General features: G+C 38.1%; 2 protein-coding genes across 3 annotated transcripts; one reads left to right on the forward strand and one right to left on the reverse strand.

Moving 5' to 3' along the window:
• Nucleotides 1-16,362: 16,362 nt before the first annotated feature.
• On the reverse strand, nucleotides 16,363-18,101 carry SOWAHC (sosondowah ankyrin repeat domain family member C). The gene has a single exon (XM_070943457.1). It carries the CDS (start codon nucleotides 18,099-18,101, stop codon nucleotides 16,383-16,385), a length of 1,719 nt encoding a protein of 572 aa, XP_070799558.1. The 3' UTR covers nucleotides 16,363-16,382.
• A 547-nt stretch (nucleotides 18,102-18,648) lies between these two features.
• Nucleotides 18,649-59,657, forward strand: SEPTIN10 (septin 10). Of its 2 annotated transcripts, XM_070943223.1 has the most exons (12): nucleotides 18,649-18,783; nucleotides 29,868-29,936; nucleotides 32,826-32,937; nucleotides 34,756-34,951; nucleotides 36,776-36,962; nucleotides 40,333-40,494; nucleotides 42,740-42,836; nucleotides 44,763-44,931; nucleotides 49,450-49,485; nucleotides 52,947-53,079; nucleotides 56,314-56,504; nucleotides 58,397-59,657. In XM_070943223.1, exons 1-12 carry the CDS (start codon nucleotides 18,754-18,756, stop codon nucleotides 58,410-58,412), a joined length of 1,398 nt encoding a protein of 465 aa, XP_070799324.1. In that variant the 5' UTR covers nucleotides 18,649-18,753; the 3' UTR covers nucleotides 58,413-59,657. The 2 variants fall into 2 exon arrangements, with proteins under 2 accessions (XP_070799324.1, XP_070799325.1); XM_070943224.1 differs by lacking the exon at nucleotides 49,450-49,485.
• The last annotated feature ends 12,432 nt before the right edge of the window (nucleotides 59,658-72,089 follow it).

Here is a 72,089-nt window from a genome sequence, read left to right on the forward strand (position 1 = left end):
AGCTGAAGAAACCAGATTGGGCAAGGCTTATGAAGAGGAAAGACACCTCCACTGTTTCCATTCCCCAACCTATCAAAAGTAGTTTGAAGCTGATCTATCTTCAGTGCAGCTAATAACCTTTCCTAGAACAAGGAACAAAGAATCACTATGCTGGGGAAGCCAAATTCCACCATTCCAATTCCATGAAAAAGAGAAGTAAAATATATTGTTTGATCTTGCCCATCAACCCCCACTCTACCCACAACCTTACTTCATGTTGTGCATATTTGCCTGAGTACATTCAAACAAAACGAAGCAGTTCCTATATAGTGGAACAGCAGCTGCAAAGCCTTCAGGACATATTTTCTCTTGAAGGACCTATTGAAACCAGGGGGGCAAGGCGAGGCATTCTAGAAAACAGGGAAATGGATTATCTGCAGGGCAGATAATGTTTCAAATATTAAGTGCCAAACTTTGGAAGGACACCTGTTCTTAAATATAGCATTAAGCAACTTACCATATTCTGCAGTGCTCGGTTCCATTCCCTCTTTCTAAACAGTATTTTTGGGCATCAAACATCAAGCCAATGAAACCACTCCTCATTGGCCTCTCTTGAGTTTCCTCTTAATTTTTCCCCAGTTTCCCAAACTGCTAGGTATGCCTTCCCTGGGCAGGTGCAGGTAGGATCCAGGGAAGAAGGGAAGAACCTTAGTTATATTGTTACAATTAATCCATATTTCCCAAAGTTTCATTGTATTATTTCTATTGTTCGTTTCTGTTCGTTTTGGTGTTTACATTTTTACGAGAGTGTTCTATATTAAAAGTATACTAAAGGATGTTTAATGGCAAAGGTGTTGAACTTCTCCTAAGCAGTAGGATAGGAAGTATGATACTCATTGCACTCCATTAATGAGCTTGCACTTTGATAATATTCACATACACGATATACTTAAGTATAATGAAATAGTGATCAAAGAAAAAATTTATCAGGATTTGAGATACAAAGTGGAATATTTTTTCACCATACGCTATGCAATAAAAGAACCTTCCATTCAGAGATGAATACACAAAGAGGAGGAATGAACAGCCTTTACAAAGCAGTGCAGACTGCAAAAAGGGACTTTTCTTGCCCTTTAAACCACTATGAACTAGTTCAGTTTCTGAAATTGCTTCATTGTTTGCACAACTAAGAGTGATAAAGAAAGCTGGGGATTTTACTATGCAATCATTTGCTTTAAATTATTGAAATGCAAGGTGACACTACCCTGAAAATATCACTCTGTTGCATTAAATAAAGTTCTACATAGGATTGTAACATGTATATAATTTAAATGTGTACTTCCATTTTCTACTGTTTCATCAGCAAACTCAAATAGCTCATACATTTTTGAGTTTTAAGAATGTCTTCCCAGTGGTGTTTGACCAGCTGTTTCCCTTCAAAGGTACATGAGCTTCAGGAATGTGTTTCAAAAGCTAATTTATAATTTAAGTTGTCTCCCTAGATTGGTTATCTTTACTTTGAAAAAGATTATCTATAGTTTTAGCTTATCTTAAACCCTAAGGCAAAGGCCAGCAACCTTTCAGGGAACAAAAGGTGTACTTTCTTTTTTTATATATTTTTTATCCTCCAAGAAGCAGAAAAAGCAGGATTGAAACGAATATATTAAACCTAAGATCCCAATTCACTTCATTAATTTCTTGTGTCTTGGAAGAACAACAAGATGAAAAAACAAGAACAACCAGCCGTCTTAATTTGTTGCTCCAACTTTATTTGTTTTTGATGAAGATGATCTCTGACTTTCTCAGCCTTTCTTTACTGTATCAAAGGATACTGACAATTTAAATCTAGATCTGGGCAACGCAAGGCCTATCAGTCTTGATACAAGCATGATTCACCAATCCCAGCCAAGGTAAGTAAGAAGCTTATTAGATTATGATGGATTATCATACATGGCTGATGGCCTGCATTTGCCTTTGGGGATCACAAATTAGTTACTTCTGTCTTAATATAAACAGGATTTTTCCTGAATCAGGAGATAATGACAATTATGATATTATTATGATTGATTTAATTGATATACTGCTGTTCATTAGAAAATTATCCAGCGGGCTGCAAACACATCCTAAATTACAAGCCAGCTACCTTTAAAAGCAATAACAAAAACCCAGATATTCAGTATCAATGGCATTAAAATCTATCGAAGATATTCAGTGATTCCCTAATTCCTAAAATGAAAGAGAGGAATATGCTTTTGTTTGCCAAGCAGCCATAGATGCTAACAAGGTTACAAATCCTTTCTTTCTTCTAAAAATAACATTCAGTACTAGTCAGTTTTCTTGGGACTGAAATCTTTAAAACAAAACAGGATTCTTAAAAATCAACTCTATCTCTACCTATCAGATCAGCAACTAATATCTATCATATTGTGTGACAAAATGTGAGACTGTATTATTGAAAGATAAAGATGGATCCTTTTCCTCAATAAATCAATGAAGTATAAAGTTTTTCAGATTTGTTTAATTGGGTTCTCTTTATCTAGTTTTAGGATTCGGGTGGCAAAAAATACCGAAAATCCAAAAGGGTTCACAAACCTTTGAGCACTACAATAGAGACAAACCTGTTATAAATATAGCAGAGACAAATTTCTCACATCCATCTGAATGAAGCAGATGGTGACTTAGCTTTTTAGATAAAACATAGGAAGAGCCCATGAATTCAGTGGGTAAACATTGGGATCTCAGCAGCCTTTTCCATTTTCAGCAAGAATTTTATATAGCCCAGAAAATATGCTTGCTTGATGGAGGATGTCTGAAACGGAATGGACAATAAAACAGAGGGAAAAGCAGAACTGATACAAATGGAATCAGTTGAATTAATGGCTTATTTTCTGCATTGTTCAATATAATCCTATAAAGACTACAAACGCTTGTGCCTTTTCTGTCTTGAAACTGAATTATTCCTGCTTTTATGGCCAACCTGCAATGCAAAAATCTTGGGGACCACTAGATGTCAGTAGAGAGATTTATGCAAAGCCCTGAGTATTTGCTGCCATTTAGCATTTATCTGGAATTTTCAGCTCAGCTCTGATAAATCTAACCAAATTTGGCCAGTCAGCTATGTAAGTTGGGCTATCCTATATATTTTTAGCTAATTGTTTTTAAAATGTGAGGTGGTGGTGAGACCACATTAATGATTTCACAGAAAGAATATATCTCTAAATATATTAACACATATAATAAAAGGGCGCTGGTTGCTAAATATTTAGTATTGAACTCTTTAGTGCCTTGTTCTCTTGTTGCCAAAACACACTCCACTCCTTTCTATGCCCATAACCATCAACATGTTTCTTTCTACAGACAATAGATATGTTCATATGTTCCTGAAAGTAGATAAGAATGACTGAATTTAATAAAGTTCTCTTTCATTGTTTATAGACTTTGTAGTGAGTCCTTCCTTTAATGATATGCATTGGCTCTTTCAGATACAAATCGGAATTATAGGAAGAAAGCATGTTTTCCAAACACTACTGTTAGGGAACAGCCAAAAATCCCAATATTGTCTGATTTTTCTGTACATTCAGAAGTTTGGTTTTTTTTTCTTACTTTCAAATGTAAGAAGCCAAGTTTGCTTTTGAAAGACACATGTTTTGGTGCAGTACAGATTTTTTCTGCTTTGAAAGTTCACTAACAATGCAGTTTCCAAATTGATACAGAGATAGATAATCTCCTGCTGCTGTATTCTTTCATTTTAACTACGCAATGTTTTGAAGTAGCAGTAATGACCTCATAATGGGAGAGATAGTTATTCTATGTGCGCATTTAACCCCATGCATTTATCTTCGCAAGACAGGTGTTTTATTTATACTGGAAATTTGGAAAGATATGTGAGTCACACAAATTGTCTAATTTGTCTTGCTTAACAAGGAAGCTATTCTGTTCTTCGCTAAAGAGATGAGAAAGCAAGTAGAAACTGAGAAAGATTTAATGTAAGATTTTTCTCTCTTTGTAAATATAAAAATAACAAGGTTATTCTAATATGTTATTTAAATTGCACATTCAAAATCACTATGTATTTTTAATATTTCCCCATGTATAAATTGTTCATATTCTAAGAATGGTATTTCATATTTTGTGCATGTTCAATGTATTTTTTTTCAGAAAAAAAAATTGGAGTTAAACACAAGGAGCAGGATTTTATAAGCATTGAGCTTTCTTATGTGACAAATAGAATCACCTTTAATATATAAACCAAAGAATTTATCCCTTAAATAATTAGCATGAAAATTCATTTAGAGAACATCTTCTCCATGGTTCAGATCATGTGATTCCTCTTTAGAAACTTTTACAAAGTTAAAAAAAGTAATCACAACCAGTTAATATACTGCAGCAAGTCTAGGAGTTGCAATACAAAACATCTGCAACAACAAAAAGCTGTTTTTGGATACCCAATGAGCTTCATAATCTTTACTAATGAGCAAATGTATGTGTACTGCTCACAAATTCTGCTGATACTATAAAAACATAAAGTGAAATGCTTAATTAAAATATTAGTAACTATTATAAATCAGGAGTCAGTAGCTCCTTTTCTGACTAATACATTTTATGAAAAGGCATATGTTTTCATAAGCTGAAGCTGACTTCCTAGGAAGCAAAGAATGGCATAAGGTATATGATACTTTAGTATCTGTGCAATCTCTGTTATAGGCAAATATCAGGAAACACAGTTTCCAAGGCAGTGTGACCTGGTGTAACAATCCCTTTATTGTGCATGTGTGGGCAAGCAGATATTGCGGGTGTGGTGTTTATTGGCAGGGGTGAGCATTAAGTGACAATCAGACGTTCTTACCTAATTTAAAAGCTGTTGGGAGTAGTTTAGAAACCCTCGGGATGGTTTCTAGACTGATGATTCTGAACATCAGCTTACATCAGTCCTTTTTTTCCACGCTGGCAATCATATTTTGATTTTTCATTTGATATTGAAGCTTGTGTGCACATGTTAACAACAGACATAGTAATACTGAACCTTACTTTTTCCACTTACTGAAATCCTATTGTTCAATGCTTCTATGTTTCAGGTGTGGCGCCTTCAAAAATTGGCCTTGATTTCCAAATAGCCTATTTTTTTTAAAAAAATAAGCTGATATATAGCTGTTTGCTGTCATTTCTTAAGGTAAAACAAGGACAGACTTATTTTAATTGCAGGTACACAACACACTTCCTGAACCATTTATGTATAAAAGTGTATGGTGAATTTGCAAAACCTATGAGTCACCTAGGAAACATTTATATAAATATCTCAAAGAATCTGAGAACCTCACCCAAGCCAGTCCCTCAGGTATGCATCACAAGAGAGTCTGAGCAATGCTTTATCTTGTACCATAAAAAATGGAGGGACAGTTGCATTTATCAACTTGAGCTCCTAGAGGAGCTAAATAATCCATCTCATCCCCATACTTCAACAAGCAGTTGCCCTTAACAGTCTGGGAATGATTGGTTAATTTTTTATACCAACCTTCTTGAATATTGCGTACAATTCAGAGATGGACTACAATTACCAGTAATCAGCATACCTATAAGCATCTCTGTTAAAAGAGATGCTTACATTTTTTTAAAAGATTTGAGATTGTCAAAAGTGTGAAGAGCAAAGAATTTTGAAAGGCAATTTTCAAGCTAAGAACTGAATGTGTATTTTGTTCTGTCCTATCGATACAAAACAATCTATAGTCCTAACATTGCAATCAATCAATGAAATGGCAAAGATACTTCTAAGGGTAGTATTCTTTCTATCATATAATTGTGGTAAGCTCCTTAATTGTCATCTGGTTGGGTTTTTTTTTAAATTCTGTCTTCAAGGAACTACTCCTATGACCTTCTCTAAACAAACATATTATGTATTCTATATTATGGCAGCAAAATGCAGATGACATTAGCAGAAGCTGCGAACAGGGCCGGGAATAAAAACTGGATGGAAGGATGCACACCCTGTTAAAATGCCAGGTTTTGGAGATATGAAAAAATCAGATCCAAATAAATCACTTCAGAATTTTTTCTACCTTTAATGCAACATATAAGCTATACAATTCAATTGACAGGCAGACTTAAATCTTTTAGGGGGGAAATAACACTAAAAATGTACAATAACTTGGTTGCATAACTGTGCACATCCTTAAACTAATACTTTGTTAAAGCACCTTTTGATTTTATGATAGCATTCAGTCTTTTGGGATAGTAGCATGGCACATCTTGCCTTCAGAATCTTCGCCTAGTCTTCCTTGCAAAAATGATCCAAAATCTGTCAGATTGTGAGGATGTCTCCTGAGCACAGACCTCTGGAATTATTGCCAAAAAGTTCAATCTTGATGTCATCATTTTCCCACATGGTTTTGTCAGACTTGATGTAGTCTTTTGCAAAATGTAGTCAGGCTTGGATGTTTTTCTTTGTAAGGAAAGGCTTCAGTCTTGCTACCCTTCCCCACAGCCCAGACATATGAAGAATACAGGATATTGTTGTCACATGTAGTACACAACCACTATTTGCCAAAAATTTCTAGGGCTCCTTTAATGTTGCTGTAGGCCTCTTAGCAGCCTGTTGGACCAGTTTTCTTCTTGTTTTTTTCATCAATTTTGGAGGGCTATCCAATTCTTGGCAATGTCATTGTGCCATACAAGTATTCCTCAACTTATTTATTTATTTATTTATTTATTTATTTATTTATTTATTTATTTATTTATTTATTTATTTATTATATTTCTATACCGCCTTTCTCCCGTAGGACTCAAGGCGGTGTACAGTCAAGAAAAATATAGACACACAAACATCATAAAATTGCTAATTAAAATTATTACTTAGTTTGGTCAATGAAATAAAACCCAGAATTAGATAACATTTAAAAAATCATTCACATGTTCGTATGTTTAGCCCCACCTGTTGGAACATCAGGGTCTTGAGGGCACGGCGGAAAGCACGGAGATCAGGGATATTCCATATCTCCGGGGGCAGTTCATTCCAAAGGGTTGGAGCCCCCACAGAGAAGGCCCTCCCCCTGGGAGTCGCCAGTCGACATAATTTGACTGACGGTACCCTGAGTAGTCCCTCCCTGTGAGAACGAACTGGTCGGTGGGAGGCTATTGGTGGCATAAGACGGTCTCGTAGGTACCCAGGTCCTAAGCCATGGAGCGCTTTAAAGGTGATAACTAACACCTTGAATCGCACCCGGAAGACCACCGGGAGCCAGTGCAGCTCACGTAGGAGAGGTGTTACATGGGCGTAACGAGCTGCGCCCATAATCACCCGCGCGGCTACGTTCTGGACCAGTTGGAGCCTCCGGGTGCTTTTCAAGGGGAGCCCCATGTAGAGAGCATTACAGTAGTCCATACGGGAGGTAACTAGGGCATGAGTGACCGTGCGCAAGGCGTCCTGATCCAGAAAGGGACACAACTGGCGGATCAGGCAAACCTGATAAAAGGCACCCCTGGCCACGGCCATCAAATGATCTTCTAAAGATAACCGTGAATCCAGGAGGACACCCAAGTTGCGGGCCCTCTCTGTGGGGAGCAAGATCTCATCCCCTCTTGTCAGTGATGGTACTAGCTGACTATACCGGGACGCCGGAAGCCACAGCCACTCGGTCTTGGAGGGGTTGAGTATGAGATTGTTTCTCCCCATCCAGATCCGCACGGCCTCCAGGCAACGGGACATCACAGCAAGGGCATCATTGGGGTGGTCTGGGGTGGAGATGTATAGCTGTGTGTCATCAGCATACTGATGAACACTCACTCCAAAACCACGGATGATCTTGCCTAGCGGTTTTACATAAATGTTGAACAGAAGGGGTGAGAGGACTGACCCTTGCGGCACCCCACAAATAAGGTGCCTCGAGGTCGACCTCTGCCCCCCTGCCAACACAAACTGTGAACGGTCAGAGAGGAAGGAGGAGAACCACTGAAGCACGGTGCCCCCTATTCCTAACCCCTCCAGCCGGTGCAGTAAGATACCATGGTCGATGGTATCAAAAGCCGCTGAGAGATCTAATAGGACCAGAATAGAGGAGCAACCTCTGTCCCGAGCCCTCCAGAGATCATCCACCAATGCGACCAATGCCGTTTCCATGCTGTATCGTGACCTGAAGCCCGACTGGAACGGATCCAGCTAGACAACTTCATCCAGGTATCGGGGTAGTTGTCGCGCCACCACACTCTCAACAACCTTCGCAACAAAGCGAAGATTGGAAACTGGACGATAATTTGATAATATAGCCGGGTCCAGGGAAGGCTTCTTGAGGAGGGGCTTCACAACCGCCTCTTTCAAGGCGGCGGGAAAGACACCCTCACTCAGAGAAGCATTTATAATCCCCTGGAGCCAGCCTCGTGTAACCTCCCGGGAGGCCAGTACCAACCAGGAGGGACACGGGTCCAATAAACATGTGGCAGCGTTAAGCTTGCCCAGAATCCTATCCACGTCCTCAGGAGCCACAGAGTCAAACTCTTCCCAGATAACGCTCTCAAGACCTGCCCCCGTCTCCTCCCCTGGATCTACCCAATCGGAGTCCAGGCCTTCCCGAATCTGAGCGACTTTATCATGCAGGAATTGTACAAAATCCTCAGCTCGACCCTTTAAGGGATCTTCCTGTACCCCCACCTGAAGTAGGGAGCGGGTCACCCTAAACAGCGCAGCTGGGCGGTTCTCTGCAGATGCAATAAGAGCGGAGAAGTAGCTAGACTTCGCCGCTCTTATCACCACTAGGTAGGTCTTAATATAAGATCTCACCTGTGTTCGGTCAGATTCAGATCGGCTTGTCCTCCAATTGCTCTCCAGGCGTCTTTTCCGACGCTTCATCTCTTTCAGCTCCTCGGAAAACCAAGGAGCTAGACGAGATCGGCATCGGGTCAGAGGCCGCAAAGGCACAACGCGGTCCAAGGCCCCAGTAGCCGCCCTGTCCCAGGCGACCACCAGGTCCTCAGTTGAGTTGTGAGCCAGAGTCTCAGGAAATGGCCCAAGCTCCATCAGGAACCTTTCGGGGTCCATCAGGCGCCTGGGAGGGAACCATTTGGTTGGTTCCGTCTCCCTGCGGTGGGTGGAAGTGACTTGAAAGTCCATGTGAAGGAGAGAATGATCAGACCATGACAAGGGCTTGATGTCTATATCCCCTATTCTTAGATCATTCAGCCACTGATCAGAGACAAAAATCAAGTCCAGAGTGTGATTCCCCAAGTGGGTGGGGCCTTGAACTACCTGATGACTTATATGACTTGAACTTATGACCACAATTGAACCCAAAATTTCTGGGGTTGAAACATTTAAATGAAATTAGCTCCATTTTATGACCTTTCTTAGCACAGTTGTTAAGTGAATCACTGTGGTTGTTAAGTTAGTAACACAGTTGTTAAGTGAATGTGGCTTCCCCCTTGACATTGTTAGGTTTCAAAAGGTGATCACATGACCTTGGGACACAGCAAGTCATATGTATTATAATAATCAGTTGCCAAGCATCTGAATTTGGATCACATGCTCATGGGGGTGCTAGAAAGGTCATAAGTGTGAAAAATGGTCATAAGTCACTTTTTTCAGTGCCATTGTAACTTTGAATGGTCACTAAATGAACTGTTGTAAGTTGAGAACTACCTGGTATTTTCTCCACTTTTGGTGACTGTCTTCACTGTGCTCCATGATATAACCAATGCCTTGGAATTCTTTTGGTCCCATTTTGTACTCTTCTCCTGATTGATATCTTCCAACAATGAGATCCCTATGATGCAGTGGTGAAATCTAAAATTTGTTACTACCGATTTTGTGGGCGTGGCTTGGTGTGGGGGGGTAATGTGACTGGATGGGCATGGCCAATTTTTTTTTTCTTTTAAAACCATTTTTTACATGTAAAACCATGTAAAAAAATGCTTTCAAAAGGCTCTGATGATCCCAGCTGAGTTGCCTGATCGTCAGAGGGTTTTTAAAAAACCCTCTGCTGATCAGGCAACTCAGCTGGGATCGTCAGAGGCATTTAAAAGAAAAAAAGCCTCTGATGATCACACGGCTCAGCTGGACATGGGGGGCAGGGGCAGGGATTTTTGCTACCGGTTCTCCGAACTGCCCGCCGCCATCGCTATCTACTCGCCCGAGCCGGTCTGAACCGGGAGCATTTCACCCCTGCTATGATGCATTATAAACTCTTTGCAGGTCTTTTGCTTTAAGAGGCAACTGAATAAATGTCAGGAAAATCTACTAGAACAGCTAAACTTTATATGGACTTGATCAGTCACTTTAATTGATAGAAGATCAGTTAGACATACTGTATGTATTGACCATTTGCCATCAGTTTGAATGTGATTGGTTAATTCTGAACACAGATACATCCTTGCTTACAAGAGGGTGTGTATGCTTATGCAACCAAGTCTTTGTATATTTTTTATTATTTTCCTCACTAAAAGATTTGTTTCTCAGTTGAAAATTGATGTTTTTATATCCACTGTAGATGAAAGAATGTGCCATACTCTGGCCATCTGTGAACTCAGCTATTAAATTTGCAATTTTTTAATGATTACACTAATTTCATCAGATGCTTGAAGTGCTATATTGGATAACACTTGATATCAGCATTATGTCTGTAGTTGTACATATGAATATTTCACATATCAATTATGTTTGATTGATGGTACCCCTTCAGAGGTTAACTGAAAGTGTGATCAATGCAGTTTTGGTACCGTACTCAAGTATAGTCTGAATCTTGACTGAAGTGGTTCCAGGTAATTTCATCCAGGGCCCTGTTGAAGTTGTAGCCTGACTACCTTCTACCTTTTGACATTTCCTAAAAAAGTTGGTTGAAAACTGGACAAAAATTATTCAGTATCTGCAGATAAGACCTTGATTAGCTTAGTAATCATAACGGAATACAAATAGGTTTTGGAGAATAGGGTTTGAGAAATAAGGAGAACAAAAAAGAAATAACAAAATGAGATGTGCATTCAGAAAGCTCAGGGATTGGAGCATTGGAGAAAATTGACAGATTAGAGAGAAAAACTGCCCATGCTTGTGATAAATTCAAAATAATTTTGACCCACTTGGGTTCGAGTTTTAATATTTCCAAAAACAGATTATATTCAAACATGGCTCCAATAAGTAATTTATAGGTTTACAGTGATGACCTGATATTTTTTTCAGACCACATTTAACCCTCTCCCCCCTCCTGACTGGAATTCCCCTTCTTCTTTGTTCCTCCTAAACTGATAAGAAAACATCAACTCATCACTTGGGCCAGAAGGGGACAGTTGGTGATTCCATCAGTTTATTTTTAAAAACAGGTTTGATTGAAGTAAAACTAGTGTTACAGGATAGGATAATGAGAGGCAATTTTGCAGAGACTTTATTAACCTTGAGTCTGTTTTGGAGTAGTTAAAACAATTCTGGATGCCCTGGCAGAAAAAGAGGATAATTGGGTCTGCATTCCAAAGTTTTTCTAACTCTGATAATAAGAGCTTGGAAACTGGATGTAGGAGACGTTCATGAAAAATGCATGAACAAAACTGATGTATAATATAAAAGACACGCTGCAAGAAATGAGCAGTTCTAACAGGCAACAACTTTTGTGATTGATTTCCTGTTACCATTCTGCTCTGGTTTATGGGGAGGGGGAACACTTCAGAATTAAATGGACCAATTTGTACATGGGATAGTGAGTTATGTGTTACTCTGGGTATATTTCGATGAAATAATAGTTCTGTAAAGTAACTCAATTTAAATTTTTCAATTTAGATCAATAAGTCTGTAGTATTATTCTTAACAAGTAAAAACTGCAGCTCAATTACTGTTAAAAACAAAACTGATTTGAGTCTTGAAAGTAATGTATTTTAAGTTTTCAAAGTGCTCCATGTGGTTTGTTTTGAAACAATCCTGTAAAATTTCTCAGTATTTTGATACTGTAGATAAAATAGCAAATGTTAAGAAAGAAAAGCTTGTGTAAGGTCACCTCATTAAGGAAAAAGGTCACAATGAACTAATGATTTTCTTATATGTCACATTGGTTTAATCAAGACTTACTGCGTAAAAACAATTGACTCCATTCACATGTTAGCCTCAAAATTGAATCACAGTGTTTGGGTTCACTGTTATGTTTGATAAACCCATGCTCTGATTCATTCTTTGCTGGTTGATATGCACCAGCTCTTTATGAAGGAAGAATTTAATTTTGTCTGAAATATTTTCTTAAAGAACTGGCAACCAATCAGTAAATGTAGATTTAAGAAATATTTCTTAAATTTCTAAGCACTTTTGGAACTTTCATTTTTGGTTTAGTGCAAACTTCTCATAAGACTGATAAAATGTCAGGCATTGTGGTGGCCTAGTGGTGAAAATGCTCACCTCCCATTCAGAAGGTTAAGAGTTCAATCTTAAACAGTGACTAGGATTGAATTTCTCTCAAGGCACAGAGAAAATATCTGCTGCAAGCTCCAAATAGGCATCAGGAAGGGCATCTGACCAGTAAATACTCAGTTCCAGTCATCCTGACTCTACCCTGAATTAAGGGATTACAGAGTTGTAAAAAAAACAAACATTATTCCTAGATATTCAATACAATAATGTAATGACGATAAGCAAATAATGTGCAAAGTTTTGCACTTGAAGAATTTCAAATCAAATAATTTTGATACAATAATTTTGATGATTATGACACAAGTACCGAATAGTTAATTTCAAATCTGTAAAGTAAGGTATGGTATTTCCATTGAAGCTAGTTCAACAAAGCCAATATTAAATGAGTACAAATATAATTCCAAAATGAAAAGTACAATGATAATTAAAAGAGTTAGCTTTACAATAATTCTTCACTCAAGCATTCATTCAGACATGTTTTATAATCAGTTTTACCAAGACGGTGTTGCAAAATTCTACTCTATTCAAGGATAAGGTAGCAAAAATAAAAATAAAAATAAAAATAAAAATCACAATCTATTCCCATGTAGGGTTGCTAGAATTAAAAAGCTCAATAGCTGGCGAGTGTGGGGCAAAGCACTGATTTTGTATCTCCTCAGAAAGAAACAGCTCAAGATTCCCGGTTTCATTCCATGTAAGTTAATGTTGGTATGTCAGTTATGTCACAAAGATTAAAACAAAACATTTCTATTAGTGGGAAGTAGACTTACCTGTTTGTGCTTGGGAAATATGAACTGTGGTTTGAACAAAAAACTGCTAGTGTTCTCCATGTTATGCAATGTACATATTAAATCAAACTGAATTTTGTATTATCAAAATTTATTCTTCATATACTTCTACAATTTGCAGACCTTAATTTCTCATGTACATCTACCTGTAGTTGTGAAAATGCAACCTATACACAAGACACTGGTTTTTAATATTTAGAATCAAAGAATTACACCTCCTGTAATTACACCTCCTGTAAGTTTTCAAAATTTTACATTGTGCTCCAATGTCAAATAATATTTACAAATTCTTGTATTTCTATTACTGGTTTGTGACACAGAAAATAGTGCCTAAAATTTCTGAAATTGCTGCAGTGATAACAAGTTTGAGGACTACATTCAAAATATTTTCTGTGATTCTCAGATGGATTGTGTAGACCTAAGTTTCAGATGAACATTTAAATACACATCTACAAAAATACAACCTCAGCTATAAATATGACAGAGAACAATTTAAATATGTTACAGGGCAAACACTTTAGAAAAGATGAAGGGGGTAGAGTATCATGGTCTTTGAGATATCATACAATAAAGTTGAAATTATTTCATATTCTTTTAGTAAAATTGGTAATAATACTGGACTTCAGACACTATTCTGCACCACAAAATTTTGAACCTTTATATAATCTTTGCTAAAATTATAAAACCTTTAGTTCTAGAATGCAGAATGTCACTTTGGAATATTTATTTTGCTACAAGTAGTATGTTGGTAAGACACCAGTGGCCTTCAACCTACTGAAATAAGAGAAATCCTCAAATAAACTCTTTTCTTTGTAGCTTGCAATGGTTAACAAAGGCACCTGTAATTATAGCTTATAAACTAAAATTGAAAACACATTTGCATGTTTTTCTTGTGTGCATAAAAAGTACCAAAGTAGTAAAACAGTTGTATAGTAACCAGTTCTTTGCAATTTAAGGTTTTTTTCAGCAAAGTTTTTAGACCCTGTTATATATCTCAATAAGGATATTGTTACAACTTTTGTCAAACTCCTCATGTTTCTGACAAAAAGAATAAAAAAACATTAATACTACAAATGTTTCCATTTTCCAGATAGAAATTATACTTTAGACATTAGTTGGGTATAGTTAGCTGCCTACAATGCTGAAAAAAATAAAAACAATTAAAGTTGAATTACCAATACATGATCATTAGATGACGATTAACATTCATAAAGATAGTTGTAATGACAGAAGGGACAGCTATATACTTTTATTTTTAATACCATTTTTCAATTTATGGTAATTGTGATATTATTGTAATATCTTTAAAAAACAGTAGTATAACTATTGTTTTAGAATTGCAATCTGCCTTTAAATCAGTATAAAACTATCATTTCCAAAATATTAGAAAACTAATTTGGAAACATTCTTTTTAGCTAGTTCTGTGTTTATCTGGCAGCGTTGAATTGTTAATAGTTATATAAGCAGCATCTGAGGACCAGCCCAGATATTCTTTGAAGAAAAAGTGCTAGAATACATTTAATAAAAATCACTACATTTGGAACAAATATTTTTAAAAATATTACTAACTTCCCAGACACTATTACGATTAAAGTAAAAAAATGTGTTTAATTTTCACACTATAAAGAATTCTGTGCTTTTTAAAAATCACAGGTTTGTTCACTTTTTTAAAAAAAGAATTGTAAAGCAAAATGTAAGTAATGAAAGATTCTCTAACATTCTGTAACATGCATCATCAAATAATCATGTGCTTTTTGATTTCTGTATCTTATATATCAGATTGGATAAGCGTTCCCACATAATTTACATTTCACTTCCAGTATATAAATATGGATTCTTGTGGAACTGTTTGATTTTATGTGTAGAAATATTTATGTACATATTTATAAGCTAAGCACTATATTTATTAGTGCTTATTTCACTACACTAGACAGTCTTCCATTGTCTCCCTATCTCTGAATCAGCAATGTTCCAGAATGCTAAGAGATCTACTTAACGTTTTAAGATTTTTCTTAAATTCTAAATTCCTATTTCATATTGAACAAATTAATAGCTAAACATTAGAACTAATATTCAAGACAGCTTATCCAAATGACTATATTGTTTACAGAAATGGCCACACAAAAAGAAAGTTGTGCTACATGCTCATTACCATTGCTCTACTGCAACCATTCAAGTGGAATGTTTAAATTATTTTTCAAATTAAATAGTTTTTAGGTGTAGGACAAAAGTTGATCAATGTCTTGTCTCACAACAAAACCAAGTTAATTTTATCTGTTAGTACCACATTCCCAAAGGCATTGCACTCAGTAAAAAATCATAGTCAAAGGTCAGAGCTCGAAAGTACCATTAGAAAACTTTACAAATTAGGCGCAATGGGTATTCTGTAAATCAATGGCACAATTCCTGTCAAGTTTACAGATTCTGGATAGCTAATACAGCCTATACCACAGTTGTCACATAACATTTTATATGAATTTCCCGATATATGCGTCTTAATTCATGTCTATTCTGGCAAAAAAGGCATGGCAGCACATTGCCTTGCCATGCTAATGTGCATGAGAGGTGACGAGAACACTTGGAAAGGACAGTAAGTATGGTTAACTGTCCCCAAGTGCCATTTCTTCCTGCACATATACTCCCTAAGCAGTTTTAATCACCTGGTTCATCTGACTAGGGTAATCCTGGAAATTGTCTTGCATGGCAATCGGCAAGACAATCACACTTGCCTGTTCATCAATTGCAAATCCTAAATTCCTTCTCTGCAAATGTGTAGACAATATTTCATTTGGCTTTTTAAAAAATAAGTATGTTGAATACTTTGACAAAAGTAAAAAATCATGAAGAAATGTTAAAGTGTTATCTTCTCCCCAACATAGATTTCTATGTGTAATGAATTTTAATAAGTAAATGGACTGGTTTTCTACCTTGCAAACCTCTATCATATGAGAGTTTAATTTGATGGAACCCACACATTTAATGTTTCAATAGATATTGTCCACACTGGAGAAACAGATCTTACTATGTAGCCAATATAAAACTTGATCATTGCTTTCAAAAAAAGCCAAGTTTATTTTTTTTTAAAAAAGTTTTGGTTCCATTAATCACTGAATTATGAAGCTCTAAAATATATCTAAGCTAAAAACTTCCAAGCCAAAATACTTAATTCTGTTTAATCCTGCTTGGAAACTAAAAGTATTACCTTTAGGGTTGATTTTAAAACCATCATAACAAAGGACACATTTGTCCTTTTAACCAAATATGTTGGATTTAGGTCTGAGCTTGAAGGAGGCTTTCAAGGACTTTCCTTCCTCCTCCTCCTCTTCTGCATCCCCCCTGAAAGAAGGGGTAGTATGGATGATTTGAGTATGGAACCGGATTTTGTTGAGTCGGGGTTTTATCCTACCACTGCCGGAGGTTTTCCTACTGAGCTCTTTGCTCTTGTTGGGTGCCGCAGACCCGTCTCCCGATTCCCTTTCATCCCCATGATGATGATGGTGGTGGTGGTGGTGGGAAAGCTTGTAAGTAATGAGGTTAGAGGGGAGCACCCTGGAGAGTCTCCAGCGGCTGCTGCCATTCGATGCCCCGCTGTCGACCTCATCCTGCAGAGCCCCGACCAGGCTGCGTACCTCTTCGGCGGTGCCCCGGCTCAGGTAGTGCGAGGCCTTGCGGCCGCTGTAATCCCGAATGTCAACATCGGCGTCGTAGGCGCCCACCAGCAGCTTCACCACTTCCAAGTGGCCGTGCATGGCGGCCAGGTGCAGCGCGGTGTAGCCGCCGCTGGTGCGCGCGTTAATGTTGATGGGCAGGCACTGCCGGTGGGCGAAGTTGACCAGCCTGGCCAGCAGTTCGGGATGGCCCAGCTTGGCCGCCCAGTGCAGGCACGTGAAGCCCGTGATGAAATCGCGCTTGGGCAACAGCGCCGGCTCGCAGCTCAGCAAACTCTCCAGGCTTTCCCAGCGCCCGTCCGAAGCGCACAGCATCCATTCGTGCTCCAGCGGATCCAAGGCCACCGAGCCCCCGCCGTTGCCACTCTCGTCCTCGGCTGACGAAGACGCCAGGGAGCCGCTATCCGAATCCCCGCCGCGGCTCCCTCCGCTGCCGCCGCGGTGCAGGAGCCCCCCGCGCTTCTGCTGAGGGGAACTGCCCACCATCCGCTCCCGGAAGATCTTGTGCCCACACCTGGGTGTGTTGGCGCCGGTAGAGGCTCCGCCCGCCGGGGCGCCCACAGCCGGGCTCGTGGAGGGCGGCGAGTCTTCTTCGAGCAGGGCCTCAACGGCTTCCCCGCCGGGCTTCTCCTCAGGCTCGGCATCGCCCGAGGGCATCGGCACCGCCTCCAGGCGCCGCGGGCTGCTCTGCTGTTCCACCCGACTGGCGGCGTCGCCTCCTTCTCCTGGGCTCTCTGGGCTGGCCAGAGGTGCCTGGGGGATTCGGGGTGAAAGCTCCTCCGGCGGCACTTCCGAGGCTGCGGCGTCGCTCTCCTCGGGGGGCAGCTCCCCACAAGCGGCAGAGGGATCCCCTCTCGACACCTTCTCTCCCTTCAGTGGTTCGGCGCCGGCTTCCTCTTCGCGGGCCGCTCCTCCATCCTGGCTGTCCCCGCCGTCCCCTTCGCCGCGAGGAGCGCCAGGGGGACGCGGCGGGTCCTCGGGGTGCTCGGCAGCCCCGGAGCCGCTCTCGGCTGGAGGGGCCGCCGCCGCCGCCGCGGCTTCGGATTTCCGACCGCCTGCAGTGCCGCGATATTTCTTGCGCAACTGCACATACTTGGTGCCGGAGCCGGGCTCCTGCCGCACAGTGGCCACGCCGTTGACCAGCTCCTTAAAGTGCTCGCGGGCCCGGGCGCGACTCTCGGGATCCGGCGAGGCGAGGAAGCCACGGAAATGGTCCAACAGGTCGGCGTTGCGAGCCCGGCCTCCGCGCTCTGCCAAGAACCGGAGCACCGTGTCCTGGTCCAGCTCCCCCGGCGCAGCCATAGGCGCCCGCAGACCGTTGGCGGCGGAGGCGGCGCCCCTCTTCTTGTCGATTCCGACCGCTAGCCTTCAGCGCGGGATCCCCTCCCGACTCCTTCGCTTGGCCCGCCATGGCATCGTCGCCGCCACGAGACGCCCGACGGCATCGCCTGAGTCCGGCTTCTCCCCCTCCGCCCTCCCTCGGTTGCCGGACCCCACCAAGCGCGCGTCCCCTCCTTGCTCACGTGACGTCCGCGAGGGAAACAGGGAGGCGGCCTATTTGCCGTTTTCAAACTCCCTTTTAATGAATCTCGGCGCTGGGGAGGCTCTTAAAGAAGCTCTCCGCTGAGAAGGAAAAGTGGGGGCGCTCGTCCGAAACCACGCCCTCGCGAAGCTCCTCCCATATTAAGAGAGTAGGTTCCCTACTCCCCCGTAGGAGATAGTGCCGCTTCTCCTCCCCCCACTACCCCCCTCTCTACGTTCGTTTGCGGTTTGGGCAGCATCTTCAGCCGTCGGGACGGGATTGGCTGGGCCTTGGTCCCGCCCTCCTTTCCGCGCGGCCTCTCATCACCACCAGTTACATTCCAGCTGTTGGGATTGGAGTTGGAAGTTCGACACTGGCTCCCACCCTCCCTCTCCATTGTCTTTGGCGCGCGGTGACCCCTCCCCTCATGTCATGGCTTCTTCCGATGTGGCTCGGCAGCTGGTAAGTCCGGGGTGTGGGCAGAGGGAGAGCCGGCCTTGAACGGGCGACAACGGTCCCTCTCAGGCTGCGGCCACATGCCTGCTTTGCGGGCAGGAAAATCCCATTGGATTCCCGGGTTTACTTTTGGTAAAAGGGAAGTTGCAATCCACGGGAGCTGTTTCGCACCATTGATTTCGATGGGCACTGGACCCGGGCCTAAATTATCCAAAAAGGGCAGCTCTGTGGAACCCAGATTGTTTTCATTCATCCCATAGAAACGCTTCCCGCTTTCCCCATCACTTACAACTTTGTGTAAATCCGAAAGCACCAGCCTCTTGTCATGACTGCAGACAAACAAAAATAGGAAAGTTTGCTGCCCCAAAATCAGTGAGTGCTTGCTTAGATATTTTTTTAAAAAATATTGTATGGGTAGGTAGAGTTATACTTCTTTCCTCTGGGAATTTGAGGTATTGTACCTTGTAAAGTAGGCTGACCTGAGGAATAGTGACTGGCACAGAGTCACTTCCCTGATTTCCCATGTCTGACTATGGAGTTGAACTTGACTTCCCCTCATTCTAATCCAGTGTCCCTGATCGGGATATTGCATTAGCTTCTGAATGTTCAGGAGATTTACTTTCAAATATAGACAAAGTTCTCAGTTGGTGGTGGCATATGGCTAGTTGTGCCTAGGATAGAAACTAAGTAGGATTTGGGTTAGTTAGGACTTGGATCTATCTATCTATCTATCTATCTATCTATCTATCTATCTATCTATCTATCTATCTACCATCTATCACTGCTTGTTTTCTAAAGAATATACATGAATGTCAGCATTGCTGCAGCATTTCTCAAATGACTCAGGTAAGACATTAAAGGCTGCTAACAGGTTTATTGTGATACCAGTTTATTGGATTAAACCTGGTGTACTTCACAAGGCCTGTGGCCCTGTTAAATACTTCAAAAGTTTCTCCTATATTTTTACCTTATTATTTCCACACAGTATTCCATTGCTACAAATTCCTAGGCACCCCATCTATTATTATTTTTTTTTAAATTTGATTTATATGCCGCCCTTCTCTGGAGACTCAGGGCGGCTTACAATGCGTTAAGCAATAGCCTTCATACTTTTGTATATTTATACAAAGTCAGCTTATTGCTCCCACAAACTGGGTCCTCAATTTACCTACCTTAGAAAGGATGGAAGGCTGAGTCAACCTTGAGCCTTGGAGAGATTCGAACCAGCAGTAATTGCAGGCAGCTGTGTTAATAACAGGGTGCTCTAGACCACTGTGCTCATTATTAATGCTTCACCTTGTTTATTTTTCCTTATTTTCCTTTTCTGCTTGAGAAACTGTCTGAATATTCATCTTTTAACTTTTCTATAAACCTTTTGCTTTTTTTCTGGAGCCTCTTCTTTGAATTGTATCACTTCAACTTGAACATTTCTAAATACAGACTCTACATATAGGAAATTAGGAATTAGGAAAGAAAAGTATAGAAGTTGTCTCCCTCACACACGTATACATCTAAGTCTTTTGAGTGTTGGAAAATTACCTCTTTGTGTATAACAGCATTAGGTCATGTTTTTGCATATCTTCAGTCTAAAGTATTACAACTACAGTATAAAAAGAGTCCTTCTTTCAATAGTTACTTGGCAGTTCAGTTCAGTGTGCAAATGGTCAACTTTTACACTCACATTTAATTTAAAATTAAATTGACATATTAACTAACAAAATTGTTGCTGCTTCCCAATGATAATATGCTTGGAAGACAGTTTCATTGAATGCAATAAAATTTATTTTTGAGTCAATTTGAACAGCATTGCATTGCCAGTAGCTTTATGCTGCCAATGTAATTCAGCTATTTGTATCTATATGAATGTAAACTTATGTTATAGAGGCAATTCAGATAGGTGTATGGGTTTGTTTGTGTGTGTATGTATATTTATATACACATACATATATACAACTTAATTACTTCTGAAGCATAAACCAGTTTACATTCACAATGTATTAATTTGTCAGGTTGCTTGTCATTAAATATAGCCTTTGAATTATTTTCCGTGCCTTTGTAAGCTTTTATCATGTCAAGATTTTCCTCCACACCCAGCACTATTCTATAATCAAGTATCCTTTATGCTGGTAACTCAGCATTCTACCCTTACACTAAAGCAACACCCATATTTTCATCATTACTCTTTTTGAATCTACTTAGCCCAGTCTTTTTTTTTCTCATAAAAGCTGGAATTCCTGGTTATGTTAACATCTAGGGATTAAAATTTTCTCTGTTGTTTATATTTAACTTTTTATATTGTGTTTATAATTTGATTTTAATTGATTTTATTATTGTTTGCTACCCAGAGTATCACTTATTTGAGATGGGTGGCCATATAAATAAATTATTTAAAATAACTTCAGATTATGTTTTAAATATTTAAAAAACTTTCCTGATGTTGAAAAATGAATTGCATACTAATGAGGTAAAAACGTATCCATAGGCTGCTGCTATCGTGGAATAATGAGGGGAAAAAGCAGCAGTGTTTTAAATAATTGCATATTTTAGTGTAATATTCAGCTGTTGTCTGGATAGATCGTGTGTGTGTGTGTTTCTTTGTGTGTGTATATATATATACATATATATACACACACACACACACACACACAGACGCACATTTCTTACCCTATTTATAAGAGGAGTGTAAGGTAGCTTGCACGTTTAAAAATATCTTAAAAGCTGTGGCAATTTCCCCCCAATTATGAGCAGTCCTAAAACTGCAATATAAATGCAATAAGCAAATACCATTAATACCTCCTAGGGAAATATTAGAAATATATACAAGTAATATTTTACTATCTTTTACTGTGGACCCCCCCCCCCCGGCCCAAATATAATCTATTATTAGTACTATATCAAAAATTTAGGTTGTTTATGTTTGGAGGAGTGTTAAGAGATTTTCTAAAATTTATACACTGATTTCCTTTCCATAGATTTATATCTGATTCATTTGCTATCCCCATTCTACTATGAAATAATTAGATTGAAAAGAACAATAGTCAGTGATATACCTTCTATGATCTATAGCAGGGCTGTCAAACTCCTGGCCCCGGGCTGGATGCATCATGCACTGGCAACGCCCGGTTTAGCAAACAGAAAAAAGTCCCGATATGTCACATAATGCCGCCGTGACGACGTGAGTTTGACACCCCTGATCTATAGACTTTTATTTTTCTAAGTTTGACTCCAAACTGTACTTTGGCAATATACAGTAGTTGTGAGTGTACTTGTTGCATAAGAAACGAGTATATTTTGACTACTGTATAGCACACTAGATGATAAAGCATTAGCCTTGGTTATTGTTGTCCACAGTGTATGGCTAATTTTTGAAGTGCATGTAATAGATAAATAATGCATTCTGTAAAGATAGTGGCTTCTTCAGGTAAGGATTTGTGAAGATTCTAGAGAAAAAAGCAATTAAAAAGATGACTACTATTTAAATTCATAGTACCAATATAAATGATTTATAGCAAAGTTATTTAAATGTTCAAGCCCTTCAAAAGATTTCCGTATCACAGACACTTGAGTCACTTAACTTCCTGATTAAAACTTGCATCTACAAGTATGTTCTTTGGCAAAGGTTCAGGGACACAGAGAAATAATTGGCTTGGTATTTCTGATATGCTGTTTGGAGCAGTGTAGGAGAGACTTTACATCCTGTTTAAAAATGCAGATTCAATTATATTTTCATTCTAGAGATTTACTCTTGTTAAATGTACTTTTTTGAAGCTAAAATTTTGCTTTCTTTTTTTAAAAAAGATGCCATTTGGCAAAAAATTTGCCAAATGGCCAATTGCATTGTTCTACAAGAGGTAAAACAAAATTGCTGCTTCCACTAAGTTTTTATTATTTAACTTTTGCTTTTATCAATCATTTTAATAAAAAAAAGTAAACAGGGAATTTTCAAGCATCATGAATTAAGTTAAAAATGCAATATTCCATACTATATACTACCGTGTTTCCCCAAAAATAAGACCCTGTCTTATATTTTTTTTAACCCTGAAATAAGCGCTTGGCCTTATTGCCATGTACTCAAAAGCCCGATTGGTCTTATTATCAGGGGATGTCTTATTTTGGGGAAAACAGGCAAAGGTGAAATCCATTTTTTTTTACTACTGGTTCTGTAGGCGTGGCTTGGGCATGGTGTGGCTTGGTGGGTGTGGCTTGGTGGACGTGACAGGGGGAGGATACTGCAAAATCCCCATTCCCTCCCCACTCCTGGGGAAAAGATATTGCAAAATCTCCATTCCCACCCCACTCGGGGGCCAGCCAGAGATGGTATTTGCTGGTTCTCCAAATTGCTCAAAATTTCTGCTACCAGTTTCCAGAAACTGCTGGATTTCACCCCTGAAAACAGGGTATATAATTTTAAAACTACAAATCACTGTTAAGCTCCAAGTAATATATGAATATCAACAACAATGACCTTCCCAGTGCAAATTAATATAAGCACTGATATTAAGAATTGCAACTTCCACCTAAGTAATTTCTGTTAAGAAAACCCCAAATTTCAGGTGTGGTTCCAGCCCCTAAACAGAGGTATAATATAAAAATGGTTTTCCAACTGGATTGATTTCTTTCAATTCTTTTGAAATATAAGCTGTTTTTGACATTGATCATATTTCCAGAGTTTAATAAGCTATTCTTCAGCAAAGAGAACTGTCCCTATTTTTCAATAGGAAACGTAGAGCAGCGGCCCCCAATCTTGACCTTGATCAGTTGACCTGCGGAGGTGGCAGTGGGCATGGGGATAGGGGATGGTTTTGAGTGTATGTACGCATGGCTTTCATAGTTTCACACGGGTGTACACGCACACTCACACTCACCCATCACTTCTGTGGACTGGTTCCAAACACTAGTTCCCTGGTGTAGAGTATCCTGGCAGCAGATACCATGTACAAAGTTAATCTAGTACAGTAGCTAAAATGGATGAACAGTAATGGTGAAGGGTGAGTTACAGATTAGAATACAATGGACCGTGAAAGTGAAGAAGTGACTGAATACTTGATAGAAAGAGTCTGCTACTAGTTTCCCCCATTATTTGTAGGATAATGGAGTACTGAAGTGATTGCTATCTTTATCTTCTACCTGTACAGGTAGTCCTTATTGTGACCTAGGCTTCCTGAGCCTGATAGTACAGTGGACTAAAGCACTGTTATTAACATCATCTCCTTGCAATTACTGCAAGTTCAAATCTCACCAGGCTCAAGGTTGACTCAGCCTTCCATCCTTTCAAAGGTAGGTAAAATGAGGACCCAGATTGTGGGGGCAATAAGCTGACTTTGTATAAATATACAAAAGTATGAAGGCTATTGCTTAACGCATTGTAAACCGCCCTGAGTCTCTGGAGAAGGGCGGTATATAAATTAAAGCAAAAAAACAAAACAAAACACACGAGTAGTCCCAAAAACCTCTTTTATTGCAACAGCTGTGAATTACGTTCATTCACAGCTGAGTCCCAATTAGTTGCAAAAACTCCTTCGGGAGAAGTCCTTCGGGATAATCACCAACCTTTATCTCCCTTGAAAACTCTGCCAAAGGCCTACTTGGCAAAGCCACACGGATTCCAGAATCAAACAGAGATGCCGACTGGGAACAGAATTAACAACGTTGCTTTCCTGCAAAGTGCCCACGTGCCTTTGCTCCTCTTTTAAGCCTTATGGAGGGGCCAATCATCTCCAGGCCTTACTCTTGAGTCGTCCCTTTTGTTTTAACTGTTTGTGCCTTCTGGCAGCTCTGCGCATGCATGCACTAGGAACAGGCTCCTCCTGTTCCTCTGCCTCTGCTGTCCAACTCTGGAGGCTCCGGAGTCCGTGCATCACTCCCAGATGGCCCTGGCCCCATCTCTGCCTACGACACAGAGCCCTCATCTGGGCCTTCCCCAGACTCCAGGACTGGCCCATGTTCCTCCCCAGCCTCCTCATTGTCTGACTCCACTGCCAGCTCCACAGGCTGCTGGCGGACCACAATAGTCCTCAACCTACGAATATAATTGAACCAAAAATTTCTTTTGTTAATTGAGATAGTTTTTAAGTGAATTTTGTCCTGTTTAACAACCTTTTTGTTGCCCAAGTTGTTAAGGGCATCACTGTGGTTATTAAGTTAGTAACACAGTTGTTAAAGTGAATCTGCCTTCCCCGTTGACTTTACTTCTCAGAAGGTGATAAAAGGTGATCACACTGCAACCATCATAAATATGATTCAGTTGTCAAGCATCTGAATTTTGATCACCTGACATGGGGATGCTGCAATGGTGGGTGGTAAGCAGGGGTGAAATGCTCCCGGTTCGGACCGGATCGCCCGATCCGGTAGCGATGGCGGGTGGTTCGGAGAACCGGTAGCAAAAATCCCTGCCCCCCCCCACCATGCCCAGCTGAGCCGCACGATCATCAGAGGCTTTTTTTTTTACTTTTAAAAGCATTTTTCTACAACCTCTTCCGATGAAAAAAATGCTTTTAAAAGTAAAAAAAAAAGCCTCTGATGATCGCACGGCTCAGCTGGGATCATCAGAGGGTTTTCAAAGCATTTTTTTCTGCAACCTCTTGGCTGAAGAGGTGGTAAAAAAAATGCTTTGAAAAGTCTCTGATGATCCCAGCTGAGTTGCCTAATCGTCAGAGAGGCTTTTCAAAGCATTTTTAAAAAAACCTCTCTGACGATCCCAGTTGAGTTGCCTGATCGGCAGGGACTTTTCAAAGCATTAGAAAAAATGCTTTGAAAAGTTAAAAAAAAAAAAAAAAGTTGGTCACGCCCACCCAGTCACATTACCCCCACAAGCCATGCCCACAGAACCGGTAGTAACAAATTTTACATTTCACTCCTGGTGGTAAGTGTGAAAAATAGTTGTGTGTCACTAAATGAACTGTTGTAAGTTGAGGACTACCTATATACTTGGTGGCAATGTAAGATCTGTTAACATTTTTAGAAAAGGGTTGGAAGGAAATTCAGCTTTTATAATGGGCTTCAATCTATTTAAATCACTTTCCATAACAATTGAGATATACAACATTTCTACAAAATACAGAAAAATTTTCTAAACTGGTTATATTTTAACAATTTTTAGACAATGAACTGACCTGCAAACTGAGGTAATATTCTAGCAGTAAAGCATGTTATATACCAATTTTCTTTAAATACAACATTCTGTGCATTTCTTTTTGTGTATCAATGATTGTATCTAAATCTTGTCTCCCATCTATTTACTTGTAGAGATTCAGAGCTATAGGTCATGATTTATTAGTAAATTAGGCCTAGCAAATGTTTATTTGAAGAAATTAAACTGATCAAGGTGTGTTGATTCAATTAAAAAACCCATTCATTCTCTTTTTTAATATTTCAGTAAAACCTTTGCAGTCTACATTCAATACAGAAATAGGCTGGGTGATTTCTTTTCTTGCAGATCAAAGAGATGAAGCTTCTTTCCATGATGGAAGAGTTCTTTGTGTTGTCTCATCAATTAAGTAGTGGTTTGACTAAAATTTCTTGAAAAGTTTTATAGTATATTATAGATATGTGATCAGAATCAATCTTTTATTATGGTCACAGGCAAAGAAAACAGAATAAAAATAAAACAAAACAGGACAAGACATAATAATGTACTACAAATAATGGTGAGATCATCAGTAGGTAGCCAAAGTCATTTTTACAGGTAATATAGCAGAATTTAGCTATTTACTGATTTGATAGTAACAGCTGTCCATAAAACAGATCCAAAGTTTCCAGATATTTTTTCAGATAAAGAGTTATAAAATGAGTCCTTATAGAGAGTGCAATATAACAGGACTGTGGTCCACAGGGGCACAATCTCGACTATTATGGGACTTTTTTGTATTGCCCCTCCAGAACTGCTGTGGAAAGGGCATTACAATTTCCTAGAGTTAGTACCCTCCGAAATTTGGAGACAGTTATAGGCTCTACATCCGTGATGGCAAACCTATGGCACATGTGCCAGAGGTGGCCGTAGAGCCCTCTTTATGGACATGAGTGCCATCGCCAGCTGCTCTTTTGGTTTCCGTCCAGCTGGTCTTTGCAGGCACCGGAGCACCGGAAAATGGCCTAAAAACGGCCCCCAAAATGACCTGAAAACAGCCAAAAAACAGACATGTCCATGCCGGCCAGCTGGTCTTTGGGTGTCTAGCGCTCCGGCGCATGCACACGCACACACATTCCGGCTTGGGCACTCGGTGCTGAAAAGGTTTGCCATCACTGCTCTAAGTATCAAGTCCTAAATTCTTAGTTTCAGTTTTTAAAAAATTAATTCTTTTGTTTCATCATTTGTAATGGGTTTATTAAGAATCATCTTTTGTTGATCTGCACTGGAGGCAAAATTTGTTCAATCACCACATCATTCACTTAACAACTGCAGTGATTCCTTTAACAACCATGGCAAAAAGTTCATAAAATGAGGCGCAACTAATTTAACTGCCTCACTTAGGAATGGACATTTTGAACTCAATTGTCGTAAGTTGAGGGCTACTCAACTTAGTTGTATTAATTTATATTACTTGTATTAATATTTTAACAGTAATATTATATATTAAATATATTAAATTTGTATTATTACAATTTGTATTACTTGTATTAATTTGTATACTAAAAGTCCAAGCATATTCTGCACTCTGAACGTCTTAAGTTTTATTACAATGGTGAAAATCTAGAGTAGACTTTCTTTATGTCAGAGCTCCCTCTTGTGGCTATAAAAATCTTACAAATTCCATAGAAAATAGAAAAATAGGAAAGATTAACCTTATAAAATGCAGATAAAGCTGATTACAGGACAATAAACCCCAGTAAGGCAAATAAAACAATAATCAAAATAAATTATTTCCAGATTGGCAAAATCCTTATTGTATCATTGTATCAAATAGGCAGTTTTTAAAATTGATCTGAGTTCTCTGGATTTGTCACACAATGGAAAAACCGTAATGAGCTGTCATCTGAAATCCATTGTCTTAATACCTAGAATATTAATACCGAGTATTTAGGTATTAACATTATGTTATGAAATCACGAGGTTCCTATTGCAGTGGTTGTGACTGTTTTTTCTTGATGGCTACACATACAGAATAACGTTTAATGATTTGTTTAGATTCATAATCTTTCTGATCAAGAATAAGGCAGATCCCAGTCTTATTGCTAACTTTAGGCAGGAAAATGCAACTAGCAGGTTTAAATAGAATTTGAAAGAACCCATCTCAGCAATCAGTTTCAGACTTGTAGAGGAAGAGAAAGAGTGTGCCATCTCTGTTTGACTTTGATACTGCCTATTGCCAGCGGAAAGCTTCTAACAGAGGAACTTCAAAGGGGGGGAAATCATCTATTGTTCCCTGGATCAAGGATAGGAGTGGATAACCAATGATTTTTCCCATTGTTGAATTATCACTGATGGGATTCTTTGCTTTAGAACACGCTGGCTAGAGCTGCAAGGAGTTGTTATTTTAGCAATAGGTCTCAAGTCTCCACTTTTATAACTGTTCAGGACCTGTTTCTTCTTTTTCTTTTGGTACATACGTTGTGTAATGTGCAAACAGTTTTTCCTCTTGTTCTTGATTGTGTAGTGACAGATTTAAGTAATGGAACCTACATCACTAAATTAGCCGAGTCTTAAGGTGAATTCATAAAATTCCAGTCGCCTCTGCTTAAATCTTGGTCTTTGCCTTTTAAGATAATGTCAGTGGCATTAATTATTTTGATATGTTATCACATCATAAAATATATAAGTAATTTATGTTGCAACTATTGAAACATAGGATTAGGGTATTAGAAATGTAAAGCTAATCAAAGTCAAATGCTGGCACTACATAGAAGAAAGTTACGCTGTAGTATATTTCTGTAGAACAATAAATGAACTCGTCTTCATGCTGAATATCATTTCAGAAAGGATTGTGGAGCAATCTTAGAATGTCTATCCAGAAATGAAGCAAGTTTATTTACTCCCAGGGAAGTTGATATAAGGAAGTTTTTTTTTTTTTTTTACTGTTGTTTTTATGGAAGTGTATATAATCTTGAACAGGAAGATTGGTAGGAACACTGAAATTTTAAGGATATGTTGGAGGTAGTTTCAAAAACCATTACTCTGAGGGACATGACTATTCACAAATCACATACCGATGAGGTTGTTTCCTAAAATATTATTTCCAGTTCAGCCTACGTTTGCTTTTTTTCCCAAATATGTTGCTGAACTATAGCCATTTACCAGTTTTATTTAATAACAGTGACTAGGTAGTCTCAGATATATTCATGGAAAGAGACACTGGAGGCTGGTCCTTTAAGTGCAATTTTATTTATTTTCTTATAATTAGATAAGCAATAGGTAAGATCTATTTAAGTGGCAGAGAAATGTCTGCTTGCAGGCTGAGTTGCCCTATAGCAATAGCAATAGCAATAGCAATAGCAATAGCACTTAAACTTAAATACCACTTCATAGTGCTTTACAGCACTGTCTGAGCTGCTTACAATGTCAGCATATTGTCCCCAACAATCTGGGTCCTCATTTTACCAACCTCGGAAGGATGGAAGGCTGAATCAACCTTGAGCTGGTCAGGATCAAACTCCTGGAGTGAGTAGTGAGTTAGCCTGCAGTACTGCATTCTAACCACTGGGCACTGCGGCTCCATATAACGTTTTCTACAATGCTGCTTAATTAATCAGTGTATTTAATTGAAATACTTGTAATTAACCAAAAAGTTAACCCCTTTAAATGTATTTATGTCAGCCCTTTGATGTTGGCCAGATTAAGAAGCCAACTAATTACTGAAATGATTAGAACTAAACCTTATTAAGATTGGCTATCATAACAGTATCTTGAGTAACTCTGATTGTGTTGATCTCTCCTCCCTCTCATATTCCTGTATATCATGGAGGAGCTTGCCTATCTATTTTCCAAATACTGACTTAGTTCCCAAGACTTAAGGAATATTTCTGTCCTCATTTTTTATGTAATGGTTTTCCCCATCTCCCTTATTCTGTATAGCTTTCCCATTATGACCAGAATTATTTTTCTTTCAAATTTCTTTAATTTGACTGTCACAAAATTATTTTATTGACTGTTTCAGTACTATCAACCTGATATTGGAATGAGAGGACCCTTTACTTCACCAACAGATAATCATGATGCAGGAAAAGTGAGTTATTCTATTCTGTTCTGTTCTGTTCCGTTCCGTTCCGTTCCGTTCCGTTCCGTTCCGTTCTGTTCCATTCCATTTATCTGTATCTCACCTTCATTATTTTTACAAATAACTCAAGGTGGAGAAAATATCCAACACATCTTCCTCCTATTTTCCCTACAATGATGATCTTGTGGGATGGGGTTGGCTGAAAGAGAGTGACTGGCCCAAGGACACTCAGCTGGCTTTCAAGGCTAAGACAGGACTAGAATCCCTTCCCTTCCCGTCCCGTCCCGTCCCGTCCCGTCCCGTCCCGTCCTGTCCCAGGGCAGCTTAAATGACTGCAAATTTATCATAGCATTATATAAGTTCCTCCCCCACCTTACCATCTACATTATCAGAGCATTCTTTGCATTCTTTGGATATTTGTAGAGCATCCTGAACAATTACTTGTTTATTCTGGCTCCAAAGAAGACATTTCTCTAAGTGGGAGTAGTGGCTATTCGGAGAGGATATCAGTTGATAAATCTCTTGCTGCCAAGCGCTGTTTAAAGCCATTTCACCAGAGCAGTTCCAATTTCTATGACTGTGTTTCATAGGACTGCACTTTTCAAAGTGTGCAAGGTTATGCTGTACTCTGATGTGGCTGACATATACTTGCATGGCATTATTTATAGACATTTGGGTCTAGAAATATGCTTCCTTTGGGAGAGCACTGCTGTCATCAGTTCTCTCTTACTTGGGCATTTGTCTGCTGCCCTAAAGTAAGCTTGCTACTTAACCTGTAGTGAGTTGCACAGAAACCTCCACAAAGAGTAGGAAGCTTACTTGTAACTAGGATTCTTAGAACACTCAAGTACATTCACATAGCCCCATTCTCTTTCCCCTTTCATGTGCTTTCTTTACTAAGTATCCTATTAATAATGACTGTCAGTCCTTTAGAATGCAAGAAAAAGAGGGAGCATTATTTTAGGCATCCACGGTAAGATGGAGTTCTTGCTCCAAATTTCCTCAGTTGTGGAATATTCCCAATAAGGCTTTTGCACAGGTGCAGTATCTATATGTAGGAATGGACTGTTTACCACTTGAAGATACACAGTTGCAGAAAAAATAAACCTGTTCTCAAGGGACATACATACCTTGGATTTATTATGTAAGGAGACATTGGTATGGGTGGCTTAATAAAGATATCTCATTATTTTAAATATTAAAGATCAAAATAAATATCATAATAATTGTGATGTTATTGGGTAGCTTTGGCTATGCTAAGGAATGACCAGAAACCTATTCAAGAGTATATTTTGGAATTTGGATTTAAGCTGTCAAGGGTATCTTCTTATGACATTAATATTGCAAGCTGCTCAGAGTCTCCAGAACGGGAGCAACATAAAAGTTGTATGAATAAATAAAAAATCTCTCAAAACTAAGAACTCAACAGTGCTGATCATGGGAAAGAAAACATAAGAAGTCCCTAAAGATGTCTATATCTATAGATTCTTCAGGGCAGGAGTCTCCAATCTTAGCAACTTTAAGACTTGTGGACTTCAACTCCCAGAATTCCTCAGCCAGCAAAGCTAGGAGTTGAAGTCCACAAGTCTTAAAGTTGCCAAGATTGGAGACCCCTGCTCCAGGGAATGAAATGCCTCAATAACTCCGTTATAACTAGACGTTAGAGAAGCTGCAAACAGTATTCACAAACAAGGCTTCTTGTCTTTTCTAAGTCCAGCAGAAGAGTTCTTGGCCCTCTCTGAAAATCTCAGTATATATACATGACTAAGAGATAGAAAATGAGACTTTTTTTCAGCTTATCCTCAGTTTCAAGGCAAATTGAAGTAGTGCTAGACTTTATGCCTCTTCTGTTTCTCCAAAATCTTTTGTAGAGTTTCAGAACACTTTAAATAACTCGGGTCTGTGACAATCAGAATTAGCAATAGTACTTAGATTTATATACCATTTTACAGTGCTTTACAGCACTCTCTAAGCAGTTTAGAGAGTCAGCGTATTGCCCCCAACAATCTGGGTCCTCATTTTATCCACCTCAGAAGGATTAGTTGTCAGTCAATATTGGGGACCCTTGTAAACAAACATTTAATAGCTAGACGTCATCATAGGTTTGTATGGATGCCTATAAATGTGGTGCTTATGTTGTGGGGAAAAAAATAAGCCAGTTTATTTTTCCAGATGTTTGTTGAATTTTAAGGATGTGTACATATGTTGTCATATATTAAGTTTCCGGAGAGAATCAGCACTGCATTCCATAGGGAATACGTGCAGGGCAACCCAATTTTTTTTGGGGGGGGGAAGGGCATTTCTTTTTTTTATTTGCTGTTCCCCGTAGCAAATTAAAGCTTTGCAAATGAAAGGCCAGGTGATTTGGTAATAGAAGCACCAAAAAAGATGCACAATATTACTGGAAGGAAGGAATAGGAAACAGAAAGAAGCAGAAAACTTCTGAAGAGATTAATAAAAAGAAGTGGTTTAAGCAAAAAGGATGGCATTAATGAAAGGGTTGAGGAGAAGAAATGACATACAAAAAGGAGGGAATAGAATGATAGGAACCTAAACATGCATTTTCTTTGGTGTTAAGCTTATTGGTATGCACTAATATTTATTCAAGAACTGGAAATGATTACTTTTTAGTAAATATCTTAGAGGTATTGTAATAACGAAAGAATAACTTGTGGTTGTGCAACAGATTAGTAATAGTCATGTAGGCTTTTAAATTCTGTTTGCAGATTAACTGCCCACAGTAATTTTTATTTGGTTGAAAAAATTAAACCAAATGTCACCTAGTGAAAACTTTTAATATGTAAAATATTATCATGTTTAGATTTGTCAAAATTTACTAGTATCATAGATATTACATTGCAATCTTATGCCCTAATATTTTTTACTGTTTCACTTCAGCAAAATTGTCGATCCTTATTCTTGTCTGGCCATGTTGGTTTTGATAGTTTACCAGATCAATTGGTTAACAAATCTATCCATCAGGGATTTTGCTTCAACATTCTAAGTATTGGTAAGTAATTTAATTTTCAAAAGTGTAAACTAATTTAAATTGGTCCTGTTGAAAAGTCTGAAGTAATGAAAATGACAAAGATATTAATGTTGACCTTGGATACTGGTTCAAAGGTGATAACTAAGTTTATTTACCTTTTTACAGTAAATTCCTTAATTTGCTTAAATAAATATATTTAATTCCTTAAGTACTTTATATTCCTTAACTGTTTTCACTCTTTAAGCTTCACAAACATTATAAAATCTATTGATAGCTTAGTGCTTCTTTATGGTTAGCAGTAATTCCACATTGGTTTATTTTGATAATAAAAAATAGCATTTAGAGCCTTTGTAGACGCCGAGTTTGTCAATCAAAAGGTTGGCAGTTCAGCGGTTTGAATCCCTAGTGCCGCGTAATGGGGTGAGCTCCCATTACTTGTCCCAGCTTCTGCCAACCTAGCAGTTCAAAAGCACGCAAATAGAAAAATAGGGACCACCTTTGGTGGGAAGGTAACAGCATTCGTGCGCCTTTGGCATTTAGTAATGCAGGCCACATGATCATGGAGACATCTTCGGCCTGTGCTGGCTCTTCGGCTTTGAAACGGAGATAAGCACCACCCCCTAGAGTCAGAAATGACTAGCACATATGTGCGAGGGGAACCTTTACCTATTTATTTAATGAAAATGCTATTCCATTTTTCCTACAGAGCATTTCTAAACATTTTTCTAACTATTTTCAGGAATATTTATCAGGGTTAAAAGAACTTAGTGAGTAATTTGCAAATAAAACCTTTAATAAATATTATTGTTCCTTTTTAAATTCAACCTCATCCAAAGCAGAATAGGCTATAAGTCTAATTATGATAAAAAGTATTCTTCGTTAAAGTATTCGTTAAACAGTATAATTTAGTAATATATAGTTTAAACAGTCCTCAACTTATGACTGTTTAACAATGGTCTGAAGTTACCACTTGGCACTTATGACCGATGTATCACTGCCATGGTCACACAATTGCAATTTGTGCACTTGACAATTTATTTACAACTGGTTGCAGCAACCTGCAGTTACATAACCATGATTTTCATCTTTTTGCAGGTTTCTGACCAAATTTGAATTTGCTTAGAAACCACCATTAAAATTTTGTAAAATTAGGTTCAACCTGACTTATGACCACAATGACACACACAGTGATAATTCTTGTCTCAGTTATCATCATACGTCAAGGACTACCTGTACATATGACTGATTAAAAATGGATATTTCATCCCATATCAGTCATTACAAGCTTATTTTTCAGTTCAATTATTGTGTCTCAGCTTACTGTATTTTAGAGGATTGATGTGAGAGTAACCGAGAATAGAAAGCCATGTATGCTAGTAACTTATGAAGACAGTGTCTGAAGACAGTTGAATGAGATGGAATTTTTAAAAAAACTATAGCATGTTAGAGGCTGTCTTCTGAAAATTCAGCACTTTGGTTTCAGTTTCTTGGATACGGTTCCCATAGAGCAAAAGAAAAAAAAGTGAAATGAAATCAGTGATACAGAAATGACAGGGAACGACAGAAGGAAATAAAGAGTTGATGAGAAGCAACTGTTCTTGCAGGTTGCAGAGTGAAGTAATGGGCACCTGATGTCTTTTTGAGAAACGCTTTTGCATGTTGTTCAGATGTTACCATAAAAATTACAAAAGGAAAGTCATTTCTAATGGTATCCATAATGAAGTTATAACAAAACTTACTGCATTATTTTTAAATGGTAGAAATGAAGTTTTTCTTTTTGTGTTTCAGTGACATTTATGAAAGTGCATTTGTGATATAACTGTACTTTTAAAATTTCAGGAGAGACAGGGATTGGAAAATCAACTTTGATTGATACCTTGTTCAATACCTCTTTTGATGATCATGTGTCAACACACTTTCAGCCAAATGTGAGGCTTAAAGCTCAGACTTATGAGCTTCAGGAAAGCAATGTCCGATTGAAGCTGACAATTGTAAATACAGTTGGATTTGGGGACCAGATAAACAAAGAGGATAGGTGAGTATCTCTTAATTCAAATGAGCTGCCCGTTGCTGCTGATCTAGATTCTTGGCATTTATTTTATGTAATAGAACAAATGTAATCATGGATATCAATAAAGCATAACATCTAATAAAGCCACTAGTAATCCTTTCCAAATGGTTGCTTATAGTTGGCAACTATGTTCCTTCTTACATGTTGAATGGAAGACATTTTGTTTTCTTCATTAGTTTATCAACAGCATATTAGTCAGGCTCAACAATCTATATTTGACTAATGGCTTGCATGTGACAACTTCATTTTTTCATTGAGCAGCTGTAAGGAACTCTAGGTTTTCATCTGTTGTAAAATAACTTCAGAGAAAAATAAGATCTTCTAAACTTGCAAATGAATGATTGTTTGGATTCTGGCTTACACCAAAGACAGTATACTAAATAGCATATTGCCCCCAACAATCTGGGTCCTCATTTTACCCACCTCGGAAGGATGGAAGGCTGAGTCAACCTTGAGCCGGTGAGATTTGATCCGCTGATCTGCTGAACTAGCAGTCAGCTGAAGTAGCTGCAGTACTGCGCTCTAACCACTGCGCCACCTCGGCGCAATGTGGGTCCACATTGAGACTTTGCCAGTCCACCAACTGCCTTGGAATGCTTCTCCCACAATATTTAATTGAGCCTTTAAATCAACCCTCCATTAAAATTTCTATCAAGTCTGGCTCCGCAATATCACAGTAATACCTTACCGGTTTGGCCCCTCATATCGTCTATTTGCATGGATATCTCTATCAAACGTGTTCTTAGATTATCACTTTGGCCCCTACCAATTTGGCCCCTAAGATATTCTCTCTCTCTCTCTCTACTTTATATGCTTCTCTATGCAGAACAAATTTATATTCAAGCAAAACAAGAATCAGTTATTGTGACATGATATAATTCATTATTTATATCACTGGTTAGTTTCTAAGAAGTATTTGGCAGAAAACAGAGTATCTGGATGGAATTTTAGTTACTAGAATTTTTGTGAATTTCATAATTCCAGGAACTTCTCCACATGGATAGACAAGTCATCCTTCATCTCTCAAGTTTGAAATGTCCTTGAACCCTAATTTAACCCCAGTTCTTGTTATCTTTTCCATCTTTTTCTCTCTCTCTCTGTCCCTTACAACTAACAACCAATAAAAACTGGTGTTAAGTATGTTTTCTCCTTCTTAGGTTTCTCAATGCTAAGGAATAGTGTTTGGATAAGTATTATTGTGTCCTACCCTTCCATTGTAAACTGAGTGGAAAAAGTTATGCAGTTTGCATAATGGACAATAATAGGAAGAAGTAACATCCATAAGATAAAAGTTGAGTCTGCTCTAGGGCTTCACAGTTTAGTTTGTTCTAAATTAAATTTTAAAAAAATTGCTGTCATCTGCTTGGTTTTTTCTAGCATACATAGGGAATGGCTCTATTGTTTTGATTTTATAACACAATAGGATGAGTTTTGCTGGAATCTGAAAAAAATAAAGACCGCTGAATTATTTTAAAAAACTGTTTTAGATATAGATTTGTTGCAGTAGTTAGAAAATATTTTCTGTCCTTGGATAGCTTGCGTGCATTTTTTTTCTTCCGTTCAATTATGTCTGAGTCTCAGAGACTGTTTTACAAGACGTTGAACTCTACAGGTTGTTTCAAAAAGACAATTGATATAGCTGACAATATTCTGAATTATTAATATGTAGTAAAGTTTTATAAAAATAGAACTGAATTGTTAAAGTTATTGTTATTCTTTCCAGTTTGTGCAGGCATATTGGAATTGAATTTAACTCCTTGTTCTAAAATGAATTCTTTTTCTTTCTAGTTATCAGCCAATTGTCGATTATATCGATGCACAATTTGAGTCCTACCTCCAGGAAGAGCTGAAAATTAAGCGTTCCTTATATAATTATCACGATACTCGCATCCATGTGTGCCTGTATTTCATTTCACCCACCGGGCATTCCCTTAAAACTCTTGATTTGTTAACAATGAAAAATCTTGACAGCAAGGTAAGATTTTAAAACCATTTTTAGGAAAAAATAAAAATACCTGATCTTTTAAAATAATGTACAGGTAGTCCTCCATTTATAACTATAGTTGGGACCAGAACTCCCATTGCTAGTTAAGTGAATCATGCTCAGTTTTATGATCTTTTTTATCATGGTATATCACCATGGTCATTAAATGAATTTGGCTTCCTTCATTGACTTTGGTTGTTGGAAGCCCCTTGGGATGGTTGTAAATGGTGATCATGTGACCTCAGGATGCTGCAGCCATGATAAATACATGCGAGGTACCAAGCACCTGAATTTTGATCAAATGACCATGACACCACATAGGATCAGTGGTAACTTTGAACAGTAGTAGAACAAGTGATAGTAAGTTGAGGACTATCTGTAATAGTGTTAGGTATGAATAACTAGAGCCACACAAGGATTCAGTTAGCTGCTTTAGTGCTCAAATCCATGTACAGGAATCTTGTCAGACTAGCAGCTTGCACTTGAGTAAAATTGGTACTCAAGTTCAAGTTCAGTGGCACTCAAGGGGTCAGATTTCTCCATCTTGTGCCCACATACGGATTCCAGACTGTTGCCCCATTTAACTCCTCCACCGGGCTCAGCCATTCTCTCTCCAACATAGATATTCAATGTAATATTTTAAAATTGCTGTAATCATTTTTTATTGTTATAGCCTTAAAAAGATTTTAATAAAAATAAAAATTGTCTCAATTGGTGAATAGGTCAGTGTAACTGAGTAAGTGATTTCAATTATTTTGGGAAAAAATTGAGAGTAAAGTTATTTTGTTATGGAATAAGAAAAGGATGATCTTGTACTTTATACAAGGCATTGGTTGTTTGTGGCAAAATCTAGTCAAAAGTCTGTATGTTCCCAGTGGTGTAAGTTACTTGCTAAATAAATTGGCAATCTAAGATTGCTATTAGGAAATATAGGATGATTTTTTTTTTCCTGTTTGGGAAAATAATTTTTAAAATATCAGATTTATTTTTGGGGATTGATTTGGTCTATAGTGCCCATCAGAATACATAAGCTAATTAATACTAATGTCATGGCAGCTACTCAACATTAACTTCTGTTTAAATATTGATATATTTGTGTAAGGATAGTCTCTGCGGTAAAACACACCTAAACTTCAAGTAAAAAAATTAAACCATGTATTGACATAAGGTATGAGCTGCTTCTAAAAGTAACAATGTGCAGAGCTGAGTGCATTTCGATATACTGCAAAGTTGAATGGTAGAAAACAAAAGCAAACTTTAATCAGGCTGTGAAGGGAGAGAAAAATGTATAAAATAAATAGGAATCATTGTTATCAAGTAGCTACACTATCATAATTAGAGGCGTGTGCTGATATTGTATTCTAATTAAAAATCTTGTCTATAATTGTAATTAGGACTGTTTTAAAGTAATGATAATGACTGAAGGAAGATATGATCGTGGTCTATATAAATCTGGAAGTTAGTCATGTTTAAGAGGGAATGGGTCTATTTTGTTTTGAAGTTGAGGTTAAGATTGAAATTGAAAGAAAAGACATTCAGGTTGAATATTAAAAGGAATTTTCTGACAGTAAAAGCTCACTAACAGTAGAATGATCTGCCTAATACAGTATTTAATTCCCTGTTTTACGTTGGAGCTATCAAGAATGGGTTACTGTAGATGATCATGAAGTCCCTTCCAATTAGAGTCTAGTTTCCTATGAAATGAATACGTGCCTGTATAATATTTCAAGTTTATATTGATTTGATATGGATCTATTTAAATATTACAGCTTTGGACTAGGCTTTCTCTAAATGCTTTCAGCAGTGAAATAATCTTTGTGCTGCCATTCTATTAAGTAAAATGTTCCATGCTATTTAAAGCAATTGCGCATTATCATTTTAAGGCTAACTAACATTAATAGAAGTACACCTCAGAGGGAATGAAAAAAATGAGTTCTATATATATTTAAATACTAATTTGTACTGCTTCAGCAATTTTTTTTACAGTTGCTATTTACAGTATTATCATAAGTTGCTGAACTGAATAAGCAAGTTAACTAAAACTCTAGGGTAGTCATCATGTTAGTCCTGTCTGGATTCATCTCTTGTATGTTTAATATGGACTAAGTCTAATGAAGATGTCACGAGAATAGACACATATCTGAAAGATAGTGTGAAAGAGTTGATAGAGAAATTATGTATTTGACATATGTCTCTCAAGCTTCCAAACATATTTTTTTAAAAATAATTCTTTTTATAAATGTAATGCAAAAATAATTTAATTTTAAGACATTTGTTTATTTTTTTTATTTTGAAGATATTATACAGGTTTGAGACTAAAAACTTTGTGTAGGAATCTGATTTTCTGCTAATTAAATGGCTGCAAAATGCTCATTGTTCGTGATCTAAAGAGTGATAAAATGGGGTAGAATGGGATCTGGATTTAGCACTTTTAGGCTTAGATTATTTCCTCCATCTCCTTCCCATTTCTAGGCGTTTTTTTATATTTCTCTCCATTCCTTGCACTGATGTAGCAGTTCTTACCAAATATAAGTAAGGAAACTAGAGAAACTATTATGGCAGAGACAAGTTGTCATAAAAGACTATTAATTAGCTGGAAAGTCAGGTTTTAAAAATGATGAAGACAGATCTGGTTTTTAACTTGTAGCTGAGTCTGGAGAAAACATCTACAAGCCTTGATACAGACACTACAAAAGGATCATTTTACCCCAAAGCAGCAATACTCATCTCTTTAACAAAATGGCAAGAAGACATGAAAGCAACCTTTCTGCATTATTCATACACATATCAAAGGTTTCACTTGGGATTGCCAGTGTTCCTTCAGACACTCTAAAATATTGTCTGTTCACAGATATTCAAGCTTGCCTAGCATTTAATTGAAGAAATCAAAAGAAAGATAAGAAATCTAATGCAGATTGTTGGGGCACATGTAAATACTTCTTTAAAAAACGTGTTTTACATGAAATCAGTCCCAAAATAATGTTATCTTTCCCTTTGAAAATGTAGGAAATACAAATTCATTCTGATAACTAACTTTTTCTTTGTTTAAAGGAAAAGTTCTTATATTATTTCTAATGAAACTGATAGCTCATATTTATTAAAGAACTTTCATGTAGTCATATTAAAATCTTCTGTGATATACCTATTCCAGTTTGGAATGGACCAAAGGCTAAATGGATTATACTGATGAGTGAAAATTGTTAAGGTTATTATCTTGTATCTCTAAAAAGACAATATATTGTGTAGTCTAGAAAACAACTTACCTGTTCAGTGATAGTAACTTGTATCTCAAAAGTTCAAATGATGTTCCAGGATTTTGATATCTTTTGCATATTTCATAGCAATCTGATTTCTTTAATAGGTGAACATTATTCCAGTTATAGCCAAAGCAGATACAATTTCCAAATCTGAACTGCAGAAGTTTAAGATCAAAATCATGAGTGAACTGGTCAGTAATGGAGTTCAAATATACCAGTTTCCAACAGATGATGAGAGCATTGCTAAAATTAATGCTACCATGAATGTAAGTATATTTCCATAGGTACTGTATTTAAACTAGAGACTCATTGTCTGCAATTACTGGTTTCTTTTTTGTATGGAGGATAGCATTTTAATGGGAACTGCTGCCGCCATGTTTCTTCAAAAATTCTGGACTTTCATTTTTCTACTGTTCATCAATTACATTTTACATTTTAGCAGAAAGCATTCCACCATAAGTATGTTTTTCTTTCATAGAGCACAATGTTCATATATGAAATCTGAATTGAATTTGCATTAGCGGGACTTACAGCATACATTTAAAATTTTGCTAGAACCCATCTTTACATTCCAGATTTCAGTTTCTTTGAGTATTTATGCTGAAGAGAGTTCTTGAGTGGCTACCTTAACCACAAGCCGGAAATTCCTATGGATATTTTCTTCGTTATATTGTACTCAGGTGTTTAGTTTTTTGTTCTTAGCCACCATGCCTCTGCATCATGGTCTAGTGCAGTGGTTCTCAACCTGTGGGTCGCGACCCCTTTGGGGGTCGAATGATCCTTTCACAGGGGTCGCCTAAGACCATCGGAAAACACATATTTTCAATAGTTTTAGGAATAATTTTATGGTTGGGGGTCACCACAACATGAGGAACTGTATTAAAGGGTCGCGGCATTAGGAAGGTTGAGAACCACTAGTCTAGTGGTTAAGCCACCAGGCTAGATATCAGGAGACTGTAAGTTATAGTCCTGCTTTAGGGATGAAAGCCAGCAGCCAATGACTTTTAGGAAGTCAGTCTATCTCAGCCTATGATGTCAGGCTCTAGCATCATCTGACAAGTCAATCAGTCAATTCCTTTTGCAACCAATGGATCAACACTTGGTTGATCTGAAAAAAGGAGATTCTGCACTTGCAGAATGGATGGATGGGTGGATGGATGAATGGATAGATAGATAGAATGAGAAAGAGAAAGAGAAAGATCTATTGTTAAGCATTTTAGGGCTAGGTCTTTTCAATCTTTCTGCTGAGCATAAGTCCTTTTTATAAATCTCTAAAATCTGTTCTATGAAAGTATGAGAAATTAAGTGTATATTTTACTGATGTAATAAATTTATTAAATATTAATTCATGTCTTCTAATGTCTGCATTCCCTATTGGATGTGTCATATTCTAATGTGAGGCCTTAATGCAATACAAAACCTAATATAGCACTTAACCCTTGCCCACCCTTCCGCCACAATTGTTTCCTTTTCTATAGTGGCGGTGCGAACGTCCTACCACCTTACATTAAAAGTTATTTGACAAGGGACTGTCATCTATATGGGAGGCAGTTCCTTCTTGAGAAAAAAATTACCAGGCCAATGTTTAGAGGCACAATGAATCTTGACCAATACAAAATTTGGACAAAGATTTGACAGAATAGCTTCATGATTGAAAGAGTGACGCTAACATAGGAAGCCTACCCTGCAGCTATTACAGTTTTACTTTTTCCAGGCATTAAGGCTGCTTTTCAGACATATTCTTCTCAGTTATCAGAAGTCAGTTGACATCCTGGAATAGTTACATTAGTGTTTCTGGAGTTGCTGCTTGAATAACCCAGATTGTTCCACTAATCTCTTGACAGTTCATAATTTTTCAACTCATTGGTTGACAGCTTCAGTTATTTATATCTGCTAAAGTTGAAATGAGATTTGTGAAAAAAAGTCCTGTCAAAGTTTCAGCCTGAGAAGGTGAGGAACTGGTTTCTTAGTATAGTTAGATCTCCTTTTTTATGACCAGGAAATAGCCTAAACAGAAATATTGCCTTCTAGAAATAGGAATTTTATGGTCTTTCCTTTTAGAATGGAGATTTTAATAAATCTAAATAATTTATAAAATAGATCCTTGCTTTTCACTAGTGCTTATATTAATCTAGTGTTAGAAAATGAGACAGAACTTTGGTGACATTGCTTCGGCAGCCAGAGGATAAGATGGACAACTGAAGATCAGCCCATGTGGTCCCTAGAAACTTCCCAAGTTCATAAACAAGGTTTCACATCCCACTCTTCTGATAGCTAAAAGAGTTCCCAGGTAAATATAGCCCTCCCTGTCCTGAGGTTGCAGCTGATGACAAACTTGAAATTCAAATGGCCACATTTCCCGGAGGAAGCTGTTCCCATTCAGGGTTTGGATAACACGTGCAACAGCAGCCCTCTCATCCATGATAAAATATATACAAATTTGTCAATATGCCAACGTTTTATTTTATTCTAGTTTCATCTGTGCCATTTAATGTATTATCTGTTTCTCAGGGACACTTGCCATTTGCTGTAGTGGGGAGTACAGAAGAATTAAAGATCGGTAACAAAGTTGTAAAGGCTCGCCAGTATCCTTGGGGCATTGTGCAAGGTAAACGAGTTTTAGACTCTTCTTCATCCAGAATTAAATTTTTGGTTAACGGTCTGCTTTTAATTAAATAAGTGTGCATTTTGCAACACTTTAAGGGATCTATTTCCGCTAAAACTTTTTTTAACAGATTCCAGAATAGAGTCAACATTTTTTCATATTCTGGAACCAGATATATTTCTTAAGTTTTGTTAAGTAAAGTTGTTCATTTCACAAACTGTTACAATAATATAAGCCAACTGTTAAATAAAATCCTCATCTTGGCCATAATTCTAAGCATATGATTTTGAGAAGTAGTTATTTTGTAAGCATGATGTGTGAACTGTAGAAGTTTGTATTAGATCCAGGTTTAGATTTCCCACTCAGTCACTATGTGATGTTCAACCTTAATTCTCTTTATCCATCTTGCTTTATATGAGGATAAAATGTGAAGAAGCATAAAATGAACTATATATAGTCTTCTGAAGAAATAAATAATTAAAGATAATAAAAAATGTCAAGATGTATGAAACCAGTTTTGGAAAACTCTGGGATAAGTGAGCTTTGACGTCTTAAGATCTCTTTTTTAAAACAAATGTAAGATCAGGTTTTAGAAGTACCAAGATGAACTACAGTATATGGATAACAGCTTCTGCCTCACTGTTATGTCTTTTCAATCTACAACTTATACATTAATTTACGAGTTAGTAAATTACTATTGGTTAGATCTTTTTATAAGGCATCATGAAAGAATGCTGCTTATTTAGAGCTGTGGTGGTTCAGTGGTTAGAATGCAGTATTGCAGGCTAATTCTGCTGACTGCCAATTGCAAGCAGTTCGATTCTCACCGGCTCAAGGTTGACTCAGCTTTCCATCCTTCCGAGGTCAATAAAATGAGGACCCAGATTGTTGGGGACAATATGCTGACTCTGTAAACCACTTAGGGCTGTAAAGCACTCTGAAGTGGTATGTAGGTCTAAGTGACATTGCTATTGCTATTTAAAACTATATTAAAAATTATAGAAAGTCTTCACTTCAGTCTTGACTGTAGATGACAACATGGACAAGTCCCTGCAGTTTTTCCTGGCAGAATTTTCGAAAGTAATTTCAGCCAAAGAAATAAGTATCAGTATTATTTTTGCCTTAAGGTTTTACATCATTTTAAAAGACGTGTTCATTTACATAAATTTTAAGGAAGTGTGGAGAAGCACTGGATGCTCCCTGCAGTTAAATAATTTTTCCATCCTTTTTCCTATTTCCATTCCACCTAAAATTTTCTCCCTAAAAATGTGAACATCCTTGAAATATCTGGCATAGGAGAGAGGAAAAAAATCAGGGAACAGTTGACTGGAGGAGGCTTGTAGATCTGTTTACTCAGTTTGCTGTCATTAGCTTTTTTTCTTTCCAGTTGTGCTGCTTATTCAGTTCAGTTTAAAGTTTATTTTGGTCAAAAATCTGTATAGACCATAACAATGAAAAACTGTTTAAAAGTAAAAGGGTATATATAAAACACATGTTAAAGTATAGTATAGAATATTGTTACCACTATTGGTGCCAGTATAAACTTTGTAAAACTAAGAAATAGAATGTTATTTATTTAAAATTATCTTAGTTTATCTAAGTATCTAAACTCCTTAAGCTAAATTTCGAATACAGAATAGGTTTTATTGGGGGAGGGGGGAGGGAGGGAGAGACAGAGAGATTTATATTTAGGGTTGTTCAGAGATTAGCCATAGTTGTACCATGTTAAGGAATGGGGATTAGTTCACCTGGATCTTATTTTGCTGACTGCATAACATAATTTGACAATGTCCAGGGAGGTAGAGTCCCTTTGACATGGTATGAGGCTTATTTGCATAAACAGCTTTTTAGAAAGCTGTTCTTCTGCTATATGTACTGTTTTGAATATATTCTAAGAAAGTGCTACTTGTACTATATTCCCTTCCTTAGTGGAGAACGAGAATCACTGTGATTTTGTGAAACTTCGGGAAATGTTGATTTGTACAAATATGGAAGATCTCAGGGAACAGACTCATATGCGCCACTATGAATTGTATCGGCGATGCAAACTGGAAGAAATGGGATTCCGAGACACTGGTCCAGAAAACAAGCCTGTTAGGTAAGTACATTAAAAATAATTCTATATTTAAGCAATATAAGAATGTATTCACTCTCTTTATTCTTACAACTCCTTATTTGTAACAGCAGGGGAGGAAAGGGAGTTTTCAAATTGCTAAACTGTCAATAGGAATCAAGCATTTAAAATAATTGTGTAACTGAAATCTGAAACTCGTTGCTGAAAAAAATTTCTGACATTGCTTGGGCCACCACCTGTGCCTCAGTGGCTAGTTAGCCAGCATTCAAGATACATGGCAACTACAGCTTCAGCATTTGCAACAGAGCAAGTATTAGGAAGCATTTGTTTGGGAGTACTTGCTGGTCACTCGATGGATTTAAACAAGCAAAGCTGCAATCATTCTGAAGGGTGCCGCATTTGGACTGTAAGAATAGTTAGTGCTGTGCCTCACTTGGAATTGAGTATTGTTGCTTTCTGTGGTTCTGTAGGAGTATTGGGTTCCTCTAGACTGGGGATGATACTTTAGGATCCGTGCTATCTTCTAATCAAAAATGACTTGAGGAATATTTTGTGAAAATGGGTCAATCGTATTCACATTTTAGGGAGGATATAACTAAAATGTTTCATAATTTTGAGAGGAAATTATTCATTTTTGTGATATGTCACTTTTTTTAAAAAAAATTTGATTTATATGCCGCCCTTCTCCGGAGACTCAGGGCGGCTTACAATGCATTAAGCAATAGCCTTCATACTTTTGTATATTTATACAAAGTCAGCTTATTGCCCCCACAAACTGAGTCCTCATTTACCTACCTTAGAAAGGATGGAAGGCTGAGTCAACCTTGAGCCTGGTAAGATTCGAACCTGCAGTAATTGCAGGCAGCTGTGTTAATAACAGGGTGCCTTAGACCACTGTACTACCAAGGTTCTTCCACTGTACTACCAAGGCTCTTCGTTTTTGCATATATTTTTAAGAATTTTGATTACAATAGTGAAAACAAATACAAACTAAAAGAAAGAAAAAAAGAATATCAAGAAAGAAAAAAGTGCAACAAAAAAGAGAAAAGAGAAAAGAAGGAATATGATAAAAATTCTGGGTTTCCAGAACAATTGTAACTTTGACCGGTCATAAAATGGCAAGTCATTAAGCAAGGACTATCTATATTCCCTTTTCATTGCTTTTCTCCTATTAATATCTAAAACAGAAGTTATTCTGATGATAGCCTTCAGAATCTGAACAAGCTGAAGCAGTCACTGAATAGACTGGAAATCTCTGGTATTAATTTTAACAGTCTGGAATTTTCCCATTACTGGTGCTGATGGGTGTCTCTGATAAATCAAGACAAATCTATTCAAGATATTATAGTGTTAAAATAAAATTTAAATTATTGTTGGGTAATCCAGCAGAAAATAATTTCTGAATTAGATATTTTATGGATTATTATTGAACTATCAGACTGATAAAATTACCAAAATGTTGCTGAGAGTCAGAATCCAGCCACTAAACTCCAAATACCGGGCCATTGCTTCTGCCATTGTTTTTCTTGTTGTTGCTCAATTTACAATGATGGTGGCAACCAGTTTCCTCCAATGGTCCCTGGTAAGGCGTGCTGATAGAGCAGTTCATCCCTAGCCGTTATTTCTAGGATTGAGGTTTTCCTTGCAGTAACTCACAGTGGTAGTAGTACATTTATTTATCATGTGCTATACTAAGTACAGGTAGTCCTTGACTTACAACAGTTCATTTACTTACAACAGTATCATTTACCAATCAAAGTTTACAACGGTATTGAAAAAAGTGATTTATGAACGTTTTTCACACGACCGTTGCAGCATCCTCATGGTCATGTGATCACAGTTCAGATGCTTGACAACTGATTCATATTTATGATGCTTGCAGTTTTCCAAGGTCACATGATCCCCTTTTGCGACTTTCTGATAAGCAAAATCAATGGGGAAGACAGATTCACTTAACAAGTGTGTTACTAACTAAACAACAGTGGTGATTCCCTTAACAACTGTGACAAGTAAGGTTATAACATGGGACAAAATTCACTTAACAACTGTCTTGCTTAGCGATATAAATTTTTGGCTCAATTGTGGTCGTAAGTTGAGGGCTACCTGTACAGGTAGAAGATAATGATAGCAATTACTGTAGTACTCTCTTATCCTGCAAACAATTGGGGAAACTAGTAACTAACTCTATCAGGTAGTCCATCACTTCTTCACTTTTGCTGTTCATTGTCTTCCGATCTATAACTCATTCTTCACCATCAGTGATCATTCATTTTAGCTACTCAATTATCACCGTTGTACCACTATTTTAATTTTTCTAACTTCTTCAAGCTATATTCAGTTCTAATTTATGCTTTCCAACTCACTTAACAAACTTCTATCCCCTAAAATAAAAATTGACATGAACCTTATTCATATGCATATTCATTGCATGTTTGTTGATTTAGAGAAAGTATATGATAAATTATGTAATGTTTGCATAAACAGGCAATTAAAGTTTGTTGAGTGTGATAAGAGGAGCATATGAGAAGAGTAAAGCATGTGTGAGAATAAATGGAATACTTACTCAGATGGTTCAGCACTGAGCAAGGAGTAAGAAATGGATATATGACTTCCCTTTGGTTGTTTAATGCTTTTATGGATCAGTGTAAGTGACAGTAGAGGTGTTGAATGTGAATGTATATGCACTTTTGTATGCAGATAATGCTGTGTTTATTGGCTGAGAATATGAATTATTTGCAGGGAGCATAGAAAGCTTATATGACATAGTGAGGAAGATGGTTTGAAAATTAATTCTTCAAAAGGCTAAGGTAGTTGTGTTTGACAGGGGAAATGGAGTGAGTGATTACAAATTATACTTGAATAGTGAGCAAATAGACATATTAGTTGGTAGAATGTTTTCTAAAAATGAGAAGAAGGATAGAGTAATTCTTAGATGTGCAGATGCTACTAGGTACTATGGGGGTCTTTTGCTAAGCAAGTTAATTTAAATAAATTAAAGCATACGTTAGGTATAGTACGTTTCCTTGACCGTTATCTCTTGCCCGTTGTTATTATTTGTTGCTTAATATTTCCTACACTTTCTATGCTTATGTGTGATGGGCTTTTATATGCCATACAGTATATAAAACAGAAGTTCTGTAAATATGTTGGGGAAAATAATCAAAATCAGCCCTGCAGACTGCATTTTTGTAGTGTGCAATAATCACACATATGTAATGCATGACGCCTTCAGTTTCCATGGAAGGAGAAATATAGGTATTATTTTACAAGTTCCACTAATACCACAGGTGTACTGAAAAGTACCGGTAGCTTACGCTTTTTTTTCTGAATAGCCCTCAAAGTAAAAAGGGATTACGTGCTGAAATATTTCTAGGTAGGGAAGGCATTGTGAATTTTATTCCAGCCTCTTAATAATAACTGACTGGCAGGGAGGGAGTTTAGAATCCAGCAGTTGGCAGCATTCTGAGCTGCTGCCCTTAGATAGTTTTTCCTCATTTTTTTTTTCTCTGCCTCCCTGGCCTTATCCAGCCCGTGTAATTATATATATATATATGTTTGCTTTCTTTCATTATACCAAATTAGTCTAGGTTCTGTTCACTGGTAAAGGAATAACCTTGCTGATGGGAAGTAGAGGTCCAAGCCCCTTTATAGAATTTCTTTCCAAGGAACATCTATTTTTAGGTAGCTGTAAAGCTTTATTTGCATTCATTTTGCGAATGCCTGCAAGATGTTAAGTATATGTTAAGTATCAGTATGATGGACACGACACAGTGTGTTGGCTACACATTGGGGGTTGAATTTGCTAACAGTTTCTTAGTTTGGTTTTAGTGCAAGGCAGTGTCCAGCCTGAAATGTACATATCCAACTTCAGTACTTAATGGAGAGTAAGTGCTTACTCAGGGCAATTTGTGGACAAAATAACGCATTCATTCCTGCTAATAAAGAGGCAAAATGTTATCTAAGGTTCCAGATTTGAAACTCAAGTTCCTATGGCATGAGTTTTACCCTACCTCTTCCTGACACGAAAAGATTCTGAATGTTTCTTATGTCGGCCCTCTTTAGTTCATCCCTCTCCAAATTTATTTAGATGACCCTACAATCTCTACAAACACATGTACCAGGTTTTTTTTCCCCCCTTCCAGGATAATAAATAATCCATGAAATCTTCCAAAGTGCCACAAAGCTCTTTGGTTTTGCTAAGCAGGTTAAAATAGCTATAAACTATACTGGTTGGGTCTTTATTAATAACGTTTTGTTGTTAAGTGTTAAACAGAAACTTAAATATGATAAAAGCGAGTTATATTTTTGTAGGAAAAATGAATTCATTTAACTTTTGAAAAAATGCTACAGCTTTTATGGCACCAAATGCTCAATATTGTTTTGTAAAAATAAGGTAAATTAGATTACAGTCTCACATCCACTCCCTTGAAACAAATTTATTTAAATTTGGTAAGGTTTACTTTTGAATAAACTTGTATAGGGTTTGAAAAGGTTATTTGGACAGTAACATGCCTTGATGAATCTGTATACCTTTGTTTTTAGGGTGCCAGATAGCAGGAAGACCAATTATAGAGAAAGGTATATTGTTTTGTAGTTTAGAATGATTAAAACATAGTTTTAGATATATTGCTGTTTTAATACATTGCTGTTTTAATATATTGCTGTTTTATTTAACTTTATAGAAAGTGATAGCATGATCTTACATGAACCGATAATGCCTTAATAGCAATATTGATTATAAGCTTTTGATTCTAATGAATTAACTTATATCCAACAAACTCAGCACCCTTTAAATATAACACAGAAACCATAATGTAATAATAGATCAATATGTTCCCAATTCAAAAGACTCAATAATAAGCAAGGAGAAACGAATCATTTTCTTCTGTCCAAGAACCCAGAAAGCTACTTGTTTCTGGAGTGCAGAGACTTATACCAGATGGACAAATAGAGTGAGTTAATGCAAGAAAATTTCCTATGTTCTTAGATACCCATTTTCTCTATATTCTTAATGTTCAGTAAAGATTTCCAAGATGCTTGCTGCCATAAGATTTAAGCTCTTATACTGCAATTCCAACCATTAACTGAAATAAAGCATGGTTGGTAAGGATAAAACATTAACAGTGGAGAAGTGGACAGTTAGAGTATCCTAACTGTGAAAAAGAATTGTTTTAACATAGAGTTCAAGAAAGTGATACCTGTGTTCTGCTGTCCCTCAATCAATGTGATTATTTTATTTATTGGCTATAATTGAAAAGAAGCTATCCTCCCTGATTATACAGATGCATCCTTTCACACTGCAACTAATAAGACTTTTTTCAGCAATGGTATTACTTTAGTATTATTTTGCCTGCATTTTTAGGCACATCTGCTACTTTTAATTCAGTAAACTTTCTCTAGAAGTTTAAACAGGCTTCCTCCCCCCAAAAAGTTAAACATGCAAGAGCATAACATTAATCCAGCCACTCTGTAACTTCTGATCAAGTTCCCTATGGAGGAGGCCAAATTGTTTTTGACCTTCTTTCAGGAAGGCCAGAAAAAAATGATTAATAAATTAATGTTTAATTTATATAACCTTCCATGCAAGATGTATGGATAGTGAAAAAGTGAGATCTGATTCTATAACCCAGCATACAAGGAGGGAAGGAAACAAGTTGCCAGATATAGTCACTAAGTTTTCAGTAAAGAATGTTGCCCAGTGAAGTAAAAAAAAACTTAAACTGTGCTCATATCTCAAGTGAATTAGTCATGCTATAAATGAAACCTATGAAATTTAATGATGAAAATAGCACCATTGCTCTTTAATAGATCCCAAGAATGGCAAGTTAGAGAAACCCTGGCAGCTGCTGTTATACATTAGAGAAAATTCTATTTTATTTAAAATATAAATATCTAAAGATCATCTAATAGGTGTGACTACTTCAGTCGACTAATCTGAATCTATTTAGAAACATTATGGGCATATAACAGTGAGATGGGAACCACTTTTCAAATAGCTTATTTTTGCTTGCCTACTTTGCAACAGCATGTTTACTGGGACATGACTTTGTTGAAAGAGCATCTAAGAGGCCATTATAATGGCAATGTATCAAAAGGGAAGCATGTTTTTAACAGTCATTCAGGAAATTTAGAAATGTTGCTTTTAAAATTAAGAAGTGATTCTTAATAGGCAAATAAAGAAGAGAAAAATAAGCCAGACAATAAGAAGAAATGAATACACAAAGGAATCTTTTTAGAGTTTTTACATGAAACTATAATTTTAGTAAATACATTCGTCAGCTAATGTAGCTAGATATGTTGAATGATCTTTAGATGTTATATTTTAAATAGAATTTCCTGTAATGTACACCATATGCTACCACATATTACTACAAGTAAACTTTGTTGCTAAAAGTAATCTTTTAAACCCCTTTTGGAATTTCAAATCCTTTTTAAAGCTTTCGCTAAAATAACCTCACTATTTTAGCAGAGTTAAATCTCATTTCACTCCATAGATCATATGTCCAACCCAAATGCATTTAGGATCAAGGCTTAAGAATGCAGTAAGCATATTCAAATTATGCAAATAATTCTTATTCATACTGTTGCTGCCTATCTCTTTCTAACAGATTTCTTATTGCATCCTGTTTGTACAAGACAATTTTTTATTGTGGAAATATATTCTGTCACATATATTTCACATACAACAAATACAGTGTTGCATTTGAAGTTGTATATATGTGAATATATCTATACCCTATTTTCTATTTCAAAATAAAACTGAGGCAATAGAACACTGAATATGTAACTACAATATGCCTTGTTAATATTAATTATCAAATATGTATAGGGTAATTTCTTCTTTCTGTCACCTAGGGACTTCATAATGATTCTACCTGGTGATTTTTGTAATTTTCTTGGCTACTACACTAAAAGAGTTTGCCATTTAAAAAAAGGATTTAAAAAAAATATTGACTAGTCTAGAATACAGCTATTGCATTCTGTGGTGGCAATGTCCTATCCATGTAGTAAACAGGTTCAACACTGCTTAATTTGTTGAGATCAACCAAAATCAGTTAGATGTTGCCTGTTGACTTCCATGTCATATATGTATGCCTACTGCTAATCAAAAATTTTATTAGACCCATAGAACCAGATATTAGATTCTGTGTTACAGTTGTATTCTTGTAACAATATTTTTATAAGAGGATGTATAGCAGGTGTGTCAAACTCACATTGTCATGGTGGTGTCACGTGGCATATTGGGACGTTTCCCCCCTTCGCTAAACAGGGCATGGGCATGGCCAGCGTGTGACGCATCCGGGCCGTGAATTTGACAGCCCTGATCTATAGGGCAGTACTTTGAATTGTTACTGAGAAGTGAGTGAAGTAGTTTTACAGCTGAAGATGAATATTCCCAATGATTATCTCATTATTATATTTGCAGAATTCATGTAGTCTGCTTCTCCCTGATAGTCCTTGCTCCTGCCTTTAACAATCACTTTCAGACAGGACAGAAAAATCAATATATAATCAATCAAAATAAGCATGTAAAAGTAACTTCAAACTAAAAACTGAATTACACACGATTTTGCATTTTTTAATTTTAATTTTTGGAAAAGTGGAATGTCCTTGATGTAAGCAATTCTGTATTTGTTTCCAATCTATCAGATTGCTGAAATCTGTGTTCTTTGGTTGCTTTTGTGACTGATGCTTTTCCTCTGAAAGGCCAATATAGAATCAAATTTTGAGGAAAAAAAGTTGTCTCTAAATTCTAAGGAAATTGTGAATTTTAGATAGAATTTGAAATTTGGAAAATGCTATGGATTCCTACAAGTAGAATATTCTGAGCATGGAGCCTTATTTTTAATGTAAAACAAGTATCAGCCCAAGGCATTTGTTCCACATTTTTGGGATCTCCAAGAGAACATTATCTTTCTGCAAGAAGGAATCTTTTCAGAGGTACTCTGGTATTTTTTGTTGAGCAAAATTCTGAAATCTTTAAGCATTGTTGCCTGTCACTTAAATGAGGAAAGCTATTTACATTTTATGGCTCCCAGTCTACAGGAGACGTATGAAGCTAAAAGACATGAATTTCTTGGAGAATTAGAACGGAAACAAGAAGAAATGAGACAAATGTTTGTGCAAAGAGTCAAAGAGAAAGAAGCACTTCTAAAAGAAGCAGAGCGAGAAGTAAGTATATTTTGACTCTGCTTAGGTGAGTTTGGGTGGATGTAGGAACTTGGAACAGATTTAATCAGGTTCTCAAATTTGGGAGTGCCTTGTCCTCCTAAAACAGTGATTTCTAAATGAAACTATCAGATCATGTTTTGTCAGTCATGCCACTGTACCTGGACAACTTGGATGCTGATTTGTACTTGCAGAATGGGGACATGACCTGGCAGAGTTCCAGCTGTGTACATGGAAGCTAGACGTGCACATCCCCAGCTGGATCACTGTCAGAATTCTTCCCTGCTGAGACTGTTCTTGAATAGGGGGCTGTGTTTAATCTTATCTTCTCCTTATCTAACAGCAATTCTTCTTCCTGGGGGTGGGCAGGACCTTGAGTCCTATGGGTCTGCTCCAGACATCTTGACTGGTAGTGTAGGACTTGTTGCTGTGACTACAAAAGCTGTTAAATGAAGAGTTTCAGGAAACTGAAACCCACTCGGACCAGCAGCTCAAAGAAGGCCATCATTTCCTAAGCAAATAGCGTATCTGCTCATTACATCCCCTCTTCTCCCACCCCACCCTGAGGATTCCTTAAATACATAGATAAGGTCTTAACAATCTCATTTGCCTACAAAAAATGGATCACTCAGATTCAGCAAGAGATACTTAGATGTGATTCACTGAACTCCCATTTGATTAATTACATGTGGCCATTGACTACTGAGTTTTCATAAATAATTGAAAAAATCTACTCAAATGTTTCTGAGTCTAGATCAGGGGTGTCAAACTCAATTTCATTGAGGGCCACATCAGGGTTGTGTTTGACCTGGGGGGCCGGGGTTGGTGTGGCCAGGGTGGGCATGGCTAGCTTGACGTCACTCATGTCAGAGTCGCCTGTGCTGGCTACTATGGCCTCCTGGAACCCTCTGCCAGTGAAAATGGAATTTGCGAGGGCCGCATGTGGCTCTCCTTAGCTCTGTTTTCACTGGCAGAGGCACCCTGGGCCGGTCCTTCACTGTTTCCAGGGCACCCATAGGCCAGGTCCAATCCAGTTACTTTAAATGGAACAAAGGTCTTAAAATTTTGGCTTCACAATTCTTGACTTGGGATAAGAAAAATATATATATGAATAAATGCGTGCCAAATAGAATACATGTTTCCAGACTTTCTTTCTTTCTTTCTTTCTTTCTTTCTTTCTTTCTTTCTTTCTTTCTTTCTTTCTTTCTTTCTTTCTTTCTTTCTTTCTTTCTTTCTTTCTTTCTTTCTTTCTTTCTTTCTTTCTTTCTTTCTTTCTTTCTTTCTTTTTATTATATTTATATACCGCCCTTCTCAAGATCAAATATATAAATATAAAAATTAAAAACAATTTAAAACCGGATTAAATACTTTGGCCCATAATTAAAAACATCCCATTAAAATCCAATTTAAAATTTAAAACCGTTAAAATTAGGCTAGCCCGGCTTGATGGAATAACAAAGTCTTCAGGGCACTGAGGAAGGTGCGCAAGTCCGGGATCCTCCGTACCTCCGGGGGCAGCTTGTTCCAGAGGGCAGGAGCCCCCACTGAGAAGGGTCTCCCCCAGGGGGTCGCCAGTCGACATTGTCTGACCGATGGCACCCCGAGGAGCCCCGCCCTGTGGGAGGCTGTCGGTAGCAGAAGACGGTCCCATAAGTACCCAGGTCCTAAGCCATGGAGCGCTTTAAAGATGTTAATCAACACCTTGAATCGCACCCGGAAGACCACTGGGAGCCAATGCAGCTCATGCAGGAGAGGAGTTACATGGGAGCACCGCTCCCATAATCACCCACGCGGCTGCATTTTGGACCAGCTGGAGCCTCCGGATGCTCTTCAAGGGGAGCCCCATGTAGAGAGCATTGCAGTAGTCCAGTCGGGAAGTGACGAGGGCATGAGTGACCGTGCGTAGGAGTCCCGATCCAGAAAGGGACGCAACTGGCAGATCAGGTGAACCTGATAAAAAGCCTCCCTGGCCATGGCTGTCATATGCTTTTCTAAAGACAGCCGCGCATCCAGGAGGACACCCAAGTTGCGAGCCCTCTCCGTGGGGGCCAATGACTCGCCCCCAATAGCCAGCGATGGCACCAGCTGGCTATATCGGGATGCCGGAAGCCATAGCCACTCAGTCTTGGAAGGGTTGAGTCGGAGTCTGTTTCTCCCCATCCAGACCCACATGGCATCCAGGCACCGGGACATCACTTCAAGGGCATCATTGGGGTGGTCTGGGGTGGAGATGTACAGCTGAGTGTCATCAGCGTACTGATGGAACTGCACCCCAAAACCACGGATAATCTCACCCAGCGGCTTCACATAAATGTTGAACAGAAGGGGCATGAGGACCGACCCCTGTGGCACCCCCCCCACATAAGGCGCCTTGAGGACGACTTCTGCCCCCCTGCCAACAGAGACTGTGACCGGTCAGAGAGAAAGGAGGAGAACCACCGTAATACGGTGCCCCCAACCCCCAGCCCCTCCAGCCGGCACAGGATGATACCATTGTCGATGGTATCAAAAGCCGCTGAGAGATCTAATAGGACCAGGACAGAGGAACAACCCCTGTCCCGAGCCCTCCAGAGATCATCAACCAATGCGACCAATGCCTTTATCACTCCTCCCCCCACCCCACCAGATAATACTAACTGGTAGGTAGATGTTTCTCTTGTCTTTCTCTCCTCTTACCCTCATAAATTTCCTCTCCAGGATCTAATAAAAGGTTTTACCCTGTTAGGTTAAAAAAAAATCAATCAATTTTGTCACAGTTCTGTAGTTCTTGCAGGGCAATGAACATCTTCAGTTAACATTAGTTGGAGGCTGGAGGCATCTAAGAAATGTGCAATGATTGCTGTGCATGGAATTATTTTTCTGAATCTGTAGAACATATTATTTTATCTCTGTGACCTGGTTTTCTCACTGCAAAGGAGAAAAAAATGCAATGCTGCTATATATTTGATAGAAATTCTTCTTCAGTTTTCAACACATTAAAAAGAGACATTTGATGTCCTCAAAAGTTGATCTAGTGTATAGTTGTTCAACTTGGCTGTAATTCGTTACTCAGAAGTCAGTTTTTGCATTCTGAACTGCAAGCTAATTAAAGCAACATCCGTATTCAGAGTATTTTAAATCACACAAGTGAAACAATTATCTTAAAAATCGGCCTCTATTTTACAATGTGATTATTGAGCGTAGATTTTAGATGATGCTAAACTCTTCTGATAAAAACAATGCTTTTATTTATTTCAGCTTCAAATGAAGTTTGAACATTTGAAACGGCTACATCAGGAAGAGAGAATGAAAGTGGAAGAAAAAAGGAAGCTTCTGGAAGACGAAATTATTGCATTCAACAAGAGGAAAGCTGCCTCAGACATATTGCAAGGGAGGCCTCTGCCTCCTACACCTACAGCTGGCTTTAAAAAAGATAAAGATCGGAAAAAGTAAGCAGCCCATTTTGAAAGATTGGAGGAAGGGGAATCGGAGCTTCCAATGGTGAAAATAATGATTTTAAATTTTTATAGAAAAAAAGTTTTGATTAGGCACCTTGATGAAAATACTTGTTTTTCTTTTTTTTCCTTAAGGGATCCAGGTTTTCGGCTTGAGCTCCTATGCTTTGATGTCAGAGATCAGGAAATTGTGAACGTAGATGACGAGAGAGCAAAAGAGAAGTTAGAAAGGGACAGATACCATCACAGGGAATACCAGCAATAGTCTTTGGCTGTAATCCACAAAGGTTTCAGTGGTTAGGGCCTGATAGTAAGTCACAGAAACAGAACCATATGTTGAATATTTTTAATACTTAGAGGAAGCTGTTTATCTAGTCCAAAAATTATTGGTACAACTCACATCAGATGTTATAGTTTCCTTGCTATGATTCAAAATATTAGTAGAATTTTTAAAATCCTAAAGGTTTATTGTGAAATGCAGTGCGGCAATGTGGTGGTATTCAAAGTCTCAACTGCACATTGAACAATATTCATTATTTTTAGTCCTACAATTCTGAGGGGCAGAATAATCCAGAGTGAAACTGCAGGAAGCAAGAGAATCAAGACATCCAGGGCAGAAAAGAAAAGATGCCTTTTTGTAGATACTCTTTCCTTGCAGTCCAGTTTATTTTTCATCATCGCTTTTTGTACTTTTTAAAACTACTATCCTAACAGGAATATGTTTCCCAATGCTCGTCCTTAGATGACATGGAGGAGAACTCAAATTAGGTCCTTTCTGAGACTATAGGCAGTTCTCAACTTACAACCATTCATTTAGTGACCATTTTAAGTTACAACAGCACTGAAAAAACTGACTTTTGACTGTTTTTTACACTTACAACCTTTGCAGCATCCCTACGATTTACATGACCAGAATTTGGGTACTTGGCCATGGCATGTATTTATAACAGTTGCACTGTCCCGGGGTCCTGTGATCACCATGTGTAACTGTCCCAGCTGGCTTCTAACAAGCAATTCAATGGGGGAAGCCAGATTCGCTTAACAACTGCAGTGATTCACTTAACAACTGTGTCAAAAAGGTTATAAAATGGGGCAAGACTCACTTAACAACTGTCTTACTTAACATCGTAAACTTTGAGGTCAATTATGATTCTAAGTCAGAGGTCTTCAAACTTGGCAGCTTTAAGACTTGTGGACTTCAACTCCCAGCATAGCTGGCTGTAGAATTCTGGGAGTTGAAGTCCACAAATCTTAAAGCTGCCAAGTTTGAAGACCTCTGTTCTAAGTCAAAGACTACCTATATTACTTCTGTCAGCAACTAAACTGGTCATTCTGTCAAAAGAGATCGGCTTAATTAACATGACTTGGTCATCCTGGTTCCTTATAAATGTTCACGAACTGACTTCTTAATCATCTGCTGCAGAGCTTTGCTTTGTATTGATATCAAGTTGACTGTTTTCTCCTCATTTTTGAAGATGAAAACAACTTTCCCTTCTTTATTTCTAAATCTGTCTTTCATGATTCAAAGATCACAGAAGGGGTTCCAAGAAGATATCCACAAACTCCTTCAGGACTGTTGGCAGATCAGGGTTCTGCTCCTGGGGACCTCAATTTTGATACCCATAGGTTTATTGTTTTATAACTCTTCTTTTCTTACCTTGGATTGCCACTCCCTCCCTTAGTTAACTGTTCCAGTTAGGTCTGTGGAAACATAGTTCCTACTATGGGGAAAAATAGAAATAAAATAGGAATTGTGAAGCTCTGCTCTATTTCCATTGTTTAGGCTGTGGACCACTTCTTCCTGTTTTGCTTTTACTCCAGATAGATAGCTTTAAGATACTTTTTTTTAAGCGTTGTAAAACTGACAAATCTTTCTTTTCTTTCAGCCCCGGTTTTATGTGAATTGGAGAAGAAATAGTTCACAAATCTGAGAGGAAGAAAGATGGATTGATACCTCCTTTCTTTTTCTTAATGTGTGTTCATTGGAAAACTGACCGCTGCAACCGCATTAAAATATGTAATCAGTTCTGCATCCTGTACTATAGGTTGCTGTCAAATTAAGAATTCGCTCGAATGGACTTATTTTTTCAGCAGCTTGCACTTAAAACTATGTACTTTTGCCAACAGAAATGCACATCAGCCTTCTGTACCAAAGACCACCGTGCTATGAACTAAGGCTCTTGTGCTTTGGATCTGAAGGCAAATGACAGCTTCAGAGTGCATTGGGGCATAAATCTAGCACAGGTCTGCAACTTGCTTTCCTGCCACTGCTCAGTGAGGGAGGAGAACAGCTGCTAGTTGCAAGGAGAGCTTTAAGGAAGAGCAGGGAAGTGCCACCTTCACGCCGTGCAGGCTCAGAAGCTCCTTTTGCCTTAGAATCTAAAGCACACCAAAGCCCCGATATAAACAACTTTCATTTAAGATATGAATACTGTAGTATAATAGTATTCATTGACTACACATTATAATTGTTTTAAAGAATTTGTGCCTTTTTTATCTCTCAGCTATATAACCTTTAAAGTGCCTTTTATTGAACTGTACAAAATATGTAAACCAATATATTTTAAAATGTGCACTTTGCAATTTTGTAATGATGACAAGCTTTAGAGTTAAAGTGGATCATGGTTGCCTTTACCATTGCAGTATTCATGCAAGCGCAGACATTACTTGAAAACCGATACTGAAAATTAACTTGGTTGCAAGGGTGTCTTCTCTTTAAGCCACCGTCTCTCATCTATGTCCAAATTACACAATAGGAAGGCTGGGAACGGTCATGTTAAAAATTAGATCCCATTTTAATAAAAATTCTGACAACTTCATATTCATTTAAACATGTCTTAAGTGTTCCTTGACACAAAGCCTTCCATCAGTTTTAATTTTTATAATTTAACATTAAGTGGTAGAAGAAGAAGAAAATGAAAGTCAAACTGTATTTTTTTTTCCTGAAGTGAGCTTGCATAGGGTTGAATCCCATGCTTGCTTACCTGGACAAAAGTTCTGTTCTTCAAAGAAGCAATAACTTGATTTTGAAGTTATCCTTTACTTAGGCAACCAGTAATTCTGGTGCTTCCTGTTTTCTAATAAATATAACAGTTGCTTATGTAATCCTCATAGATTTCTGCTGATTATTTTATAAAACACTTACATGTAGCTTGACAAATAAAGTTATTTGGTTAAACAATTAGTAAGTATTCCACAGTGCAATAGTGCTTGGATTTATTGGACAATAGAACTGTTCTACCCAGTCTCACTGTTTTGCAAACTACCAGTCAGACACTGGGAGCCATCAATCATACTTTAGCACTACGAAGATGAGAGAAATTTATTCATAGGCACTGGAGAAAATATCAGTTGGATGGCAAAATTGTCAACACCTATCTAAAATCCTGTTCGGGTAGTTTATTTCCTAAGAAGTAAGATCAGTACTAATACTGATCTAGTTCCCTAGATTTCCCCCCACAAAACTATGTGTTCTCTTACAGAATTTTCTTTTGAAAGCAGTTATGAATTCCAGAGGGGGGGGGGGGGCTCATTTGGTGCTCATGCTTCCTAAGGCCCATGATAGCTTTTAAATAACATACTAACAAATTCTTAGCTCTACTTATACTCTTTGGTATAAATCCTACATATGAACTCTATTGCCATCTATATTGGCTTGGTTCCCATATAATGCTAAGCCTATGCAACAACCTCCAGTTTGCTCTAATTGTGACCAACGACTAGGGGTTTCAAGTGAAGCTGCACCACATGAACATTGCGATACACAGGTTCCCTCCATACATATTGGAGGGAACCTGCTGCATACTGCTAACCTTTCCAGCAGTTTTATAGAATTAGTGCATTCAGAGCAGGGGTGAAATCCAAAATTTTTCCCTACTGGTTCTGTGGGTGTGGCTTGGTGGGCATGGCAGGGGAAGGATATTGCAAAATGTCCATTCCCACCCCACTCCAGGGGAAGGATACTGCAAAATCTCCATTCCATCCCCGCCTGGGGGAAGGATATTGCAAAATTTCCATTCCCACTCCACTCTGGGGCCAGCCAGAGGTAGCATTTGCCGGTTCTCTGAACTTCTCAAAATTTCCACTACTGGTTCTCCAGAACCTGTTAAAATTTGCTGGATTTCAGCCCTGGTTCAGAGAATCCACACAAGCATTTTGACATTGGTGCTAATATAAGCTAGCTAAAATGAAATGATGGGTACACTTATTGGGTCTGAAACAAGAATAGTTCCAAAGAATTGTGATGATTTCCCTTATAAAGTATTTATAAAAAAGAGAATAGATTAATTTATATATAAACTTTCAAATTCCACTGAGTATATTTACAGTAGATAAAAAATTGAGTGTTTGCCATTATTTAGAATAAAGCTGGCTTTTGATGCAGGATGAGACCGTAAAAAACATGAGGCAGGTGGCTCAGAGCCTTTTCATGCAGACTGACATTGCAGAAACAATAAAAAGATCCTATGTCAAGTCCCTGAGGCAACTCTTAATAAGATTATTTTAGGCCAGGGGCATCAAATTGGCAGCCCATGGGCCAGATGCTTCACACACAGGCCATGGCCACCCCAGCTCTGTGAGGGAAACATCGTGATATGTCATGTGATGGCAACATGATGTGGCAAGTTTGATACCCGTGTTTTAGGCCCATTATGTGGAACATTTGAGCCCCCACAAATTGGGGCCACACAAGGAACTGGGGAAAAAAATAAGGCACAGAAATCAAAGATTATAAGAATAAGAAAAATGGTAGGGATGATAGAAGGTGGAACAAAATTAATTTAACTGCCTCTTTTTTTAAAGCAAAAATAAAATAGTAAAATTCCCTACACTTTCTGATTCTAAATATCAGTGATGTGCCTTTAAACTACAGTGAGACAGTTATAATATTTCATGACTACTCCTACTCACAATGTTGCATTATTCTTAACTTCTTTTTAACCAGATTTCCATAATGTTTTTCTTTACTTTCTTGAGAAATCTTTTTCAGTACTATCCCAAGTAAAGAAGTTTGAACATCTCTTACCGCTATATATAAATTTCATGAACTTTAGCCAACTTTTCCGTTGCTGAGCTGATTCACAGAATTTCTTTGTGACTACCATTCCTGGTAGGTTGCTTTTTAAGTTAGGCATGGAAAGATCACTGAGGGGAATTTCTCTTGCATTGTTATGACAGCAAAGGGAGTCATCTGAACTCCCTTTCAGGAGACATATGGTTTTACATTTGAGCAGATGAAACCCTGGCAGGTTAAGCTAATTAAATGTAACCGTTGGGGTCAAGGGCATGGATAAACACTGAAAAACTATTGAGCAATAGTTCATGACATTAGCTACAAATATGAGTCAAATCACCTACTTCAGTAGTTCTTTATTAACAATAAGAGCCTTGGTGGCGCAGCAGACTAAAGCACTGTTAAGTAACACCAGCTGCCTGCAATTACTGCAAGTTCAAATCTCACCAGGCTCAAGGTTGACTCAGCCTTCCATCCTTTCGAGGTAGGTAAAATGAGGACCCGGATTGTGGGAGCAATAAACTGACTTTGTATAAAAAAGAACACCGCTTTGGGGGGGGGGGAAAGCCCTACTAAGCAGGTATATACAAAAGTATGAAGGCTATTGCTTAATGCATTGTAAGCCGCCCTGAGTCTCCGGAAAAGGGCGGCATATAAATCGAACCAATAAATAAATAAATAAATAAATTTAACATGGGGGAAAGAAGTTGACAGAGTATTGGAAAAGACTATATTTCATGTTGCAATGATACAAAAATATCTAATAAGGGGACATTGATTTCTCTTTTTTTTTCAGCTCTCATTTCAAAATAACTGCCTAGTAATCACCAGCAGATGATGCTCAATAGCCACAATCTCACTGCTTTATTCCAGAATCAATGTGAATCTGGCAATCAAATGACCTAGATATTTTTATATAAGTTTATGTAATCTACATCCAAAATTTATATTTAAATATATTAAATACATGTTATATGTGTAATATATATATATGTATATATGTATGTGTATATGTATATATGTATATAACTTAACTCTTTTAGATCTGCAAAAAAAAATTCAGGTATTTATGAAAACATTTTTTACTCGTGGGTGTTTAATGGGGGATATAAAGCAAAGCTATGAATAGTTGCGGCCTACTACAACACAACAAGGACTAATGCTTAATTCGCAGTATTTTCAGTTAAAGGGGATGGTTACAAAAATTACCAACCTATTCTGCCAGATGAAGTATTTATTAAACTTTCTAAGAACTTATCTTTCTTGTATTATGTTTAAACAATGTATGAAAGAATAATATAATTAAAGTGCAATAAAGTACACCTATGTGGCGAAACTACAAAACTGGGTAACACAAATGCTTCAAAATGCTCCAGCAAAAAGCCTTATCTTGAGACAAAAGAAGCAACCTTTCAGATGATTTATTTCCGGATCAAGCAGCTCTTTTCCGGATCAAGCAGCTCTTTTCCATTCAGCAGAAGAACCTGGTGGCTAAAAACAGATCAGGTATGGATTGATTGTGAAGAGGCCCAAACGGGATTGCTTTCGTGCAGACCTTGAAAAGAGTCAAAATATGACAACTTTGCTAGGAATCCCCTTCCCTTTGGGTCTTTTTAAGACTCAGAGAGGTCCAATCCCAGAATATAGCTTATTTGAGCTTCCCTGTGCCATGCTCTATCTCACATCAATCTCATTCTTTCTAGCTTTTTGTCTTTGAAAGGATGCAGCACAGAAGGAACTCTGGAGATTGTATTTTAATTGAATGTTATTGCTTTAAATGAAAAGCATTGTTTTTGTTGGCTTTTAATGCTAGGTTTGCTGCCCAGGGTTGCAGTTGCAAAATGGGTGGATTTATAATTTGAGATAATAAACATAATGCATCTTAAATCCGGAATCATAATCCAGATAGGGCCTCCTTCCAACATGTAGCTGGGGCCATTGCATCCTCAAAGTCTCTGCCTTATCTTCTCCAGTTGTCACCAAGCAGCAGTTGTGGAATTTCATAGGTGTTGGCCAAGAATCTAGCATCTTTTGGCTCCTCTTTTTTGCACTGTTTTGTTATCCATCTGACCATGACAAGAATTTAGTAACTAAGAGTTTCCTGTGTTTGCTTTTCCTCCCTCTTTTATCCCACTCCCTTCTCTATTGCTATGAGCTGTTTTTTAAGAGTGTAGCCCTAAGGCCAGGGATTATCTTATTATGAAACTTTGTAAGCCATTCTGGTTGCTCTTTAGCAGAGCGGAGTGGAATGTGGATGGAGATATGTACTCTAAATTTTCATGATGCTGCATCCTGAGGGCATCTGCACCATAAGGCATGTGCAATTTATGCATGTTTCTGATATAACTGAAGAGCCACATGCAGACACTTTTCTATTGCTAGGAAATGCCTAGGGCATTGTGTCAATTTGGGGAAGGTCACTGCTGTGACTCACTAGCACATAGGATTTTGCTGAACATCAATCCATGGCTGGCAGTTACTGCTACATCTCTATGCATATTTAAATAATATAACCAAGGGTATGCATCTAGTATCTGACACTATCATGGGGTGATCCAAGGCTAAGCAACTAGTGGTTAGTTAGGTCTCCAATTCTCTTGCTGAGCTTGTTTTTGTCCCTTAATGCAATTGCCTCTTTTCCATTAAAACAGCAATGATGAGACAAGAAAAACATTGCACTACAATGAAAAAAAAAGGATTGTGCCAGATATGAACCTGAAGACAGGAATGGAAGATTTGTATTATGCTGAGGTACAGTGGGAATTTTGTGAACATGGTACTGTAGATCCCATGTATACACAGAGACACACACACATGTGGGATTCCCTGGGAATGTTACTTAATGTTGAGGTCAATAGATCAGTTTTTATTATCAGTTTCCATTAACATGCAATTCTTGTATGATGGATCATGTCAGTAATGCTTTATTTATTTAATTAATAAGCTTTTTTTATACAGTACTACTTCTCCAGAGCAGCTAACAAACAGAAAAGTTAATATATAATTGGGTTAAAGGGGAATCATGCAGATATCTAGCATAGATAAAGTCACGAGAAATAAGGAGGTTGAACCGCAAACATTTTAAAAGGCTACCAAAGATCCTCTCAGTGTAAGGCAAAAAGATCTGGGGAATACCCAGATGGATCTGGGGCTTTCAGCTGCAGAATGAAGTTGAATATAAGGCTCAGATAGGAACTTCTTGGCCTACAGTTATCTCTCTTGATGGACCTAAAGGCTATTAATCTTCCCAATTTTATCTACATCTTACATAGAGAAACAAAGATTTGGATGAAACCAGCCAGTTTAAAATCTACTCATGTTTTGTACTAGCTGACCTCTTCCAAAATACACATGCTAATTAACAGAATTAAATTTAGATGAGTCAATATAGCATTAAAGCAAGTGTAATCAGAACACAGCAGACCAACTACAGTATTTTGAACTGTGTGAGCCCGAAGCTTAAGCAATTGGGCATTTAATTCATTGAACTCAGTTCTGTATAGTTCTTCATGAAAGACATGGAAACTCCCACTAAACCCTGCTTTTCTGCTCCATTTTGGAGAGAGATTAGGTTGCTAGGCAACATTTCCCATGTAGCTTCCTCCTCATCAAGAACAGTAGATAAAAAATGAAGGAAAGAGAAAAAAATGTCCTGTTGGGTCAAGTTATTTTAGTGATATGATGAGTCAAAGTAAGTTAGAAAAATAGTTCTCAAATGGAAATTGCATTTTAATCATTTGTATTTAGGTAAATCCAATCCAATTTATTTATAATCTAGCCTTTAATTTTTTTCACTACTGAAAAATCTTCACAGAAGAGTTTCAATGTAGTTGAAAATCACATTCAATTAAGCTTATGGATGGATCAATCTACGGTATTATCTTCTATTTATATAAAAGCCAAATATCACTCACTCATCACAAAATCTCCAGAATGGTAAAGCCTACAAACTTGAAATTTGGCATGTATGTTCCTCTTGGCTTCTAGATGCTCTCTAAGAAAGGATTTTTCGAAATGACCATCAGATCATTAGTATTTCATATGCAGTATTATAGTCACATGCTCTGATGCTAAGGAGTTAGACGTTCTACTCTCCCTCCCCACCTGAAAAGAACTCTGTTCCAACTGCCAGTTGCCTCACATTCCATTATCTCAGTTCAAACTGGCAGACGTTCCACTCCTTCACTCAGGAGCATTCTGGGGCTCCTTACAGTACTAAGGCAGTAGAGCCTTAGTGGTGCAGCGGACTAAAGTGCTGTTAAGTAGCACTTAGCTGCCAGCTGCCTGCAATTACTGCGAGTTCAAATCTCACCAGGTTCAAGGTTGACTCAGCCTTCCATCCTTCCGAGATAGGTAAAATGAGGACCCGGATTGTGGGGCAATAAGCTGACTTTGTATAAAAAAGAACACCCGCTTTGTGGGGCCAAAAGCCCTACTAAGCAGGTATATACAAAAGTATGAAGGCTATTGCTTAAGGCATTGTAAGCCGCCCTGAGTCTCCGGAGAAGGGCGGCATATAAATCGAACCAATAAATAAATAAATAAATAAATAAATAAATAAATAAATAAATAAATAAATAAATAAATAAATAAATAAATAAATAAATAAACAAACGTCGCTACCTCACCAAAATGTCTATGCCTTCCACCTATGGAACTGCTTCTGAACTCAAGGCTGCAGGAGAGATATTCCCTTATGAGTTTCAATCACTGACCACCACTGAGCCAATGGATTGTAAACCAAATTTCTCCTGCATAGTGTCCCAGCCCCAAATCACTTCTTACACTGACCTCCTCAGTTCAGATGAATCTGTTCTTTCTACTGTAACACCAGTTAAAGGGAAAAGAAGGGAAAAAAGCAGGAAAAGATTTACAGATGTGATTCGGAAAACACAAGTAAGGGAAGCTGCAAAAAAGTACTGTGGAGAACAGACAACTACTCGAAGTGGTAGTCTGATGGGATCAGAGGAATTTTGGGTCTGAAAACGGTTTCTCACTGATTGATGTGAAAATCGTAGCTTTAATTATGTGTTTGTACAGAGTCTTCACCTGAAGCCTGGTGCCATTGCACAGTTTCGGAGGGGTTAGATTACGTAAGGGCATGAGGGGAGAGCCAACCTTGAGGTAGAGGACATGAGGTGGTAATCCTGGTGGGTTGAGAATGTGCAAGAACTCCACAGGGTAATGTACAGCATCCTCGACTTCCATTACCGAGTCCACAAATTCATACTTCATATGCTCAGTGGACAGCTTCTCCAGCAGAAAGTTGTTGTTGCTCTTGGCTGAGTCATTTGTTGGAGTGAGAATAGCTCTTTCCCTCAGTCATGAAGCATAATCCACTCCAGCCTGATGAATGTCGGGGTATATTCTGTCAGTTAAGCTGATCAGATCTCTCACAACATCACAAAGGTTACTAGGAATAGTTATTCTTCCCTCCTCTTCCAAAAGCTTGTCATCACCAATATCAAGTAATAAGTTAGAAAACTCTTCTGCCCCCAAATCACATTGAACGTGGACATGCATGTTGACTCTCATGGACAGGACTTTGACATTAGGCCATAAGATGGAGGACTTGAGACAGGCCTTGACTTCATCTGCACATGTTCCTTGTGGCACAACAGGCAACGTCTGTCTGTCCAACCAAAAGCACCATAATTCCACCCATAAGACAGTTCTGCCCCTAATGTCCTGAAGCACCCTGTTTAGAGCCTCAATGCCTCCTTTGTGAGTCATGGTGCACTCATCCCACACGATAACTTTGTCTTCTCGAAGCACCTGAGCCATGTCACTCTGCTTAGACATGTTACAAAGTGCAGACTCAGAATGATTCAGGTTGAGAGGTAACTTGAAGGCAGAGTGAGCCATCTTGCATCCGACGATCAAAGTAGCTGCAATTCCTGAGGAAGCAACAGCAAAGGCAATATTCCTTCTGCCCCTAATTTTGGCCAGCAACAAATTGATCAAGAACGTTTTGCCAGTGCCAGCAGGAGCGTCAAGAAAGAACAACTGCCCAGAATCAGAAGCAATACTGTGCATGATTTCATCGTAGGCTTTCCTCTGTTCTTGATTTAATTTTGGAACATTCACAGCAACTGCTTCTGTCAGCTGAATGGTATTATAAGACAGTTCACTCAGGCATTGACGGTTGCTGACAACAGCTCCTTGCTCTCTTCCTCCTTGCTCGGTGGAAATCCGAAGTGTAGGAGTGTTTTACCTGACATGGAAACAATTTGGAGGACCAGTTGTGCATCTCTACACTCTCTCTCCATTAGCCATCTAACATCTTCCGCAAGACTGTCTCTGTATTTCTCCCACAAGCTTTAAGTGTCAATTTATCAAGCCCGATCACATAGTTTCATAGCAAAGCACGGGTATCCAGCTAGTCATCTATAAGATTTAGGGAAGAAAATACAATTATACACTCATTAGTGGGGGGGAAGTCTCTTTTTCCCAGTCCAAAAGCTAATAATGCTGCTGTCAGCTGTAACACAAACCATGTAAAAAACATGATCTGATGTAAAATCCACTGAACAAATTCTTTGAAGATTTAGATCTACTTGTTTTCCAGCTCTAGCAGTGGGGGATTTTGCATACTATAATGAATTATGCTGAAAGGGAGAGAAGGGCAGGAAAAGGGGATTAATGTCTAATTTGTCAAATACACCCAAGTGAAGTGTATTCAACATTCAGCTTGCAACAGGAGAGGCTGTGCGAATGATGGTGGTGGAAAAAGATAATTTTACCTGAGGACTTCTTGTGTTACATTTGTTCTATGCAAGGGGCATCCATTTGTAAAGTCTACAGTGTGAAATAAACTTTCATTTCCATTTGGTTCTTGTTGGTATTATGGTGCTCTTGTGCTGTACAGACTTTGGGTCCCCCAGTTTCCTTTGAGAAAATATTTTTATTTATTTATTTATTTTATTAAATTTCTATACCACCCTTCTCCCGAAGGACTCAGGGCGGTGAACAGCCACAAGATAAAACACATAAATACAAAAAATTTAAAATAGATTAAAAATGAATTAAATAATTTGGCTAAATTTAAAATACCCCGTAATTTAAAACAAATTAAAATTTATATTTAAAAAGGAGAAGATTTAGGCCAGGCCAGCTTGATGAAATAAAAAAGTCTTAAGCACGCGACGGAAGGTGCGCAGATCCGGGATCCTCCGTATCTCCGGAGGGAGCTCGTTCCAGATCGTAGGTGCCCCCACAGAGAAGGCTCTCCCCCTGGGGGCTACCAGTCAACATTGTTTGGCCGACGGCACCCGGAGGAGCCCCTCTCTATGGGAGTGTACTGGCCGGTGGGAGGCTATTGGTGGTAGCAGGCGGTCCCAACCAGGTCCTAAGCCATGGAGCACTTGGTGATAACCAGAACCAAAATATGGCTTATCCAGGCCTACTCCCTTCCATTTTGCATAGCTGTAAGTTTTTGTGCCAGAAGGAGCACCTCCTCCTCCCTATTCTAATAATATCAGGAGTTGGGAAGCTGGAGATGAGCCCACATCAATCATCCACATGCTGTTCCATGTAGTCCTTCTGTCTATAGCTGGAGCTAAAAAGGAGATAAGAAAGGATGGGGTGGAATGGTACTAGACCTCCAGATCACTGGAAGTAAAAAGCCACATTGGATGTTACCCATCAACTGAGTCTAGAAAATAGTTTTGGTGGTTTTGATACCCGTTGCCTTCTCCCTTGCCTTAAAAACAAAGCTACCCTCTTTCTCCTAAAATAAGACACCCCCTGATAATAAGCCCAATTGGGCTTTTGAACGCATGCGCTAAAATAAGCCCCCCCTGAAAATAAGCCCTCCCCAAAAATATTTAAACGCATGCGCAGCCGGTCCCCGCCATTTCCTCTGGTTAGGGTTAGGGAGACAGAGCTGGAAATCAGGTAAGACAGCAAGAGGAGCCCCGTCTTGCTCCACATCCAAAAATAAGGCTACACACTTACTTTGGGGTTCAAAAAATATAAGACAGGGTCTTATTTTGGGGGAAACAAGGTACTTAAGTAGCCTTTTGACATACCATTATTCTCCAATCACCATTATTATCACCCATATGCAATTTAGTTGAAATCTGAAGTGTGCATATAATGTTACTTAAGTGTGGGTGCATGAGTGTGTGTGTGAAGACACATGCATGGTTAAGATACTTGTTCTTAGTTAAACATATGACTTGTTTTGTGGGCATGAGACTCCTGCGGCATTTGCACCAACTCCGTTTAACAATGCGCCTATTTTCTTTTTATGGGATGGGATGGTGTGCACTGATATGCAAAAAAAAAAAAAAAAAGAGGTGTCATGCATTTTCCTGTCTTTTCATGACCGATTGTGAGGAAAGTAAATCATGCATCTCGCGTGAATGGTACCTTCAGTGGCATGTTGGAGCCGGCTTGTACCAGCTCACAAGAACTGAGAGTTAAATTCTCTGAAATTTTGCCTGCTGGTTAGGAACAGAGCTGAGCCACCGAGCCCATGGATCAGCTCTTCTGAAGCTAGTGGCACAGCACACTGACACAACTGAGCCAACAGAGCCAGTTTTTAAACATTTGCCAGCACACCATTGTGGGTATATTGCATGCATGAATCATATATCATATACTTAGAAGGCTACAGGGTATGTTGCCCCAAAGATACACTGTACAGTCCTGCATCTCACAGGGCATAGTCAGTATATGAAATAACAAGATGACTTTCAAGATAAATTGTCTTTCTCTCCTAATTTTGGGGAAACCCCAATAAACCTCCTAGCAACTTGATGTTCTATGGAGCCATTATTGAAAGCAGTTTCCAGATCTACAGTAAGACGTGTAATGCAGATTTCATTTTATTAGTTTCTTTGACAGAGAGAGAGAAAGTCTCTCAACCATCTCTTTTTCCCTATGCCCTTAATGTTGGATTAATGTTAATGGCTGGACCATAAGGCAGCCGAAGTGGCAAACGGTGCTGTTTTGTGCTTACATCTGTGGTGCAGGCCACCGATTCAGGCCATTACTCAAAGACTGTGTCCCAGTTCAATGGTCGACCTAATTGACTTTTTCCCCCCACCTCCCAACAGAGAGAGGCAGTAATAAAACCACTCTAAAAATATGGAGATTGCAGCCAGGGGTGCAAAAAGTGAATCAACGCAGAATGCAAAATGGTGGTACATGTTAAAGATTGGATTCTGCTGCTATTTTTGCTCCATCATCTTGTCTCCTAAACTTGGCAGACTCATTTCAAAGGAACACATTCTTTATGGCACCAGAACCAAAGTATCGGTTATTTTGAAAACTATCACGTGCACACACAGACATTGGAGAGGGAGGATGAGAAGCATACTTGCTTTTGGAGCTATATGTAACAAAAGGATGGATTGCAATGCTTTTAAACACATCAGCAGCAGTGACCACTATCCTAAATAGCTCTGTCAGAGGAATTTAGGGCTAATTTCTGCCGCCGGGAGCCTCCCACCAGCCAGTACGCTCCCACAGAGAGGGGCTTCTCGGGATGCCATCAGTCTAACAATGTCAACTGGCGGCCCCCAGGGGTAGAGCTTTCTCTGTGGGAGCACCTGCCCTCGGAACGAGCTCCCCCCGGGAGATACGGACGATCCCGGACTTACGAACTTTTCGCCGGGCCCTAAAGACTTTCTTATTTCACCAAGCCGGGCTGGCCTAATTTTTTAAATTTTTTAAATTGTTTAATTTTAATCTGAATTTTAATGGGGTATTTAAACTGTTGGGCCAAATTATTTAATTTATTTTAAATTCCTTTTAAATTTTATATTTTGTGTTTTTACCTTGGCTGTTCACTGCCCTGAGTCCTTCGGGAGAAGGGCGGTATATAAATTTAAAAATAAATAAATAAATAAATAAATAAAATAAATAAATAAATAAATAAATAAATAAATAAATAAATAAATAAATAAAATTTCTGCATGCAGAGAAACCATGCCTTACACTGTTTTCTGCCCTACGTACATGCCTTTATTTACAGCAGGTTATGCATTATCTAAAGCTGTCTGTAGCCAAAATTCATAGCTACTCTTATTTACTTGGCATTTTTCAAGAAGTTGTCTTCTTGCGAATAGGTCTCCCACTGACCCAGATACTGTATTTGAAACATTAAATATTTAGAATGTCTCGGGCAGTTTGCTAAAGAAGGCTTGGTATGAGTACCTTTTTCAACATTGCCCTTGAGTGTCTGAAGAACATCTGACCTTAATGGCCTCATCAATGTATTATCTTCAGTAGAATGATTGCGATTGTGCAGGATGTGTGCATTGTACAAGAATATTCCTTCTTGTTAAAAAGGAAAAGAAAAACTAGGAAGTACAGGTAGTCCTCGACTTACAACAGTGCACAAGTTACAATGGCACTGAAAAAAGTGACTTATGACCATTTTTCACACTTATGACCTTTGCAGCATCCACCTGGTCTCATGTTTTATATTTGAATGCTTGACAACTGACTCACATTTATAACGGTTGCAGTGTCCTGGGGTCATGTGATCACCTTTTGTGACCTTCTGACAAACAAAGTCAATGGGGAAACCAGATTTACTTAACAACCATTGTAGT

The sequence above is a fragment of the Pituophis catenifer genome, unplaced genomic scaffold (genome assembly GCF_029215685.1).
Source record: "Pituophis catenifer annectens isolate HBS135680 unplaced genomic scaffold, rPitCat1.0.hap2 SCAF_4, whole genome shotgun sequence".
Taxonomy (NCBI): domain Eukaryota; kingdom Metazoa; phylum Chordata; class Lepidosauria; order Squamata; family Colubridae; genus Pituophis; species Pituophis catenifer.

Bases quoted from the DNA above. Each gene is read 5' to 3' on its own strand.
- SOWAHC (XM_070943457.1), bottom strand. From the start codon at position 18,101: ATGGCTGCGCCGGGGGAGCTGGACCAGGACACGGTGCTCCGGTTCTTG.
- SEPTIN10 (XM_070943223.1), top strand. From the start codon at position 18,754: ATGGCTTCTTCCGATGTGGCTCGGCAGCTG. The intron at 42,837-44,762 runs GTAAACGAGTTT...TCCCTTCCTTAG, and splicing joins TCCTTGGGGCATTGTGCAAG to TGGAGAACGAGAATCACTGT. The intron at 44,932-49,449 runs GTAAGTACATTA...CTTTGTTTTTAG, and splicing joins CCAGAAAACAAGCCTGTTAG to GGTGCCAGATAGCAGGAAGA.